The sequence below is a fragment of the Dama dama genome, chromosome 18, assembly GCF_033118175.1.
Source record: "Dama dama isolate Ldn47 chromosome 18, ASM3311817v1, whole genome shotgun sequence".
Classification (NCBI taxonomy): Eukaryota; Metazoa; Chordata; class Mammalia; order Artiodactyla; family Cervidae; genus Dama; species Dama dama.
Window position 1 is genome coordinate 9,842,104 of NC_083698.1, and position 72,089 is coordinate 9,914,192.

At 38.6% G+C, this 72,089-nt stretch overlaps 1 protein-coding gene across 5 annotated transcripts; it reads right to left on the bottom strand.

Annotated features, from left to right (window-relative positions):
• Positions 1–18,849: 18,849 nt before the first annotated feature.
• Positions 18,850–54,453, bottom strand: SAMD9 (sterile alpha motif domain containing 9). Of its 5 annotated transcripts, XM_061164897.1 has the most exons (5): positions 54,275–54,442; positions 50,305–50,434; positions 39,698–39,790; positions 33,353–33,585; positions 18,850–26,017 (listed from the first exon to the last, which is right to left on the bottom strand). In XM_061164897.1, exon 5 carries the CDS (start codon positions 26,007–26,009, stop codon positions 21,264–21,266), a length of 4,746 nt encoding a protein of 1,581 aa, XP_061020880.1. In that variant the 5' UTR covers positions 26,010–26,017; positions 33,353–33,585; positions 39,698–39,790; positions 50,305–50,434; positions 54,275–54,442; the 3' UTR covers positions 18,850–21,263. The 5 variants fall into 5 exon arrangements, with proteins under 5 accessions (XP_061020880.1, XP_061020881.1, XP_061020883.1 ...); XM_061164898.1 differs by lacking the exon at positions 39,698–39,790 and having other exon boundaries at positions 54,275–54,453; XM_061164900.1 differs by lacking the exon at positions 33,353–33,585.
• Between the last annotated feature and the right edge of the window lie 17,636 nt (positions 54,454–72,089).

Below are 72,089 nucleotides of genomic sequence, written 5' to 3' on the forward strand. Positions count from 1 at the left end.
TATAAGAAGTGGAATTTCAGGGTTAGAACATGTATGCCTTTAACTTTTAATATACTGAGAAGTGACTGCATGAGTTCATTCTGATTTTCATGTCTATTGGCAGTGAATGAGTGTTCCCTTTGTACTACATCCTTGCCAATATTTAAAAAATTTTTTGCCAATCTGATGGGTGTGACTTGTTATCTCTTTATTATATTGAAATTCACATTTTCCTCTTTGCTACTGACCTTGAGCATCTTTTTATACATCTGTTGGCCATTCAGTTTTTCTCTTCTGCAAATCACATGTTGTTTATTTTGTCCTTTTTTCTACTGTTTTCTTATGTGTGTATGCATATTTATGTATATACATATACACACATACTTTTATCTCTATTTTATCTTCTATATCTATCTATATTTTCTCTAATCCCTTGTTTATTGTCTTTGTTTAAGGTATATTTTTCCTTATTTAGAATCAATACAGTAATAGCTTCCAAACTGCTATTATATCTGCAGCCTAGACATCTCCCGTAGACTCTGGACTCATTTACCCTCTGTTTATTCAGCATCTTCACATGGATGTCTAATATGCATCTCAGACCTACATTAGCCAAAATGGAATCCCCTGTCTTCCCTCCATACCACCTCCATTTGAAGTCTTTCCCATTTCAGTTCCATCTTTCCAGTTAGGCTGAAACTCTTGGGATCATCATTCATTATTCTCATTCTCTCCCAATCCATACTAAATCTGCCAGCAAATTCTGTGGACTATACTTTGAAAGTATACCAGAATCTGGGTACTCTCGGCCATCTCTGCTGTGTTCATTATTTTCAAAGTCACTATCATCTCTGGCCTCGACACAATAGCCCATAGCCCACAGCTTCTCTCCCTGCCTCCTTCCTTGTTCCCGCACTGCCCACCTCCAGCCCCAGTCTATTCTTAAAATTTTGGGAAAATACAAAGATGGTTCATTTTAATAAAGCTTTGCTAACATGATCCTTCTTGACAAAAGCGACTAGAGAGACACTGTGGTCCCCATCTCCCCCTGAGTAGAATCCAGCGTCCTATAATGGCTTCTGAAAACTCAGCAGGTCTGGCCCTGGCTACCCTGTTTATGCCCAGTTCTTTCCCCCTTGATTATTCTGCTTCAGCTCTACTGCTCTCCTTTCTATTCTTCAAACATGCCCAATCCTGTACCCACGTTAGGGCCTCTGCATCTGCTGTCTCCTTTGCTTGATGGATCCCATGTGACCTGCACTCACGGCTTGAGTTCAGAACACATTAATCACCATTATTCCGAGGCCTTTCCTGAGCACTCTGTTTTAATTGACCTCCACTACTCTCACATTCCTTGTGCCCTTTTCTGCTTTATTTTTCCTCCATAGGCCTATGCCAGAGATATACTAAATAATTAGACTTCCACTATTAAAATCCAAGCTCCAGGAGTGCAGAAAAATTTGTGTTTTGTTCACTGTTGTATCTTTAGTATCTAGAACTAATGCAGAGTAGGCACTCAATAATCTTGGAGAAATGGATGAATAAAAAATCTTTTGCTTTTATATGGACAAATGTAGGTAAATATTTACTTGTATGGCTTCTACTTAGAGTGCACTTTAGCCTCATAGATTCGGTTTCAACATTTTTACCAATTTGCAATTCATTTTTTATATATGCACTCAATATCAGAGCACCAAAATATATTGAGCCAATTTAGGGAGAAATAGGCAACAGTATAGTGATAGTAGGGAATTTCAACACACTACTTTTAACAATAGATAATCCAGACAGAAAATCAATTGGGAGACATTGGACTTGAACTATACTTTAGACTAAGAGGACCTAACAGACATTTACAGAACATTCTACCTAATAGCAGCAGAATACACGTTCTTCTAAAGTGCACATGGAACATCCTTGAGAATAGGTGATGTGTTAGATCACCAAACAAGTCTTAACGAATTTAAGATGACTGAAATCATATCAAGAACCTTTCCTAACCACTATGGTGTGAAATTAGAAACCAGTAACAGGAGGAAACTGGAAAATCTACCAATATACAGAAATTAGACAAAACACCCCTGAACAACCAAGTCAAAGAAGAAATCAGAAGGGAGATCAAAAAATATCTTGAAACGAATGGAAATGGAAATGACATACCAAAGTTCATGAGATGCAGCAAAAGCAGTTCCAAGTGGGAGGTTCATAGCAATAAACATCTACACTAATGAAATAGAAAGATCTCAAATAAACAATCTTACGTTACATGCTTATATATCATGATTACGTGAAAGTTATTCCTGGGATGCAAGAAAGTTTTGACGTACACATATCATTAATAGAATATATCACAATATTAGAATGAAATAAATATCATATGACCATCTTAATAGATAAAGAATCTGTGCATCTGACAGAGTTCAACATCCTTTCATGATAAATATTCTCAACTCATTAGGTATAGAAAGAATGTATCTAAATATAATAAGGGCTATAATGACAAACCCACCGTGACATCATACTCAGTGTGAAAGGTTTTTCTTCTAAGATCAAGAACAATACAAGGGTGCCCACTCTCACTACTCCCATTCAACACAGTACAGGAAGTTCTACCCTGATCAATTACGCAAAAAAAAAAAAGTAATGGCATTGATATTTTTCTCTTCTGTGTCTCTGCAAATCCTTCCTATATTCATTTACTTGTCTTCAAGCATGTAAACCATATTCTTCACTAGAGTTTATTTTCCATGAGGGACATGTGTTCATCATCACTTTATCCTGAGGGCCTAGCATGTCTGACACATAGAAAGTGCTCAGTTATATTTGATGAGAGGGTAAATGAATGAAAAGGCAGCATGACCAAGCAGAAAACATACAGGTTTTGATATAAAATCAAATCTCTGCTAAGCCACTTGTGTGATCCTTAAAAAATACCAAACCTCTCTGAATGCAGTTTTTCTTGCCTGTAGACTAGGAAGAATGTACCCACCTTGTGATATTTGAATTTAGATACAAACATAGGACAGGAGACACCCGCCTTTGTAAGGGTTCATGTGAGAAAGATGGGAGTGTTGTAGTTGATTCAGTTAAGAGTCAGAATGATGGGGTGTTTGTGTGTATGTGTGTGTGCACATGCAGTCCGTCATGTCTGACTCTTTGAGACCCCATGGACTATAGCCTATCAGGCTCCTCTGTCCATGGAATTTTCCAGGCAAGAATGCTGGAGTGTGTTGCCATTTCCTCCTTCAGGGGATCTTCCTGACCCAGGGACCAAACTCATGTCTCCTGTATTGGCAGGCGGTTCTTCACTACTCACATCATCTGGGAAGCCCTGATGGTGTGTAGTGACTGATGGTGTATACAGACTTGGTGATGTTAATCAGTCTAATGTCTTTAGTAGAGTAGCCAATGGGCTCAGCTGGTCAGAACATGTTTCCTGAATCGTGTTCTATAGCGAGCATAAATGTTAAGAATGAAGTGAAGACTGAAGCACAGTCAGAAAAGGGCTACGAGCATGGTGAGCAGTCTGGAAACTATTAAATGTCCTCAGAGGAACAGTTTTAGATCTGGTAGTGATGGATGGTTTTTGTGGAGAAGCTAAGTAAAAGCACGCATGCTAAGTTGCTTCAGTCCTCCAACTCTTTGCGACCCTATGGACTAGGACCCGCCAGGCTCCTCTGTCCGTGAGATTCTCCAGGCAAGGATACTGGATTCGGTTGCCATGCCCTCCTCGAGGGGATCTTCCCGCCCCAAGGATTGAACCCACATCTCTTATGTCTGCTGCATTAGCAGGTGGGTTCTTTACCATTAGTGCCACTTGGGAAGCCCAAAGGCATGATTCCTGTTGGCTAATACTTTAAGAATTTTTCTGTAAATAAGGAGGAGAACAAGTCTTTTCTCTACAGGGAATGCATGACACTAGTTGGTGCCATGCACAGAAACACACATTTTGACTTAATAGAGGGAAAAACTCTTTTACAAGTGGAGTACCTCATAAAACAGGGCCTTACCTGTTACCTGAAAGCATTAGGGTGGCTGAGTCGTGACTAGTCAGGGAAAACAGAGCAGGATTTCTGGCAGGGAAGGAATACTAGACCAAGTGATCTTGACAACCCCAACTCAATAAGTTTCTGTGATTCCATGACTCACAAATTGGAAGCCACTAAATAACACCAGATGGTAATTGCTGAAGGCTGATTACTACTTAGCCTGGGAAGAGTTCCTGGAGGAAGATAAAAATAATCAGATAAAGATTGACTCAGCTGGAGATTGGAATTTGTAAATAATAAAGGATGTATCCACGTTGACAAAGAAACAGATCGTCAGAGCTTTTGAGTGGCTATTGATAAAAAGCAGCTTCTTTTACAGGGCTTAATTTGAAGTGCATTGGACTGGAGTAACCTGACTCTAAATATGTACACTGTTACCACTTTTACTTCTGCTGTTACCGGAAGTCCTGCCATTAGAGGTTGCTTTTTGAATCCTAAAGAGTTTTGACTTGTCAGTGGCTAGCAAAGTGAATTAAACCAGTAATCAAAACCTTTTTATTTGTCGGACTGAAATTACCTTTCAAATAAAATTTCATAGGGGACCACAGTATATAACTTTTTTAAAAATTAAATGAAATGGGTATCAGAAAGCTCTAATGACAGAGACGGTCTTCATTTTTGCTCTACTTTCTTCCCCAAAGAACCTCCCAAAGACCTTCCATCAAAACCTGGGGTTCTGCAGGGCAAAGTTTAGAAAACAATCCATAAAATTAACCATCCAATTAAGTTGAAATTAACAATCCAATCAGTTAAGGGGGAGCTATACAGAGTATCTGACCTGAGGAGAGGGGAGAGGAGAAAGAAAAGGACCTGGTGAAAATTTGTATGTTTTCTCATTTTGGCGAGGCTAAGGCTCTGGGCTTACTAGTACAGAGAGAGATGTTTCTTCAAAGTTTGCATCCCTTCTGGAATTGGCTAAGGTCATTCCGAGTTAATCATATCCAGCCACTAGGAGATGCTTCAGAGCAAAGCACAGAATACATGCATCAGTCAGATCCTAGCAGGAAATAGATGACACATGCAAATTAGAATACTTGAGGAAGATTAATAAGGGAACACATACAAAGGTATGACTATCTGGGAAACCATACGCACTGTGTTAGAGTTAGCGGCAGCAGAGCTGTAACCTTCAACCCATGAAGAAATGAAGACAGAGACAGGTTTTGGAACCCAAAAGGTAAGAGAGTCTTGTCAAGAAGTCACACTAGAAAGAAGCAGTTACCGTTAGTCAGGAACACAGCTAGAAAGGTGACTTTGCAAAGCAACCAGGCTAATAAATATCCTTACTTTTCTCCTTCCCTCCAGTTTCTTATTGAGACATCCTTCATGGCCACCCCCACCTGGACACCAGAGTTCAGAAGGAGGCCTATTAATGTGGTCCATGTAGGTGAGCATCTTGGGCAGAAGGCAGGGCTGGATAGGGTGGAGAATAGACCCCATGGGGCAAGTGGAAGCTATCAGAACAATAAAAGCCCTTGGAGAATGAAATATAATGACCAATAAACATGTTCCAAGCTTCCCCAATGGCTCAGCAGGTTAAGAATCCACCTGCAATGCAGAAGACACAGGAGATGCATGTTCAATTCCTGGGTTGGAAAGATCCCCTGGAAAAGGCAACCCACTCTGTATTCTTGCTTGGGAAATCCCATGGAGAGAAAAGCCTTGTGGGCTACAGTCCAAAGGGTTGCAAAGAGTCAGACTCGACTGATGATTGCACACAGCACAAACATGTTTCAAACGCTGGCTAATGCAAGGTTATGCACTAGCTATGGAGTGGAAGAGGAAATGAGTCTTCACTTTTCTGAAGTCTCCAGCAATGATTCCGATTAGAGGACTGCTGAGCCTTGGGGTGTTGAAACAGTAAAATCCAGCTTCTACAATTCTAGTATGATTTGAACATATCATTCTCTGCCTTCATTAATCAATAGAGCCTGGCAACCACCAACTAATTCCACATGCTTCATAGTTACTATTTTCTGTGTAAGTCTCAAAGAGTGTAAGTATTGCACAGATTATCTTTCTACTGTATGCCATTCAGATTTACCACAGATGAAAGTCTTAGTAACTGCAGTGCTATAGCATGCGAGGGGCTACTGATAGATTATTTCAACTCACATATATTATTATGCATATATAGTGTATAATTATTTATGCTATACATGCATATATATACACATTTATTCATTTATCCAGTTTACTTAAGTTATAGAAAATTTACATAACTGGATTTAAATAAAAAGTAAGTTTGGAAAAGTCCTATTACTATTATGGAAAATTAAACCATGGTTTTATTTTATTTATTTATTTATTTATTATTTTTATTAGTTGGAGGCTAATTACTTCACAACATTTCAGTGGGTTTTGTCATCCATTGTTATGAATCAGCCATAGATTTACACGTATTCCCCATCCCGATCCCCCCCTCCCACCTCCCTCTCCACCCGATTCCTCTGGGTCTTCCCAGTGCACCAGGCCCGAGCACTTGTCCCATGCATCCCACCTGGGCTGGTGATCTGTTTCACCATAGATAGTATACATGCTGTTCTTTCAAAACATCCCACCCTCACCTTCTCCCACAGAGTTCAAAAGTCTGTTCTGTATTTCTGTGTCTCTTTTTCTGTTTTGCATATAGGGTTATCGTTACCATCTTTCTAAATTCCATATATATGTTAAACCATGGTTTTAAACCTTCTTACAAAGACAATATAAGTCAGATTATATGAAGAAATATAAATATATGTGAGTAAATCTATAAATATAAGTTAATCTATATGAATTTACTACTTTGCTTTCAAAGTTGTAAATTTTGGGGAGTATCCTCTTATTAACTTTAGAAAGAATTTATTTACTTTTGGTTAGTCTGGGTCTTTGTTGCTGTGTGTGGGCTTTTGCTAGTTGCAGGAGTCAGGGCCCCTACTCTCCAGTTGCAGCGTGCCGGCTCTAGAGTGAGCGCTCACTAGCTGTGGTGCCCAGGCTCAGCTGCCCCGCGGTACGTGGGGATTTCCCAGACCAGGATTAGAACCTGTGTCCACTGCATTGGCAGTGGGTTCTTAGCCACTGGACCACCAAGGAAGTCCATCTTATTAATTTTCTTTTTCACTTACAAAATTTTGGAGGGGAAGATTGTAGATTCACAAGCAGTTGTAAGAAGTAATTCAGAGGTTCAGGGTATGCTTTGCCTAGTTGTCCCCAATGGTAACATCTAGAGGAGCTACAGTCACCAGCAGGATATTGACATTGATACAGACACAATACAGACAATTCCATCCCTACAAGGATCACTTCTATTGCCCTGTTATAGCTGTACCCATCTTTCTCCCAGACTTTCTTCCCCAGACTCCTGGCAATCAATAATCTGTTCTCCATTTCTATAATCGTTACTTCAAGATTGTGATATGAATGGAATCACTCAGTATGGAAACTTGTGAGACTGGATTTTTTTACTCAGCCAATTCCAAGTTGTTGAGTGTATCAGTAGTTTATTTCATTTTATTGCAAAGTAATAAGTCCTAGCATGGGCATTCTGTGGTTTGTTTGGCTATTTACCTTAAAGGACACCTGAGTTGTTTCTGGTTTGGTGATGTTATGAGTAAAGGTATTTAAAACATTACTGTATAAGACTTTGTGTAAACATATCTTTTCATTTCTCTGGAATAAATGCCCAGGGGTGCAACTGCTGGATCATATAATAGCTACACAGTTAGATTTTTAAGAAAATGCCAAACCATCTTCCAGAGCAGCTATATCATATTTTATATCCCATCTGCAATGCATATGTTTCTCAGCTTCCTTCCAAAATTTAGCGTTGGCCCTACTTTTTTCTGTTAGCCATTCTGATAAGCAAATACTGATAACACACTGTGGTTTTAGTCTGCGTTTCCTTAATGGCTAACAATGCTGGGCAGAGCATCTTTTCACATTCTCATTTGCCATCTATATATTGTCTTTGATGAAACATCTCAATGTTTTTTCATGTCACTTGCCCATTTCTTTTTTTCTTAATCTTGCTGGAGACCACATTTTTAATTCTTCCCTCACCCCCTTTCTTTTTCCTTTTTTTTAAACACTCTGTCTATTTACTTATTGTTGGTTGTGTTGGGTCTTCCTTGCTGCTCTCAGGCTTTGGTTTTGCGTTGCAGTGAGAGGGGACTTCTCTCCCGTGCGGTAAGTGGGTTTCGCGTTGCAGTGACTTCTCATTGCAGAGGACAGTCTCTAGGTACAGGAGCTTCAGGAGTTGTAGCTTGCAGGCTCAGGGGCTGTGTCTTACGGGCCCTAGAGCACGCCAGCTTCAGTAGTTGCAGCATGCACCCTTGCCCATTTCTGATGGAGTTGAGTGATTTTAACAGTTGCGATTTTAGGGTTCTTTATATATTCAGAATAATAGTCTTTTGTCAAATATGTGGTTTGCAAATATTTTATTCTGTTCTATCTCTGTCTTTTGATCCTCGTAATAGGATCTTTGACAGAGCAAAAGTTTTTGATTTTGATCAAGTCCAATTTATTAACTTCTCCTCTATGGTACTTTTGGTGTCAAGTCTAAGAATTCTTTGCCTGGCCCTAGACACCAAATACTTTCTCCCATGTTTTTTCCTAAAAGTTTTATAACATTATAAAATTGTAAAAACATAATTAAATCTAAACCTGTGACCCATTTTGAGTTAATTTTTGCATTAAACACGAGGTTTAAGTTCATTTTTGAACCTGTGGATGATCAATTGCTTTAGCACCGTTTGTTGAAAAGGCTATTATTCCTCCATTGAAGTAATGTTACAACTTTGTAAAAAATCAGTTGAGCATATTTATGTGAGGCTATTTATAAGCTTTCTATTCTGTCCCATTGATCTTTGTATCTGTCTCTGTCATACAGCCTTGACCATTTTATGACTTGAAATCAGGTAAGTCACCTCCTCCCATTTAATTCCTTTAAAAGATTGCTTTATTCCTGATTTCAGGGGAAATGCCTTCAATTTTTCACCATTGAGGGTGATGCTTGCTGTGGGTTTGTCATATATAGCTTTTATTATGTTGAGGTATGTTCCTTCTATTCCTGCTTTTTGGAGAGTTTTAATCATAAATGAGTGTTGAATTTTGTCAAAGGCTTTCTCTGCATCTATTGAGATAATCATATGGTTTTTATCTTTCAATTTGTTAATGTGGTGTATTACATTGATTGATTTGCGGATATTAAAGAATCCTTGCATTCCTGGGATAAAGCCCACTTGGTCATGGTGTATGATTTTTTTAATATGTTGTTGGATTCTGTTTGCTAGAATTTTGTTAAGGATTTTTGCATCTATGTTCATCAGTGATATTGGCCTGTAGTTTTCTTTTTTTGTGGCATCTTTGTCTGGTTTTGGAATTAGGGTGATGGTGGCCTCATAGAATGAGTTTGGAAGCTTACCTTCTTCTGCAATTTTCTGGAAGAGTTTGAGTAAGATAGGTGTTAGCTCTTCTCTAAATTTTTGGTAGAATTCAGCTGTGAAGCCATCTGGTCCTGGGCTTTTGTTTGCTGGAAGATTTTTGATGACAATTTCGATTTCCTTGCTTGTGATGGGTCTGTTAGAAACTATAAAACTCCTAGAGGAGAACATAGGCAAAACACTCTCCGACATAAATCACAGCAAGATCCTCTATGACCCACCTCCCAGAATATTGGAAATAAAAGCAAAACTAAACAAATGGGACCTAATGAAACTTAAAAGCTTTTGCACTACAAAGGAAACTATAAGTAAGGTGAAAAGACAGCCCTCAGATTGGGAGAAAATAATAGCAAATGAAGAAACAGACAAAGGATTAATCTCAAAAATATACAAGCAACTCCTGAAGCTCAATTCCAGAAAAATAAATGACCCAATCAAACAATGGGCCAAAGAACTAAACAGACATTTCTCCAAAGAAGACATACAGATGGCTAACAAACACATGAAAAGATGCTCAACATCACTCATTATTAGAGAAATGCAAATCAAAACCACAATGAGGTACCATTACACGCCAGTCAGGATGGCTGCTATCCAAAAGTCTACAAGCAATAAATGCTGGAGAGGGTGTGGAGAAAAGGGAACCCTCTTACACTGTTGGTGGGAATGCAAACTAGTACAGCCACTATGGAAAACAGTGTGGAGATTTCTTAAAAAACTGGAAATAGAACTGCCATATGACCCAGCAATCCCACTTCTGGGCATACACACTGAGGAAACCAGATCTGAAAGAGACACGTGCACCCCAATGTTCATCGCAGCACTGTTTATAATAGCCAGGACATGGAAGCAACCTAGATGCCCATCAGCAGATGAATGGATAAGGAAGCTGTGGTACATATACACCATGGAATATTACTCAGCCATTAAAAAGAATTCATTTGAACCAGTCCTAATGAGATGGATGAAGCTGGAGCCCATTATACAGAGTGAAGCAAGCCAGAAAGATAAAGAACATTACAGCATACTGACACATGTATATGGAATTTAGAAAGGTGATAACGATAACCCTATATGCAAAACAGAAAAAGAGACACAGAAATACAGAGCAGACTTTTGAACTTTGTGGGAGAATGTGAGGGTGGGATATTTCAAAAGAACAGCATGTATATTATCTATGGTGAAACAGATCACCAGCCCAGGTGGGATGCATGAGACAAGTGCTCCGGCCTGGTGCACTGGGAAGACCCAGAGGAATCGGGTGGAGAGGGAGGTGGGAGGGGGGATCGGGATTGGGAATACATGTAAATCCATGGCTGATTCATATCAATGTATGACAAAACCCACTGGAAAAAAAAAAAAAAAGATTGCTTTAGCTATTCTTTTTCTGCCTTTCTATATAAATTTTATAATAATTTTGTCTATACAAAGAATCTTATTGAAATTGCAATAGGAATTTCACTAAAAATGTATCAGTTGGGGGAGAATGGATACATTGAGTCTGCTAATCCTTTAACATGGTATGTCTCTCCATTTAATCTTTGATCGGTTTCAGTGGCATGCTGTAGTTTTCAATATAAGAGTTATGCACATGTTTTGTTAGACTTAAATTGAACAATTTCCCTTTTTTGAGTGATTATAACTAGTATTGATATTTTATTTTAGTGTTCATGTGTTTATTGCTCATATATAGAAAAAAAATTTATTTTTGTACATTCATTTTGTCTACTGTGACTGTGCTGAATTCCCTTATTAATTCTAGGGTTTTTTTTTTGTTTTTTTTTTTTGGTAGATTACTTAGGATTTTTTTATGTAGAAAATTACATAATTTTCAGTTTTTATTTCTTCCTTTCTGATCTGTATCTTTTAATTTCCTTTCTTGCTTTATTGCATTAGCTTGAGCTTCCAGTACAATGTTGAATAAAAGTGATAAGAGCAGATATCTTAGCCTACTTCTCATTCTTGGAGTAAAAAACATTTAGTTTTTTTTTTACAATTAAGTATGATTTAATTGCATGTTTTTTTGTAGATGCTCTTTATTAAGTTAAGGAAGTCTCCCTCTATTCCTAGTTTTCTATGAGATTTTTTTTTATCACAAATGAATGTTGAATATTGTCACATGATTTCTCTCTATAAGTTGATTTGCTATTTAATTTTCTATTTTAGCCTGTTAATATGGTAGTTGATTAATTTTTGAACATTGAATCACCCTCATATTTTGGTATAAATGCCACTTGTCATGGTATATAATCCTTTTATATGTGAATTCTGTTTGCTTATATTTGTTAAGGATCTTTTGTGTATATGTTCATGAGGGATATTGGTCTTTGCTTTTTTTTAGGTGAGGCACTCTCTGATTTTTGCATAAGGGTAATTCTAAATTTATAAAATCAATTAGGAGTGGTTCTTCTATTTTCTGGAAAAGATTGTATAGAAGTGGCATTAACACTGCTTTTCTTGTTTTGGCAGAGTTCTCCAGTAAAAGTATCTGAGCCTGGAGACTTCATTTTTGGGAATTTAAAAATTATATATTCAATTTCCTTAGGGGTTATAAGGTTATTCAGGCTTCCCTGGTGGCTCAGATGGTATAGAAGGTGCCTGTAATGTGGGAGACCTGGGTTTGATCACTGGTTTGGGATTTTCCACATCCCCTGGAAAAGGGAACAGCTATCAGCATTCTGGCCTTGACTGAGCTACTTTCACTTATAAAATTATTCAAATGATCTGTTTCACACCAGATAAGATATAGTAGTTTCTGCTTTTCTGAGAATTGGTCAACTTCATCTAAGTCGTAAAATTTGTGTGTGTAGGGATGTTCATGTGTGTGTGAAAGTTGCTCAGTCATGTCTGACTCTTTGCAACCCCATGGACTATACAGTCCATGGAATTCTCCAGGCCAGAATACTGGAGTGGGTAGTTTTTCCCTTCTCCAGAGGAATCTTCCCAACTCAGGGATCAAACCCAGGTCTCCCACATAGTATTCCCTCTTTTTAATGTTTTTGGAGTCTGTAATGATACCCCTGTTCCTTGATATTGGTAATTCTTTGTTTTTTTTCTTTGTCAGTCTTACTAGAGGTTTGTCAATTTTCTTTTCTAATTACCAGCTTTTTACAGGTTGATTTTCTCTATATTTGTTGTTCTGAATTCAATTTCACTGAATTCTTCTCTCATCATTGACTCTAGTATATGTTGGTGTGTTTGTCTTTGGGTTTATTCAGGTGAAGTTTGCTTGGCTTTTTGAATCTGTAGATTTATATATTTGCCAAATTTGGGAAGTTTGCAGCCATTATTTCTTCCAATAATTTCTTCAATCCCACCCTCTTTCTCCACTCCTATGATTACTATTAAATAAAATACAGATTGTTTTTTTTTAATGGACCCATGGTTCTTGAATCTCTCTGCAATTTTTTCAGACTGGTGATTTCTTTTACTCTATCTTCAAGTTTAGTAATTCTTTCCTTTGTTCCCTGAATTCTACTGAGTCAGTCCTTTGTGTTGTCTATTTTAATTATTGTGTTTTTAGTTCTAAAATTTCTATATCGTTCTTCTTACATCTTCTTTTTGTTTGTTAAATTTATTTATTTGCTGAAACTCTTTTTTCATTTGTTTCAAGTACCTTCACATGTCTTCAGTCAAGGATTTTTACCATAATTGTTTTAAAATCTTTGTTAGAGAATTCAAATCTCTCTGTCATCTTGGTGTTGGCATCAATCAAGTGTATTGTTTCATTCCTTCTGAGGTCTTTTCTTTAATTCTTGGTATGATGCGTGACTTTTTTTTTTTATTGAAGCCTGGACATTTGGGGTATTCTGTTATGAGGTTCCAAATCTTATGTGAAGTTTCTGTTGTAATTGACTTTTTGTGATGCCACTCCATCAGGGAGAATGAGAATGCGCTCTGCCCTGTTCCTCCCAGCCTCCCCACTGGCCTCCATTGACAGTGCAGTGGGGCATGACCACTGAATGAGGATGAGAGTTCTGGTGATGATAACACCCTGCATCACGTTGTTTCTTTCGATAGCTAGGTCCCTAGTTAGTTTACCTTCCATTGTCTACCTTTAAAAGCCATCTTTTGTATGTCTTTTGTAGTTAGTGAAAAGAATGGGGAAAAGTGTGTCTAATCCATCTTCATAAAAGCTGAAATCTATTTTTAGCTTTATCTGTAATTATGGTTTCTTCTTTAATTATTTTATGATCAATCATGCCATAAGTCTGCATATTTTGTTAGGTTTTACAAAGAGCCAGTTTTTAGTTTATCCAGCTCTTCTGTTTTCTTCTTTTCTATATCATTAATTTCTGCTTTTATCTTTATTGTAATATACCTTAAAATTTTCTTTGAGATATTCTATTTTTTCATAAGTTTACACCCAGTTGACTAATTTTCATTATGTTTTATTATCTGGAATCAGTAATTAAGGCTATACATTCTTCTCCAGGTAACACTTTTGCCGCATCTCACAAGTTTTAACATGTAATGTTTTAATTTTTATTCAGTTGCAATTGCTTTAAAATTTACTTTTTTATTTTATTGTTAGCTTATAAGTTTTCTGGTTTGTTTTTAAATTTCCAAATATGTAGGGGTATTTTATTTAGTTATTTTTATGATCCACTTCTGACTTCCTTGCATTATAGTCCAAGAATATGCATCCCTTATGCTTATTGTTTGAAGTTGTTAAGACCTCTTCTCTAGACAATAAATACTACAGACTTAACCAATAGAAGCCCTAATTGCAATTTCACTGACAGTTGTGGCATCTTCTCCAGAGAAGATTAGAATGCTCTCAGGCACATGATATGAGGGCATTGTTTAGACAATGCCTTATGGTCCAGCCTGATCAGAAATGGACAGCAGTATACAGTCAATAGCTTTGCCTGAAGACTGCATAAATTCTTGGTCCCTCTGTCACGATATTAATGCACATATCTGGACATCCTGCTGAACATCACTGTGATCCCTTACATTGATAACATCATGTTAATCAAGTCAGATGAGCAGGCCAGCACATTAGAACACTTGGTAAGAAACAAGCGCCCTAGAGGATGGGAGATAAACACCCTGAAGACTTGAGGACTGGTCACATCGGTGTCTGAGTCTGTTGTCAGGAGAACATGAACTGCAACAGATTTTCTCATTAATTCTGGAGATCTTGAACTATTGATGTCATATTTAATGAGACTAAAAGAACATGCTACCTTTTCATTTGTCATTTTCTTATTGCTGATTCTGTGTTTGGATCCAGTGAAATCCTAAAGCCCCACTTCAGACTGCAGAATATAATACTGCATGAAACACACTAAACGAATGAGCAACCCATTTCTGTGAAATGGATACTTTTCTCTATTTTATATGATCCCTGTTACCCTATATCTGGCTTTCCTGGTAGCTCAGTTGGTAATGGATCTGCCTGCAATGCAGGAGATCCTGGTTCGATTCCTGGGTCGGGAAGATCTGCTGGAGAAGGGAATGGCTACCCATTCCAGTATTCTTGGGCTTCCCTAATGGCTCAGCTGGTAAAGAATCTACCTGCAATGTGAGAGACCTGGGTTTGATCCCTGGGTTGGGAAGATCTCCTAGAGAAGGGAATGGCTACCCATTCCAGAATTCTGGCCTGGAGAATTCCACGGACAGTGTCGTCCATGGGGTCGCAAAGAGTTGGACTGACTGAGCAGCTTTCACCTTCACCCTACGTCTGGCCATAACCATGGACCAGTGAATCAGAACTACTTGCAGACCAAGTTCTTTTATTGATTTGTTTTTTGGCTATACTGGGTCTTTGAGTTTTGCACAGGCTTTCTCTAGTTGCAGCTAGTGGGAGCTGCCTTCATTGTGGTGTGTGGGCCTCTCATTGTGGTAGTTTCTCTCATTGTGGAACACATAAGGCATGCAGCTTCAGTAGTTGCAGCAAATTGCAGCTTGTGGGATCTGGAGTATGGGCTCAGTTGTGGTGCATGGGTTTAGTCGCTCTGAGGCATGTGGGAGCTTCCAGCGCCAGTGATCGAACCTGTGTCCCCTGCACTGGCAGGCGGATTCTTATCCACTGCACCACCAGGGACCTTCTCAACTTCTTTCTTATCCAATAAACTAGCTATAATGTCTTTTTGTTCCTGTATCATGATTTTGAATTAATGCTAAATTATTCTTAAACACTTAGCTCACTTGGAGCTTTCTATAGAGATATTTAAAGAGACATCTTCTTGTGTAGACATTCAGAAATCAGATTGTCTTAGTTTACCAAATGTAATCCATTTTTGTCTAGGACTTGGAACTACTTTAATTTTGTTTTATTTGAGCTTGGTGTTTGTGATAGCTGTGAAGATGCACTTTGCAGATCTCTAACTGTAGGGAGCTTAATGGACCAAGCACCTTTGCTGCTGGACTCTGAAATTCATTCCTGCATTTGCATCAAGGCAAATTCCATGGACCTTTCACAACCAGTGACTGATCAAAGCAAGGATACCAAGGCTGGTTTCTGGAAGATCTGAGACTCCTGATGACTAATTTTTGGTTTAAGAATGGTGACAGTCAGTTCTCCAGAGAAACAGAACTGATAGGATGTGTATATATGTATATATATATATATACACACACACATATATATATAGGGGCTTCCCAGGCCTTCAGTGGTAGAGAATCTGCCTGCCAAGCAGGAGACATGAGTTTGATCCCTGGGACGGGAAGATCCCCTGGAGGAGGACATGGTAATTCACTCCAGTATCCTTGCCTGGAGAATCCCATGGACAGAGGAGCCTGACGGGCTATAGTCCATGGGGTCACAAAGAGTAGGACAGGACTTAGTAACTAAACAACAACAAGACAGAGAAAGATGTATACACACGCACAATCCACACTCACACATAGCGTGTATGTGTGTGGTGCGTGTTTGTTTTGTAGCTGGAGTTTGGAGGCGCTCTCTCTAGAACTTCTTCCTTAAAAGACTTTAGTCCTTTTTCTCTTATGGCCTTCAGCTGATTGGATGAGGCTCACCCATATTATGGAGGATTAAACTCATAATCTATGATTTAAATGCTAATATTATCTTAAAAATACCTTCACTGCAACATCTAGATGGCTGTTTGATATAACATGTGGGTGACCAAATATCTGGGTACTGTGGCCTAGCCAAGTGACATAAAGTAAATCACTAAAATACAGGCTTTAACTATATTTTCAACAAATAGGATGAAATGATGATAACATTTAACTAAAGGGTAAATTTCTGGATTTCAAACTGAACAATTTTCTCCTTCCACTAATGAAAGAAAATAGTTTTTTTACTTACTTTAAATGTATTCAGTGGAGACATAGGACTCTCAGGCTACAAAGCCTGCCCTAGAATTATAAACTGGTCTACAATATTGTGATGATGGTGTACATACATAGTTAAGTTTTGAAAGTACAGAAAGGAACAGAGAATAATAGTATACATACTTTAATTGGCGCTGGGCTTCTTGACAGTAGGAAAAGAGAAGGTGAAAAATCTATAAACATTTCAGTGCATAGGAGCTCTTTTTTAGTATTTTCCAAGTTTCCAACAGAAAGGCCTTTGGAGAAGCAAGAAATATAAAAATAAGTGAGGAAATAAAGTAAAAATTTTTAAGGGAAATAACTTAGTCTATTTAAAAAGTGATCTTCCCTTTGATGTTACTGAGATTTCTTTGCTAATCTACATTCCAAATAACCAGAAGAAGAATCCCATTGAGTTTCCAAAGCTCATTTGTTCTGGCCACCATTTGTTTAACAGAGTTGATTAATATTTCTTTCTGAATACTGAGTTGGGAAACTTTTTTCTTATTTTGGTGGGGAAGCTGTACCAGATAGCTTGTGGGATACTAGTTCCCCAACCAGGAATTGAAACCAGGCCCATGGCAATGAAAGTTCTGAGTCTTAGACACTGAACTGCCAGGAAATTCCTGGGAAACTTGTATTACAATGACCTAATCAATGATTTTCAAGTTAAAAAAAAATATCTGATGCCTTCTCGGTCTAGGTTGACTCTGTCTGAATTGGGAGATAGAACAGGCAATTTGGAAACACCTTTCAGGGGATTCTGTTCAACTGAAACTGCTGGCTTATGGAATAGTAAATTATTAATATTTAAATCTAACATTCCAAATTTCTGTTTTTCAAGACCAAATTCCATGGACCTAAGGAAAATATAAAGCTAAATAGGTAAAGAGAATGATAGATCAATATACTTGTCAAATTTGCCCAGCATAATTCAGCTATTTTTTTAATTTGCAAAAAAGAAAAACTGACACACATTTATTACTCTGCTGTTCCTTGGTGAAGTGGCCTGGATGCTGATGATGTTTATAATTATTATTTTGAACAAGATAATAAAGTGATCATGATCTTGTTGAGTTATAATGAAGGTCGATAATAAAGGTTGCTCAGTTGTGTCCAACTCTTTGCGACCCCATGGACTGTAGCCTACCAGGCTCCTCCGTCCATGGGATTTTCCAGGCAAGACTACTGGAATGGGTTGCCATTTCCTTCTCCAGGAGATCTTCCTGACCCAGGGATTGAGCCCGGTCTCCACATTGTAGACAAATGCTTTACCATCTGAGCCACCAGGGAAGTCCCTCTTGAGTTATATGATCATCTAAATTCCAAAGCACTCACAAAATTGAGCAAACAAAGCCAGTACTTGCATACTAGGAAAAGGAAACATATTGCTGTTGGAAGCCACAGGCCAGGTCAAAAATAAATGTTTTATATCACATGGTAAAATAAAAGAGGGATTCTACGCTAAGACCACCTTGATAAAGATCCATAGTTACTGCAGCTGCAAGGGAGAGTCCAGTCAAGGCAGCTCAGAATAAACAACAGCCTAAAAAAGCAAATATGTTAGCACATTATTTCAAACCCCACCCCACCTCATAGCCATCTGCTCTCCAGAGATGGTCTAGAAATCCTTGAAAGGGAGAGATACACTAGCAGGGCTGCCCGCCCCACTCCCCCACAGATCCCAAAAAAGGGAGAGGCAGCAGCATGGGCCAGTCTGGGACTCTAGCTTTCTTAGGATGAACACGTTAGGCATACAGAGTCCCCAAATAAAGCATAATTAGATTTATCTGTGAAAAACAGATTTTGTGAGATAAAATTGTTCTTAAATTTTAACTTTGGCCCTAAAATGACAGAACTCAGATACCAAAGTTAGATGATACACCAAGATGTGTATTTTCAAGGTAAATGTCCAAGAACCAATTAGACAACTGACCTACAATTAAGACATAAAAGAGTTGATAGCATGGAGCAGGGGTTGGCAATGTTTTCTGGAAAGAGCCAGATGGCTGTGCAAATATTTTAGGTTTGTGGGCTAGATGGGCTCGGTTGCAACTATTCAACTCTGTTGCAACACAAAAGCAGCCAAAGCCAGTATTTAAACAAGTGAGTATGGCTGTGTTCCAATAAAACTTTATTTAAAAGTAAATGACAGGCTGGATTTGGCCCACGAGCTGTAGTTTGTCCACTGCTGGCATTGAGGAAGAGAGGGTTTATGAAGAGGCTCTTTTGGTGAAAATTCTCCCAAGCACCATGAGAATCTCATCCTGAGCCTGGGAGGTGGGGAGGAGGCTTCAAGAGGACCATGTGGCATGCTTGATGCATCCTCTTGACTGTATGGGGCATGTTGTTCTCAAGACTAGATGTTAGATGCACTCTGAACCAATGGTAGAACAAACATCCGTAAGTGCTTCTCACGTACCTGCCTAAGCCGGTCTGAGTTCAAAAGGAACACCTGGGAAGGTGAGAGGACTCCAACAGAGACTATTCTCTGTAGAGTAGAACAAAACTTGGAACAGTATGGGAAGTGGCCCCAGAGAAATTATTGTGACTTGACCTTCTCATCTGTAAACTGAGACTGTGTTTGACCAGAGGATTATTTTATGCCAAGAGTGAGCCAATAAGTTATGAAGCTGAAATTTCATGCAGGAGCAAAGGAAAAACCTCCTCCAGTGAAAAAAATTGAATGGGACTGTTAAGGCAAAAACAAACAGCATTTCTTGTTTGTTTTACAAATATTTTATAACAGAAAACTTCAAAAGCACAGTCCAAAGAGAAGAGCAGAGTCTGATGACCTCTCATGTCCTCATAACATAGCAGTTGTTAACTCTGGTTCAATCTTGTTGCAGCTATAATGTCCATCTACTCTCTTTTATCCATCTCCGTATCCCATACACAGAATTACTTAGAAACATATCCAATGTCTGTATTTCCTTTATATTGGAAGTAAGATCCAGAGGTTTGATTAGATTCAGGTTCATTTAATTAGTGAGACTGTCTCAGGGTTCTAGTGTGCACTCCTATAGCGCTTCCAGGACAGTAATGTCTGGGCCTCTCTCAGCAACATTAATATTGATCAGCATTTAGGACAGTTTGACTCATCTATTATAGTTCTTTATCAGCTTTTTAAAAAAAACAGTTTTAGCAACCATTGACGATTTCCCAGATCCATAATTCTATTAGGGAAAATGACATTTTGATGACCTCTCATTGGTTGTGCATTGGTTATATGTATACTTGCTAGAACAATGGGATCCCCTGGATTGGGGACTCATTAGTCTTTTCACAAGAGTCCTTTTTATTCCTTAGCTTTGGAATTTTGCTGTATTTTTATTTGTTTGGAGGCCTATGAGCTTCTTAGCTATAGAAATAAAATTCACTTCTGCTCAATTGTCACCTACTTCATGAAAAGGAAGCCTGCTTCTCCAACCTACTTTGGTAAGATCTGCCTACTTCTATGGCTATAACCTTCAGAGAACTGGTTGGTCCTCTGCTCTGAAAGATCCTTCAGTGCCAAGTACAAAGTACCTTTCCAGTCTGCCTGGTAAGATTAAATGTTATTGTTGAGAGGTTTTCACCTTTTTTGTGAAATAGTTTTGCAGATATTGTAATGTCTTGGTATCATAACCATTGTCTTTTGACTCCGAAAATTTTCACATTTAAGAAGAAAGTAGACAATCTTCCACAATCCATGCCTTGGTTGGTTAACTGAAGGAATGCTGGGTTTCTGTGCAGCTGAATGATTACATTCACTGCTTCTCATTCCTTCCATGTTGTTGTTGTTTAGTCACTAAGTTGTGTCATACTCTTCTGCGACTCCATGGAATGTAGCATGCCAGGTTCCTCTGTCCATGGAACTTCCCAGGCAAGAATATTGGAGTGGGTTGCCATTTCTTTCTCCAGGGGATCTTCCTGACCCAGGAACTGAATGCATGTCTCTTGTGTCCCTTGCTTGGCAGGCAGATTCTTTACCACTGAGCCACCTGGGAAGCCCAGTTCCATCCGGCTCCTTCTTATTCTGCCCTCAGTGGTGCTGTCCAAGCCAAGGAAGATAGGAGATAGTTTTCACATCTCTCATTCCTTGCTTTCTCATCACAATCGATGTGGGACTTACAACATGCTTACGAGGAAATATAAATACTGTATGCACAGGGCCAAAAAAATAGAGGCTGTATCTATAAATTTGCCAATTTAAAGTATGGTGGGAGAAGGAGAGGGTAGGACAAATTGAGAAAGTAGCAATGACATATATACACTATCATGAGTAAAACAGTAAACCAGCGGGAAACTGTTGTGTAACACACGGAGTCCAGTTTGGTGCTCTGTGATCACCTAGATGGGTAAAATGGGTGGGGGGCAGGGAAGAGCGAGACTAAAAAGGGAAGGGATAATTATGGCTGATTCACAGAAGAGACCACCACAACACTGAAAAGCAATTATCCTCCAAAAAAAAAAAAAATTAGTATACTTCTTGGGTCTAAAAAATTAAGTGGCATTTTGTCCATATTCCTGGAGGGAGAAGGCCAAACTCTTAAATAATCTCAATGTCATAAGCAAGTGGGCCTCCAATGGAAAATCCCAGGTAAAAAGATACTTTTTCTATGCTTCTGCCACTTCTAAGTTGACCCAGAAAAGCAGGTGTGATGGGTATTGTGATTTTTTCGTTGATTTCATATTCTATGTGTAAACAATTATTTCCAGCTCGTCCCTTTAACCGAAGCAAAAGCTCTTGGACTTTTTTCTCCTTCCATACATCTCCACTCTGCCACAAGGAATTAATATCAGCTGTCTTTTCAAAACATTGATCAATTTTTCCTTTGTGAACAAGTCTGTTCATATTGTTACCTTTCCCAAGAAAGAAATAAGCAATTGGTTGCTTTATACGATACATATGCTTATATTGTCCCCGAAAAGAATTTTCCAGTGACCGAGCATACTTTTCCATTAGTCTAGAATCTTGATCTAGTTGTTGGTTTTCTGGCCAGAATAAGAGGGAAGCTAGGAAATAAGGTTCTGGATACCGACATGACATTCCTGCTTGTTGTAAGACTTCTCGAAGCTGTTCTTTCAGTTTTTTAATTGGCTTCACTATTTTGGAGGTTGGTTTAATACAGTAGAGAATGATGTTGGCCAGGATGAAATTTTGCTTTTCCTTTGGCGGGATTCTGACAGCGCATTGTTCAAAGAGAAAAGTATATTTGTTCATTATATCTTCCATGGTGTGTATGGCATCTTCTTGAGCTTTGATAAGATATTCCAAGAGTCCAGAAAACTTGTCTGCTTTTAAAACTTCCAGTCTTCTCCGATACAGCTCTACCTGAAGTGGCAAACTAAGCTTTGGGCCAAAATCTGTGTTCTGTAATTCCTCTGAGGGGCCAAATATATCTGCATACTTCTTAAAATACCCAGCCACCTTTCTCCGTGTTTTGGCCTCTTCATTTTGCTTAATATTGTTCCTAGGTTTTAGAAGGACAAAGTATTCATCAAAAAAATCAAAGGACTTTTTCAAAGAAAATTTCAAATTGGTTAGGTAAGAAATAAAGTTCTTGAGGACTAATTTAAATTCATTGTTTGGGTCTCCAGGAATGTCTTTACTTCCTGATATAAAGTTGATCATATCTCTTTTAGACAGTTCATTTTTATTGTCAAAAAAAGGAATGAACTGGAGAATGTGGATTGTGTAGAGCCCAACTTCTATCTCCCCTTGATAGCCAGCTATATTGTAAGTATCATACCGCCTTTTTGACTTCTGGTAAAACCTTTCCTTAACTTCATAGTCTCTATCCTCACTTTGCTGTTGAGATTCCTTGAATGCATTTGAGGCATGAACTGCTAAATCCAAAAGCTCAGATAGCTCTTCAACAGAAATGCTCCTGTTTCTTTCATTATCTTCTATCCACCATCTTATTTTACTTTTGAAGACTTGACCCAGTGTATCTGAGATATAAGAATTATGAGGTTCTATCTTTTTTGCTTGCTTTGCCCATTGTAGAGCACTGTGAAAGTCCTTCTCTTTAATGTAGAAATGTCTTGCCAAGGCTTGGCAAATGAATGCATTTGGGTTGAACCGACGAATGCCTTCAAGTAATACAGTTTTAACTGCCACATTCCCTTCATCTCTATGTAATGCTTCAATGAACGGGGAAAACCAAGTTCCTAATTCACCTTCATTTTCATTGCGCTGTCTTGTGAGCAGCAATGTTTGCACATCTTCTAAAAATTTGCTTCTTCCTATTCCAGTATCATAGAACAAATTTTCTGTTAGCATATCCAGCATAATTTGACTCTTATCCAAGTCATAGCTTATCTTCAACTCTTCCAATGAACGAATGGCAATCAAAGGGTGAATAATGCGTACTCCACAGTAGTTACCACATTCTACCACCTCTGTTTTTATTAGAATTGTAGAGTAGGTGCCCATTTTGTCTTCAAATTTTTCTGTTCCCCAGAAAGCTTTCTTGTTTGTGATTCCTAGGAACTTTTCACACTGTGATAATGAAATGGTGGTATCTGGCACGTATGAGTTAAGAAGGGCCAGAAAGGAAAAAAGCTTTGCTTCCTTGGTGGAAATATTTTGTTCTTTCAGGATATTCCTGACCACATCTTCTATGTACTTTTTATTAAAGTTGGTTTTCATAATCATGAAGGAATAAAAATCTTGAAAGTTTTTATGCTGGTCTTCAATTTCTTTCAATTTAAGCTCAAAAGCTCTCTGTTCCTTGGGAGACAGTTGTTGTATTAGGGCAATACTGTCTGAGATCTTTGCACTTTTTTCAGGATTCTGTGATCTCCTGCAATTTAGGATGATCACTAGAGGTGTCTCATATCGAATAAACCTATTAGCTACAGCTGTGTGAATAGAAGCCTGCAGGAGATAGACATTATCCTGTTCTTCAAAGTCATCGACAAGCAGCAATATAGGTAAGTATTCCTGATTATTTGTTGTCCCGTAGGTTATTAAATTAGTCACTTGTTCTCCAATTTCAGAAAAATCCACTGTCTTGTTTTTCAGTACAGCACATCTGAATTTCTTCCTTAGTTCCCAGAGAATATGCATGGCCAACGTAGTCCCACCACAGCCCGGATGATGATACAGATGAATAATTTTGACACACGTTGACTTAGAAGAATCTGCCCCTCTTTGAATCATTTCTTCAAGTTTTTCATATTTATCCCTTTTCACAAAAGGGGAAGAATAGTTTTCAGAAGAAAAGTAGAAATTCCACCATGTTACTTTGCCACCTCGATAAAAATCTTCCTCTTTCAATGCTTTGAATTCAAGTAATTTTTTTTTGTCCTTCTCTAAGATTGTATCTTCACATTCATTTTCACAGAGAATTTCCAGAGCAGTCATGATATCTTCTTCTTTTTTCAGAAGGACAGTAGATGAACCAACAGATGGTAAAAATCTCTTGGAAGATTGAGTCACAGATTTTAGCTTAAGAATAGTTCCATTTATCTCTTCAAGACTTAAAGAAGAAATACATTGGTTTGATAATTCATCTTGCTGTGTTGTTAATCTTGCTTCAAGTAGATCTTTCCATCCCTGACATATGCGTGAATTTACACAAATACACAATATATTTTCCATTCCTTTGAGATCTTGGTAGAAAGCACAGAAGGTCTCAATGAGGGGGTCTCTTGGGTCATCAACGGAGGAGAGTAATAGAAATACCACCAAAAACTTCCCTCTTGGCATTATGTCTTCTTGGGTAAGAAATGATATCAGTTTCCTGACTTCAGACGCTTTTTCTCTTTGCCAGGAACTTGCATCTAAGGGTTTATACTTTTCACTGTCAAGATCTAACCGGCCATTGCAGAAAATCCAGCTGAGTTGTTGATAAAGATTCAGACTAGCGATCTTCTCATTTGTGGTTTTCCCCTCCACATACAAACTTGGGAAGTGAAGATTTGCTACTCGGGTTTCTTTGTATGCTTTGGCCACACCCTTGCTCACAGATTCAGGATCAAACTCCAACACAGCAAACCATTTAATTTCCTTTAGGAAATCTAAGTGTTTGGTTTGTGTAGGATGGCATTTGTTTATTACAAGAATGTACCAGTCGTAGTATGAATTATCTAACAAATCCTGATTTCCAGTCAACAATTTAACAAGCTTTGGCCCCTCACTCTCTTTTTTAGTTATTTTTACTCTGCATTTCTCTTCTGCCTCTTTCCTAGATTCTGCCAGTTTTTTCAAATCTAATTTAAATGCTTTGAAATCTGCATTACTTTTCATGATGTCCTTAGAACTGGCCCCATCTCGCACAAAGACTGAGAATTTTGGACTTTGTTTCCATATTGTGTTGCTGTAATTTTGCATTTTAATCTGGAAATAATCAACTTCACATTCAGAATATTTTGGAACAACATCCACTTCAATAACAAATCTGTCAGATAGAGAACTATTTGGCAGTAAAACTTCTACAAATCTTGGCTCTCGAATGCAGTTCTTTGCTTTTTGGACCTGATGGTCTTCAAAATATTGGTGGATCATCAGATTGAAGTGGTCAATGAGAGCTTCCTTGGTGATGGTGGTAAATTCCACGCCAACAATTGTTCCATGAGGTTTGTCCTTGACTCCAAAATGAATGGTGCCGTTGGTACGTGAGTTCATACAAGCAGAAGCAAATCGGAAAACCTCATTGCTAAATTTCATTTTAGCATCCTCTTCTGTGGCTGTTTCTGTGTTTGTGAAGGCTTTGAATTCATGTACTGGATCAATGAGATTGAGTGGTCCTGTTTCAGGCTGCAGTTTAAAATTCAATTTGTAACGATATGGATCACTGAATTCATCAAAAGGGTATGACACGCATGTCGGCTCTGTGGATGGCTGCTTTTTCTTTGTGTAATCTATTTCATCTTCCACGAACTCATTTTTCAGTGACTTAGAACCTTTAGTAACTGTACTCACTGTAGAGTCATTAACCTTATCTGATTTCTTTTTATTCTTTTGTTTTGAAGTCTCTCCATCTTTCTCCTGTGTTTTAGGAACACTTTTACTGCCTTTTCCACTCTTACATGTCTGGAAAGGATCTCCAGAGGATGTCTCCAGCAACTCTTTGAAGAGATGCTCTATTTGGATAGCTGGTCCAAATGTTATGCCCATAGCAACAAGGTGATCTTTAGTTAAGTACTTCAAATTTCTACCATTCACATCTTGTGCAGTCAAAATTGCTCTGTGTTTTTGTTCAATTTTATGACTTTCTAACCACTGATTTACATCCTCTTTTGTCCAGTCATCTGTATTTTCTGGTAAGTTAAGTTGTGCTGCCATTCTGATACCTGTGTATAGAAAAAGAAAAATTATTTTGTATTTTTATAAAGAAATTTAAAAAATAATCAGTTAATTTTTCAATTGACAATATGTGTGTGTCCTAGAAAATTGAAAATGGCACAAGAGGATATACACACCCTCTAATGACCCTCTTGAGAGGAAATTACCATTATCAGTTTCTTCTATATCCTTCCAGAGAAATACTACCAAATATAAATGAGTGAGCACTTTTTCCCATTCAATGGCAACATACCATGCACAATTCCCTTTGCCTTGCCTTATTCATTAACTGCATCTTGGGGATGCTTCTAGTAGAGAGAGAGAGAGAGAGAGAGAGAGAAGTTTCTTCCTCCTTAATGGTTGTTTTCTATAATGTGTGTTAGCTCTTGTTTAAATATTCAATTCTGCTGTAGAAAATAAGAGAAACAAAAAAGGGTATATGAAACTAAAGAGAGATGGACATGTAAAATGAGAAGTATTTACGAAGCAAGGTATAGAAGCAAGTAGTTTGTGAAACATGTTATAAAAGACATAGATTAAGTAAATAGCACATGTGAGTGTTAAACATAGTTAGGAAGAGACTGAAGGGCCAAATAGATATTAAATATTCATGAGGCACTCTTGAAGCACTTTATGTGTTTTAAAATTTTAATTGGGTCACCTACTGTTGACACCCATTCTGATCTTTAGTGTCCTGTAATTAAGAAACATAAATAAAATCCTGAGTAGCTTATTAGGCTAGTTGATGAGTTAGAGCTGCAGTCAGGCATACATGCCCCTCTGCATCTCTCTGATTGAAGCAAGTGGACTTCACTGACACAAGGTATCTTGTATTTGTTGATTTCCCTTGGAAAGACCTTTTAATTGATTCAATAAAGATGTGCCTCAAATACCTTAGATTGATCTGTGAGCCATTCAGTTTCATGACTTCTGGGAGAGCTTGCTGGGTAGTGAGTTTAGAGGCTACTATTACATTCATGTAAATTTTCACATAATATTTGGTAATAGCTGATTCCTGGGCAGTAACAAATGGCATTACTATTTGGTATACAAATGGCAAGCTACTATTTGGAAAATCATTGGCAATCTGGGTTATAGATATATAGCAATGGTTAGGGATAAAAAACAATAGACAAAAATAGTTTTAAGTACAATCCCAAATGGCTAAAAAATGTGAGCTTTAAGTACAGCTTAAATAGTCAGCTTTAAGTACAATCCAAAAATTGCTCCAAAAATGTGAGCCATTCCTATAAAATCACTATGGGAGAATCAAATCAACAAAGAAGAAAAGCCTGGGGGATATTGAAAATAGACTATATAGGTACACTTCCATGAAATAATTAATACACAGGAATATTGCCTACAAGAGTCAGATAAAAACTCAGGTTAGGATTTACTTCCCCTTCCAGACATAAAGCTGCCAGACCAATGGCCCAAGGTTAAAGCTATTATTCTCTGGTTAGTAATTCCTGTATTCATATTAAGTGAATAAAAGATATAGCTTATCTTTTGCTATATCAACACAAAAACTGGCAAAGATATGCACAATTGATGGAAATTCTTAAAATACTATGACAATCAGAAACCACAGAGATGTAATGCCTTCTAAAAAAGTTTAATTAGGTGAAATTTCTTTCAGTAATTTGGCCTGTAGATACTAAGTAGCTCAAATTTAAAATAAGCTGGGTAAAGAGAGAAAGAAAAGAGGTGGGAAGTTGTTCTAAGTGTACTAACTTTTAAAGTAAGCCCTTTTGTGGGACTATATCAAACTCAAAAACTATGCATCAAAGGACACAATGAATAGAATGAAAAGGTGACTTATGGAATGGGAGAAAATATTTGTAAAGCATAGATCTGATGAGGGGTTAATCTAGAATATGTTAAAAAAAAAATCTCCTACAACTCAACAACAACAAAACAAATAACCCAATTAAAAGTGAGCAAAGGACTTCAACATTTCTCCAAAGACCAAAGATGTACCAATGACCAACAAGCACATGAAAAGATGTTCACCATCACTGATCATTAGAGAAATACAAACCTAAAACACAATGCTGTATCATTTCACATCTGCTGTGATGCTGCTGCTGCAAGTCGCTTCAGTCGTGTCCAACTGTGCGACCCTATTATGATGACTACTATTAAAAACCTCCAGAAAAATAACAAGAATTAGTGAGGACGACGTGGAGAAATTAAAGGAAACTCTGTGCACTACTCGTGGGAATACGAAAAGAGGCAACCTATACAACCTAGCTTAAGAGAATGGTGAAAAGGAAGTTCTCTAAACAGAAAGAAAATAATAAGAGAAGGAACCTTGGTACATTAGGAAGGAAAAAGGAACACAGTAAGCAAAAAAAACTGGTAAATATAATAGACTTCTTCTCTTTGGTTTTTAAAACTTATGTTTGATTTTTAAACCACTGTCTGATATGGTTCTAAATGTATTTAGTGAAAATATTTAAGATCATTATACATGACAGGTAAGGGGATTTCTGTGCTTCTATGCTTTCTATGACAGGTAAGGGATATCTTCTATGAAGATTTCTATGCTTCACTCAAACTGGTAAAAAAAAAACAAAAAACCCCACTATTGAACTATCACAAGTTATGTATACATAATGTAACATCTATAGAAACCAATAAAAAGTTATACCAAGGTTCCTTCACACATGCAAATTTGACAACTGAAATGAAATGGAACAATTCCTCAAAAAACAAACTTCTGTAGTCCATTTAATATGAAACAGATTACTTTAATGGTCCCATAACTTAAAAGAAAACTGGATTTTTAATTTTAAAGATCTCCCTACAAAGAAAAATTTCCAGGTCTAGACAGATTCACTGAAGAATTCTACCAAACATTTAAAGAATTAACACTGATTTTATATAATCTCTTCTAGAACACAGTAAAAGAGGGAATTCTTCTCAATTCATTTTATGAAGCTGGTATTACCCTACTAGCCAAGCCTCTGCAAACCCAGCCTTGAGGTGAGCTTCAATGAACCAAGACTCCTGCCTCACCCTAGTAACAAGACAGTTACCGGAGATCCCAGGCTCAAAGTAGTCTCCTGCAGAGTCAGGTTCCTGCCTTACTCCAGGACTGGGCCTGCTTCTATGAACCTAGGCTCTCTGTTTGCCCAGGTGCTGGGCTGGGCTCCATGGACACAGACTCCAGACTGGTTCCTTTGGAGTCAGGCTCCTGGCCTGCCCCCAGATTCCAGACTGGCTCCTGAGGACTCAGGCACATGGCCAGCCCCAGTGTCAGGCTGCACCTCATGGACCCAACCTTCAGGCCAGTATCAGCAGCCCCAGGCTATAGGCCAAATTCTGTTGTATCAGTCCACCACCAGGACTTCAGGGGCCAGGGTTACCCCATGGACCCAAATACTAGCCCACCCTTATAAACCCAAGCACTAGTCCAGCCCAGTCACTGACCCAGGCACCAGGCCTGCCCACTTGAGGACTCCAGCATCAAGCTCATCTTCAGAATCTACCAGACAATTCACCTACAATCTCTGGACAAGGTGACTGGAGAAGGCCTTTTCCTGCCTAAACCCAGTTTGTGAAGACTGGAAGAGGTGCCTGCTTCTTTAAATGTGTAGACAACAATGCAAGGCCACAAGAATTATGAATAATCAATGAAACATGACACCATCAAAGGAAACTAATAAAGCTCCAATAAATGACCCTAAAGAAATGAAAGTCAATGAACTACCTGATAAATACTTTTGAATAATCTTCATACAAAATTCTGTGAACTACAATAAAACACAGACAAACAAAATTAGTAAAACAATGAATGGACAAAATGAGAGGTTCAACAAAGAAACAGGAACCATTAAAAACAAACAGAAATCCTAGCATTGTGGAACACAATGATTAAATTGAAGAATTCAATAAAAAGCTTCAATAGCAGATTCATCCAAACAAAACAATCAGTGAACTTGTGAAGACAATACATTTGAAATTCTCCATTCAGAGGAGAAAAAAAATAAAAGAGAAAAAAGAATGAAAAAGAGTGAAAAAAGGGCCTACGTGCATTATTGGATACCATCAAATGTAACAATCCATTCATTGTTGGAATCCAAAGAGAAGAGAGGAAGAAAAAGGCAGAAGGTTTATTTAAAGAAATCATGGCTGATATGACCCAGCAATCCCTCTGCTGGGCATACACACCGAGGAAACCAGAACTGAAAGAGGCACGTGTACCCCAATGTTCATTGCAGCACTGTTTACAATTAGCTAGAACATGGAAGCAACCTAGATGTCCACTGGCAGACGAATGAATAAGAAACTTGTGGCATATGTACACAATGAAATATTACTCAACTATAGAAAAGAACGCATTTGAGTCCGTTCTAATGAGGTGGATGAAACTGGAGCCTATTATACAGAGTGAAGTAAGTCAGAAAGAAAAACACTAATATACTATATTAATGCATATATATGGAATTTGAAAGATGGTAATGACAACCCTACATGCAAGACAGCAAAAGAGACACAGATGTAAAGAACAGACTTCTGGACTCTGTGGGAGAAGGCGAGGGTGGGACGATTTGAGAGAATAGCATTGAAACATGTATGTTACCATATGTGAAATAGATGACCAGTCCAGGTTCAATGCATGAAACAGGGCACTCAAAGCCGGTGCTCTGGGACAACCCAGAGGGATGGGGTGGGAGGGAGGTGGGATGGGGGGTTTGAGAAGGGGGACACATGTGCTCCCGTGGCTGATTCATGTCAATGTATGGCAAAACCACCACAATATTGTAAAGTAATTAGCCTCAAATTAAAATTTTAAAAAAATAGTCATGTCCATGAACTTCCCAGTTGTTGGAGGGCGGGGGGGTGGGGGGAAGAGATTTGGACATTGAAGTTCCTGAAGCTCATAGATTTCCCCAGAGTTTTGATACAAAAAGATCTTCTCTAAAACACATAATAAGACTAAAATCAAAGACAAAGAATTTTAAATGCAGCAAGAGAAAAAAAATCCCACATACATGGGAACCCACATAAGACTATCAGCAGATTTCTCAGCAGAAATCTTACAGGCCAGTAGAGAGTGGGATGACATATTCAAAGTGCCAAAAGACAAGCGTTAACCATGAATACTTAAGAAACTTTCAAGTTGTCCTTCAGAAATGAAGGAGAAATAAGGACTTTCCCAGACCAAAACAAGAACTATAGAGTTATTCACCACTAAACCTATCTTACAAGAAATGCTAAAGAGAGGTCTTTGAGTTGTAACAAAAATATGCTGACAAATGAAAAGAATATGAAAGTATGACACTTACTGTAATGGTGAAAATATAGTCAAATCCAGAACACTCTAATACTGTAATGGTGGTAGATAAATCACTTTTAACTCTGATATAAAAGTAAAAGACAAAAGTACTAAAAATAACTGTGAGTAAGATAATGTGTTAATAGATATAATGTGAATAAAAGATGTAAACTGTGACATTAATAACACAAAATGTGGAGGGAGAAGTTAAGTTAAAGTGTAGAGTTTTTGTATGTGGGTGAAGTTAAGTTGTTATAAACTTAAAACAGACTGTTATAGCTATAGGATGAATAATGTAAAGCTTCATGATTACTACAAGTAAAAAACCTGTAGTAGATATACAAAGGGCTTCCCAGGTGGTGCTAGTGGTAAAGAACCTGTCTGCCAATGCAGGAGACTTAAGAGACCTGGGTTTGATCCCTGGGTCAGGAAGATCTCCTGGCGAGGGGCATGGCAACCCACTCCAGTATTCTTGCCTGGAGAATCCTGTGGACAGGGGAAGCTGGCGGGCTGCAGTGCATAGGCCTGCAGAGTTGGACATGACTGAAGCAACTTAGGACACAAGCATGCACAGATATACAAAACATAAAGAGAAAGGAGTCAAAGCATACCTCTACAAAAAGTCATCAGATCACAAAGGAAGACAGCAAGAGAGGAAGGAAGAAACAAAGGAATTACAAAACAGCCAGAAAACAGCAAACAAAAGGCAACAGCAAATCCTGTGTGCATGTGCACACAGTCACTCAGTCGTGTCTGACTCTTCGCAACCCCATGGACTGTAGACCACTAGGCTCCTCTGTCCATGAAATAGTCCAGGCAAGAATATTGGAGTGGGTTACCATTTCCTGCTCCAGGAGATCTTCCTGACCCTGGGATCAAATCCATGTCTCTTGCATCTCCTGAAGAGAGAGATTCTTTACCTCTTTACCTATCAATAATTAGTTTAAATAGAAAAGAATTAAATTATCCAATCAAAAGATATAGTGTGTCTGAATGGATTACAAACAGATCCAACAGTGATATGCTGTCTTTTCAAGAGACTCATTTTAGACTTAAGGACATACATGCACTGAAAATAAAGGGATGGAAAGATATATTCCATGCAAATAGCAATGAGAAGAAGGCAGGAGTGGTAGTAATTAGACAAGATAGACTTTAAGTCATAACGGCCAAAAGAGACAAAGAAGGTTACTATTTAATGATAAAGTGGTCAATTCATCAAGATGATAATATATAATGCACCAAAATTTAGGTACTTCAGTGTACCTAAAAATAAAGCAAGTATTAGTAAAACTAAATGGGAGAAATAGACATATGTAATAATAGTAGGTGACTTCAATATCCCAGTTTTAACAATGGATAGATCATTCAGACAAAATATCTATAAGGAAACAGCATACCTAAAAAACACCATAGGTCAAATGGATCTAACAGACATATTCAGTACATTCCATCCAAGAGCAACAGTGTACACATTCTTTCAACATACACATGGAACATTTTCCAGGATAGATCTTATATTAGTTCACAAAAGAAGTCTTAACAAATTTAAGAAGTCCACATCAAGTATCTTTTCTGACCACAATGATATGCAACTAGCAATCAATAATAGAAGGAAAGTTGGATAATTCATAAATTTACGTGGAAGTTAAATAACATTCTTCTGACCAACCATTTGATCAAAGAAGAAGTCAAAAGGGATATCAACAAATATCTTGAGACAAATAAAAGTGGAAGCACAGTATACCAAAACTTATGAGATGCAGCACAGACAGTTGTAAGAGAGCAGTTAACAGTGACACAGGCCTACGTTATGAAAGGTCTCAGATAAGCAGCCCAGTGTTCTACCTCAAGAACAAACTCAACCTAAAGTTCACAGAAGGAATGAAATAATAAAATCAGAGGAATAAGTGAAACAGAAACTAGAAGAACCATGGAAAAGATCATATTTTCCCACTGCCAGACGCCTGAACTGGAGGACTCATGTGGGGCTCAGAATCTCACTGCCATTGAGAAAACCTCTGTAATATAATTATTTTCTTATCTGTGGGTCACCCACCTGGGGGGGGGGGATGGGCTTTAGTTGTTGTTATGTCTTTAGTTGTAGAGGATCTTTTCTAGTAGGTTTCAGTGTGTTTCAATGATGGTTGTTCTGCAGATAATTCTTCAGGTAGTGATTTGGGTGTGTTCAGGAGGTGAGCTTAGGGTCCTTCTACTCCACCATTGCATCAATACCAAGTTTCTTAAAAAATAGTTTGTATCTCGAAGCAGCAGGGCACGAAGGAAATAACCCTGCAAAGAGAAAAGAAGACCAGCCAAATCAGTGACTGAGGCATCAACCTTCCCTTGCTACTGGGAGCTATTGTTTTGTAACATAAACAAAATTGACAGACCTTGAGCTAGACTGAGAAACAAGGAGAGCAAGTTCAAATATATAAAATTACAAATGAAAGAGAGATGTTACAACTGGTATCACAGAAACGCAAGGTATATTAAGAGACTACCGTGAACATTTATATGCCCCAAATTGGACAATGTAGAAGAAATAAATAAATTCTTAGAAACATGCAAACCATCAAGACTGAATCATGAGTAAAGAATCTGAACAGACAAATGAGCGAGGAGTTTGAATCCGTATCTGAAACCTCCCAGACCAATAATGAGTAAGCAGTTTGGATTAGTAATTAAAACCTCGCAAAGAAGGAAAAAATCTCAGGTCTCATGGCTTTACCAGTGAATTCTGCCAAATATTTAAAGAAGAATTAATGTTAATTCTTCTTAAATTCTTCCAAAAAATAGAAAAGGAGGGAACAGTTATATAAGTACATTTTATGAGGCCAGCCTAAAGATGATACCAAGGCCAGTTAAGGACAGTACAAGAAAAAGGAAGTTACAGACCAATATCACTGATGAACATAAATGTAAGAATCATCAACAAAATGCAAGCAAATGAAGTTCAACAGAACATTATAAGCATTATAAAGATCATATACCATAATCAAATGGGATTTATCTCTGGGATGCAAGAATGGTTCAAGATACGCAAACCAATAAATGCAACATACCACATTAAAAGAATGAAGGATAAAAATAATATGATCATCTCAATAGATCCAGAAAGAGTATTTGATGAAATTCTTTACTTGTATTATATGATAAAAATTCAACAAATTAGGTATTGAAGCATTCAGTTCAGTTCAGTTCAGTCGCTCAGTCATGTCCGACTCTTTGCAACCCCATGAATCGCAGCACACCAGGCCTCCCTGTCCATCACTAACTCCCAGAGTTCACTCAAACTCATGCCCATCGAGTTGGTGATGCCATCCAGCCGTCTCATCCTCTGTCGTCCCCTTCTCCTCCTGCCCCCAATCCCTCCCAGCATCAGGGTCATTTCCAGTGAGTCAATTCTTCACGTGAGGTGGCCAAAGTATTGGAGTTTCAGCTTCAACATCAGTCCTCCCAATGAACACCCAGGACTGATCTCCTTTAGGATGGACTGGTTGGATCTCCTTGCAGTCCAAGGGACTCTCAAGAGTCTTCTCCAACACCAAAGCTCAAAAGCATCAGTTTTTCGGCACTCAGCTTTCCTCAGTCTAACTCTCATGACCACTGGAAAAACCATAGCCTTGACCAGACAGACCTTTTTTGGCAAAGTAATGTGTCTGTTTTTTAATAGGCTATCTAGGTTGGTCATAACTTTCCTTCCAATGAGTAAGCGTCTTTTAATTTCATGGCTGCAGTCACCATCTGCAGTGATTTTGGAGCCCCAAAAAATAAAGTCGGAAACTGTTTCCACATTGAAGCATTAGGGTTACCTAAAAGCAATAAAGGCCATATATGACAAGCTCATAACTAACATCATACTCAGTACTGAAAAACTGAATGCTTTTCCTCTAAGATCAAGACAAGAATTCTCACTCCAGGCACTTTCCTTCTATATAAAACTAAAAGTCCTAGCCAGAGCAATTAGCAGAAAAACAAATAAAGGCCTCCAAACAGGAAAAGGAAGAAGCAAAATTGTTTCTGTTTGCAATGATATTATACACATAAAACCTTGTGTGTGTGCTTCGTCATTCAGTGGTGTCTGACTCTTTGCGACCCCATGGACTATAGGCCGCCAGGCTCCTTTGTCTGTGGGGGTTCTCCAAGCAAGAATAATGGAGTGGGTTGCCATGCTCTCCTCTAGGGGATCTTCCTAACCCAGTGATCAGACCCAGGTCTCCTGCATTGCAGACGGATTCTTTACCATCTAAGCCTCCAGGGAAGCCCATAAAACCTTAGAAACCACCACCAAAAAAAAAAAAGAGAGAGAAAAGCTTTAGAACAAAAAAACAAATTAGGAAAAGGTACAGGATACAAAATCAATATTAAAAAGCTGCATTTCTATACCCTAACAGTAAACCATCTGAAAAAAATTAAAATGAGCTCACTTACAGTAGCATAAAAATTACTCAGGGATACATTTGAAGAAGGAGGTGAAAGATCCATACACTGAACACTGTGAAACATAGAAACTGAAGAAGACACACATAAATGAAAGGCATCCTGTGTTATGAATTATGTTTATACTAAATTATGTTTATACTAAACATTTTAGTATAAAATGTTTATATATATTTAGTATATATATATATAGTATATATATATATAGATATAGATAGTATATATATATAGTTTATATATATTTAGTATAAAATGTTTATACTACCCAAATCAATTAGAGATTCAATGCAACAGTTATAAAAATTCCAATGAAATTTTTCACAAAAATAGGAAAAAAAAAAAAAGCCTAAAATTCATATGGAACTACAAAAGACCCATGAAAAAGTGATCTTGAGTAGAAAACACAAATTGATTAAAGACTTAACTCTAAGACCTGAAACCAAAAAACTATAGATGAAAATAGAGGAAAATCTTCTTGACATTAGTCTGAGCAACAAGCTTTGGCTATGACCCCAAAAACACAAACAATAAAAGAAGACACAGACAAATGGGATTGAATCAAACTAAAAAACTTCTGCACAGCAAAAGAAACAATCCACAGAATTAAAAGTCACCCTATGGAATGAGAGAAAGTACTGGCAAACCATATCTCAGTTCAGTTCAGTTCAGTTCAGTTCAGTCTCTCAGTCGTGTCCAGCTCTTTGCGACCTCATGGACTGCAGCACTTCAGGCCTCCCTGTCCATCACCAACTCCCGGAGTTTACTCAAACTCATGTCCATTGAGTTGGCGATGCCATCCAACCATCTCATTCTTTGTCACCCCCTTCTCCTCCAAAATAAATAAGGAACTCAAACTACTCAATAGCAAGAAAATAATCTTATTTGAAAAATAAACAAAGGACCCAAACAGACATTTCTCAAATGAAGACACACAAATGGCCAACAGATATGGAAAAAAGTGTTTAACATCACTAATCATCAGGGAAATACAAATCGAAATCAAAATGAGGTAACCTCTCACACTTGTTAGATGGCTATTACTCAAAATAAAACTGATAATGAAAGCTGGTGAGGATGTGGAGAAAATACATTGCTAGTGGGGATGTAAACTGGTACAACCATTATGGAAAACAGTATGGAGATTCCTCAAAAAATTAACAACAGAATTACTCTGTGACCCAGCTGTCTCATTTCTGACTATATATCAGAAAGAAATGAAATAAGTATTTTGAAGAGACAGTTGCACTCCCACGTGCATTGTAGCATATAAACATATTTACACTAGCTATGAGAAAGAAGGAAATCCTTTTATTTGTGACAATATAGGTGAAACTGAAAGACATTATGCTAAGTGAAATAAGCCAGAGAGAGAAAGGCAATTACTGTATGAACTCACTTATATATGGAATCTAAGAAAACCACCACTTCCCCTTTAAAGCTGAACTCAGAGAACAGAGGTTAAGAGGTGCTGGAGTGGGGGAGGGGGATGGGCAAATTGAAAAGGAGGGGAAAGAAAACCACATTCTGCACAGACTGAAAGGAGAAAAGATGGAGTAGCAACACTTTTATCAGACAAAATATACTTTAAAAGAAAGACTACAACAAATGACAGGAAAAAAGAACCTTACATAAAGATAAATCAATACAAGAAGAGGCAACAATTGCAAATATAGATGCACCCAAGACAAAAAGAAAGTGTTAGTTGCTCAGTCATGTCTGACTCTCTGCAACTCCATGGACTGTAGCCTGCCAGGGTTCTCTGTCCGTGGAATTCTACAGGCAAGAATATTGGAGTGGGTAGCCATTCCCTTTTCCAGGGCATCTTCCTGACCCAAGGATCGAACCTGGGTCTCCTACACTGCAGGTGGATTCTTTACTATCTGAGTCACCAGGGAAGCCCAACATAGGAACACCTAGTTACATGCGGCAAATATTAACAAACATAAAGAAAGAAATTGAAACTAATACCAGTATTATGGGACTTTAGCATTCCACTTATATCAGTGGACAGATTATCCAGACAGAATATCAATAAAGAAACACTGGCCTTAAACAATACACTAGATGAGAAAGGATCATAAACATGATCAAGAGGGATTTATCCCAGCAATGCAGGAATGGTTCAATATCTGTAAATCAATCAATGTGAAAGACCACATTAACAAGTTGAATAATAAAAATGATCTGATCAACTCAAAAGATTCAATAAAAGCTTTTGACAATCCATTTATGATAAAAAAAAAAAAAAAACTCTCAGTATAGCGGGCATGGAGGGAACATGTGCTGTGTTTATTCGCTTAGTACTGTCCAACCCTTTGCGACCCCATGAACTGTAGCCCACCAGGCTGCTCTGTCCATGGAATTCTCCAGGCAAGAATACTGGAATGGGTTGCCATGCCCTCCTCCAGGGGATCTTCCCAACCCAGGGAACATATATCAACATAATAAGAACCGTATATAACAAACCTACAGTCAACATCAAACTAGAAGTGAAAAGCTGAAAGCATTTCCTCTAAGATCAGGAACAAGACAAGGATGCCTACTCTTGCTACTTTTATTTAACATAGCATTGGAATAATAGTGATGGCAATTGAACAAGAAAAAGAAATAAAAGTCATCCAAATTGGATATGAAGGAGTAAAACTGTCCTTGTTTTGAGATAACATAATACTATATATAGAAGATCCTAAAATGCCACCAAAAAACTATTAGAACTAATAAACAAATTCAATAAAATTACAGGATATAAAATTAATATACAGAAATCTGTTGTTTCTATATATTAACAACAAACTATCAGAAGAGAAGTAAAGAAAACAATCCCATTTATACTTGCATCAAAAATAATAAATGGGTAGGAATAAATCTAAGGAGGTAAAAGACCTGTACACTGGAAACCATGTGACACTGATACAACAGATGGAAAGATATACCATGTTCATGTACTGGAAGAATTAATATTGTTAAAATGGCCATACTACCCAAGGCAAGCAACAGATTCAATGCAATCCCTATCAAAATATCAAAGGCATTTTTCACAGAGCTAGAACAAATAATTCTAAAATTTGTATGGAACCATAAAAGACCCTGAAGTATTTTTCTCTAATATAGTAGGAAGAAGAAAACACAGACATTTGAATGTTTCCTACACCGAAATACATGATTTTCCCATTGTACATGCAGATGAAATTTGCAAAAATAATTTTTCAGTTCTATATGCTTTACTACAACTGTCCCGAAAATTTGGTTCTGAGCTTCTTAGCAACTAGTATTTTAAAAAGGAACTTGTTAATTGATTGTTAGTTGATTGATCAAACATGTATATACTTATCAGCTGTAGGGTTAACTTTAGGGCTGGTTAGTTTTTCTAAAGGAAAAGGAAATTGAAGAGTAGGGTTTTAATCAGAACTGTATGTCCCTCACCCTCTTGTACTACCTTGTTCCTTATTTTGGAGAAAATCAAACATAAACCCAAGAATTTTACCAGGCAAGAGGAAGGCTGTTATAATTTCAAGTACTTCCTGTAGTCTGTCTACATCTCTACCACTGTCTGTTTATAATACATATCATCTGACACTAATATCTGAGAATTTATCAGGGAGTTTTATTTTCTGGCAACTCAGAGTAGATTAATAGAAAGTACATTTTAAAATTTTCATTATATGTTCTTTTTGAAGATGCTGCTAATGCCTTGGGGGAGTTCATCAATAAAAATACCTCTAGAGGAAAAGTGCCTTTAGTTTTCAACTGTATATTTTATGGAATGTTGTGATTCTTTTTCAATTAATATAAAGCACACAGTGTCACAGCAGTGAACAGTCTAGGCTAAAAAAATTTAGGCTTAAAATATTATTTTTTGGAGTATATTTCAATTTTCTAATTGAGAAGTAGATTCCTTCCTATTCAATAAAATGCTTCTATAGATAGTAATAATACTGTTAATAACAGATATTGTACTCACCCAGATTTTTCTTGCAAAGTTCTTCTACATAAACGACAGGAAAATCATGTATTTCAGTGTAGGAGGCATTCAAATGTCTGTGTTTTCTTCTTTCTTTTAGGTTAGAGAAAAACACTTTTTTTTTTTTTTTCAGTCAGGTTTTTATGCACTTTTCTCCTCTGCTTCCACTTCAGTCTGAGCTCTAATTGGCTCAGAAATGGCAGAGTGTTTTTCAGTATGGGTGTGCTGAAACTGGTGAAGGTGGGGAGAAGGAAGTCTACAGATTTGATTTCAGTTTCGTTTTCCCAGATCTGCATTTGCTGAAGTGACTTTTTTCTCTCTCTGAAAGGAGTCCTTCGGTAAGCCATTACTCATCCACCCTGCTGGTGTGTGTGGTTAGAATTAAAATGTTAAAATCTGTTCTTTGCTTAAGACTTTTGAGGGCTGCCAAGAGCCCAGAACTTGGTAAGACTTTAAGCTGGCATTTCACTGGTTTTCTTGGGTGCACTATCCATCTGTCTCTGTTTTCCCAAAGAGAATATAAAGGAATGACTTTCAGGGCCTTTTTGGAGCTCCCTAGGGACTTCCCCGGGCGTGGAGTAGTTCCTCTCCGCCGCCGCCCCTGACCTTGGGCGTGGGGTAGCTCCTCTCGGCCGCCGCCCCTGACCTCGGCTGCTGAAGCTGAAACTCAAATACTTTGGCCACCTCATGTGAAGAGTTGACTCACTGGAAATGACCCTGATGCTGGGAGGGATTGGGGGCAGGAGGAGAAGGGGACGACAGAGGATGAGATGGCTGGATGGCATCACCGACTCAAAGGACATGGGTTTGAGTAAACTCTGGGAGTTAGTGATGGACAGGGAGGCCTGGTGTGCTGCGATTCATGGGGTCGCAAAGAGTCGGACACGACTGAGCGACTGAAATGAACTGAACTGAACTGAGGGACTTCCCAGGTGGCACTAGTGGTAAAGAACCCACCTACAATGCAGGAGACAAGAGATGTGGGTTCGATCCCTGAGTGGAGAAGATCCCTTGAAGGAGGAAATGGCAACCCACTACAGTATTCTTGCCTGGAGAAGCTCATGGATAGAGGAGCCTGGTCAGTTAACAGTCCATAGGGTCGCAAAGAGTTGGACATGAATAAGCAACTTAGCACATTCATATTCACATGAATGCTAAAGCCCTCCAGGTTAGTTCTGCAGAGCAGACCAGGGTGGGGCCCCCAGTGGCCACTATGCTGGGATTCATCTTTTCTAACGTCTGACTCACTGACAGGCACAGAACGCCTGAGAGTGGCAAAGATAGCATTTAAAAAATTAATAGCAAGTGGCGGGGCTTCCTTGGAGGCTCAGTGATAAAGAATCCACCTGTCAATGCAGGAGACACAGTTTTGATCCCTGGTCTGGGAAGATTCCCCACACTGCAGAGCAACTAAGCCCGTGTGCTACAGCTACTGAGCCCATGCTATAGAGTCCGTGAGCTGCGACTGCTGAGCCCACATCCTGCAACTGCTGAAGCCTGCGTGCCCCAGAGCCTGTGCTCTGCAACAAGAGAAGCCGCCACAATGAGAAGCTGGCGCACCTCAACTAGAGAGAGTGGCCCCGGCTCATGGTGACTAGAGAACCAAAAACAAATAAAAATTCTAAAAAGCAAAAAAAAAAAAATTTAATAGCAAGTGTTAACATGTATTATGCGAACTCAGTTAGCTTTTGGCTTCCACATTCAGACTGGCTTCATCTGTTTTTTATGCGTTTGTTGGGCATATACTATGTACTGGGCACTGTTCTAAGTGCTTTCCATCACTTATTTCCTCTTCACCACAATCCTCTGAGGTAGATGCTATTATTGTTTCCATTTTACAGCTGAAGAAACTGAGGCACAAACTGTTAAATAATCTCTGTCTCCCCACTTCTTTCTCTCCAGTATGTACTACTGGTTTTGTTTCTCTGGAGAGCCTTGCCTAACACAAACAGGTTACAAAAATTAACTGACGCTCTGCTTTCCATACTCAGTTTTATTCCCCTGGCTTGTCTCATTGCTTAGATTCCCTGCGAGGCCAGGTTCCAGTTCTCCAGCGTGTGCAATCCTTCTCGTCTGTCCTGTGTCTCTCTCCTCTTGCTGCCTCTCTGACGACCCAGAGAGTGCCTCTCCAGTTCTTTATTAGACTGTTTCCCCCTTAAGGAGGAGGATTTCAACCTAGTTGTCCTCTCCCTTGAAATCGTAATACTACAGATATACTGCATGAGTTTATGTATATCTGTGCCTTATACATAAACAAGGGCATCAAAGGTCATCAGGGAATTGCAAATTCAAACAATGAAATACACACCTATTAGAATGGCTGAAATCTGCTAACACCACCAAAGGCTAGTGAGGATGTTAGAGCAACAGGAACTCTCATTTATTGCTAGTGGGAATGCAAAATTGTGCAGCCACTTTGGAAGACAGTTTGGTGGTCTCTTATAAAACTAAACCTTCTCTCACCATATGGCCCAGCAATCACATTCCTTGGTATTTACCCAGAGGAGTCGAAAACTTGTGTCTACACAGACACTTGTGCTCAAAAGCTTATAGCAGCTTTGTTCATAAATGCCAAAGCTTGTAAGCAACCAAGATATCCTTTAGCAGGTGAATGGATAAATAAACTGGTACATCCAGACAATGGAATCTTCATTCAGTGCTGAAAAGAAGTGAGCTGTCCAGCAATAAAAAGATATGAAGGAAACTTAAATGCATATTACTTAGTGAAAGTACTTAATCTGAAAAGGCTACATACTATATGATTCCAACTCTGTGGTAGTCTGGAAAGGGCAAAACTTTGGAGACAGCAAAAAGATCAGTTTTTGCCAAGAGTTTGGGAGGAGTGAGGGATAAATTGGTGGAGCACAGGGGATTTTTATGACAATGGAATTATTCTCTATGACATTATAATGGTTGATATATGCCATTACATATGTATTTGCCAAAACCCATTGAAGATACAACACCAAGACTGAACCATAAGCTGAACTACAGAGTGTAGGTGATGATATGTTAATGTAAGTTCATCAATTGTAACAAATGTGCTGCCCCGGTGAGGGATGTTGATAGTGGGGGAGGTTGTATTAACATATATGTGGGGGCAGAGGGAAGTTGGGAAATCTCTGTATCTTCTTCTCAATTTTGCTATGAACCTAAAACTGCTCTAACAATGAGGTCTACTTTAAAGAAAGGCCTGATTTCTTTTCTTTTCTTTTTTTTTTTTTTTGCTTCTAAGAAGCAATTTTTACTCCTTAGAGGTAAGTTGAGAATGCATGATCTAGATGTGCATATACTATTTGCCTGGATTCCTCCTTACTTCACCCACCCTGCTGGTTCAGTCCTGCTATTGCATATGAGTTCACTGGGCCAACTCTTTCCTCAAACAGTCCTGTATAGAAAACGGAACCAGTTATGTCTGTCCACCTGAGGGAGTAGATTCTGCTGGTGAATTCTGATGTTGTCCAGCTCCTTCTCTTCTCCTGCACTCTAAGATCTCAGTCTGGTTCTTCAACCATCAGCCCTCTCCTGCTGGGAGTCAGCCTCTGAATAATCCTGGGATGTGACCTGTCTCACTGGCAGTCATGATCTATATTTGAGAGGAATTCTTTGTTATAGATCGAGGGAAGTTCCTTGTCCCTTCCAGGCCTTCTTTTAAACTCTTTGTTGGAATGAGGTTTGTTATCTTTAAAAAATTATTTCAATAAACCAAAGAGTGAAGATCCCTTTAAGAGTGTTCAAAGTTAAGCTCCCTGGATACTATCTGATCAGGGTTTCTCTTTTAACTCATTTGGGGTCCTTATGCACTAATAAAATTATTATAATGTAGTAAGTACAGAAAAATCGGTCATGATCTAGAAATGCTCTGTAGAATAGCTCATGTTTTCATTCCATGCTCTTGTTTTTATATAAAATTTCTCTTAGGAACAAAACCACCAAAAGGTTTACATTTGACCATGTTCCTCTTTCTCTCAGATGAAGGAAGTATTGCCATATTACAGTACCAAGAAGGCTCTTAGCTCATGAGACAGGATTTTTGCAAGCATCTGGAGTACATTACCCTTGTTGTTATTGCTTCAGAGTAATTAGGACTGAGAGTCATTGTGGGGGGGGCGGTGTTATTGTTTAAAAACTTTTAAAAACATTTGTTCATTTATTTTTGGCTGTGCTGGGCCTTGCTGTGGCGTGTGGGCTTTCTCTAGTCGTGGTGCGCAACTTTCTCACTGTGTGGCTTCTCTTGTTGCGGAGCATGGTCTCTGGGGCACGGCGGCTTAGTAGCTGTGTCTCACTGGCTCTAGAGTGTGGGTGCACGGGCTTAGTTACCCCATGGCATGTGGAGTCTCCCTGGACCAGGGATCAAACCTGTGTCCCCTGCATTGGCAGGTGGATTCTTAACCACTGGACCACCAGGGAAGTCCTAGTATTTTTAAGACAGTAATATTTATGATATGTTTTTCTAATTAAAAGACTAATATGTGTCCAATTAAAAAATCAGAAACAACTACGGAAAAAAAAAAAAAAAAAAAAACAAGATCTACCTGACTTCTATCCCTTGTTCATGGTTATTAACATTTCTGGTGTACAATCTCACTCTTTTGTAATCTCTCAGCAAAAGATTTGCCAACAGGAGAAGCATGTGTCATAATATTTTGTCCTCCCACTCATCAAACTATAGCTTCTGTTTCCTCACATCATGAACTAGACTTTTACAGCACAATTTCTTTGGAAAATTTTACATACAAAGTAAACGGGACAGCATAATGAACACTGTGTCCATCACTCAGCTTCAGAGCCATTGACTTCCTGCTATTCTCCCTCTCTTTTTTACATTCAGTTACTCTTATTTCAGCTACACTTGCCCTGAGGTAAAACTGGAGTGCACTGTAAAATTTTGACAAGCCACCCCAATCTAGACACAGAACATTTCTGTCACCCCATGTCCCTTCTCAGTCACTACTAACCCCCTCCAGAGGAAACCATTCTTCTTAGGTGGCGCTAGTGGTAAAGAATTCTCTTGCCAATGCAGGAGATATAAGAGACATGAGTTCGATCCCTGGGCCAGGAAGATCCCCTGGAGGAGGGTGTGGCAACCCACTCCAGTATTCTTGCCTGGAGCATCCCTTGGACAGAGGAGCCTGGCAGGCTACAGTCCACAGGTCGCAAAGAGTCAGACACAACTGATGTGACTTGGCACACACACACACACACACACACACACACACACACACACACAGATTAGCTTAACCTTATCTGAGAATTGAAATACTAGAATCATATAGAATGTACTCCTCTGTGACTGACTTCTTTTATTCAATATAATGTCATTGAGATTGGTCTAAATGTTGCATGTATCTATAGATTGTTTCTTTTTATTGTTGAATAGTATTCTGTTCTATTAACATGCCACACTTTGTTTATCCAATTTTCTTTTAATAGACATTTGAGCTATTTCCATTTTTGGCAGTCATGCAGAAAGCTGCTATGACTATTTCTGCACAAGTCTTATGCAGACATGTATGTTCATTTCTCTTAGGTAAACAGCCCTGGCAAGGAATTGCTGGATCAAATATTAATAGCTGCCTGTTTAACTTTTTAAGAAACTGTCAAGCCTTCACCCAAACTCGTACCAGAAGCAATACTCTTTAAGGCATGGTGAGTCTTTGCATCAGATCCCTCTATCAGTCAAAGTGAAATAAGGAACTGGTGTAATCTCACCTGGTAAGTTTAGGAATAAAGAAATAATGATACTCAGCATATCTGTATCAAGAGTCTGAGGCTGCCAAATATCACAATTTTACCCTACCACATCTGTGAGCAAAAGGTGTTTTAGTTTAATTGGTACCCAAACTATACGGCCTGATGTTAGAACTGCCTAATATGTTCTCACCATCTTAGGAAGGGTCAAATGTGACACTCAAATGTTTATATTTTTACAATAGCTACAAGGAACCTCATTTCAGAACTTATAAGATGAGCCAGCAAAGTCAATCTGCTTTATATATATTGAGTGCACAGATGGAAAGTTAATACAAGTAGTTGAAAGAACAAAATAAAGTGACATTATGAGGATCACATATGGATATTGTGTTCTACCAGGCAGCTCTTGCTCCTTTGCACACAATGAATATCTTTTAAATAATAGGAGACCATGTGGATATTTCCTATTAACTCTCTATTTCTTACTAATTTCTTCTTTGTGGATGGACTTATAAATTGTGTGCCATGACTAATTTGAATGCCACTTTCCATTTTTCTAAGACTGTAAGAACAAAATGAATATTCCTATGGCTATTTATATCCAATGCATGTGTTCAGTTTTTTTGGACACATGAGGCTCCTTGAAGAGTCGACCGCATTCAGAAACTGGCTTATATCCTATGAGCAATAGATAATCATTGCCAGCTGTCCACTGGGAATGCCCAGTTTTCCCACAGAGACTAGGTATGTTTGCACAACAGAGTCTCTATTCCACAGACTGTTAAAAAAAAAAAAAAGATTGGTTAAACTCAGAGCACACAGATACGCTTTATTTACTCAAGGGTTACTCAGCTTTAAGCAGAGACCTCTGACGTCTCTTAAAACCTCCCTGGCGGTCCGGTGGTTAGAATTTTGCACTTTCACTGCTAGGGTCTGAGTTCTATCCCTGGTCAGGGAGCTAAGATCTCCAAAGCTGCACGGTGCAGCCAAAACAAATTTTTCTTCCTCTTTGTTCCATGTCTCTTTGTTAAGAGTCTTTTTGGTAACTTAAAATACTATTCACATGATTTAAAATCCCACATTGGCTGTGCATTTCTTATCATAGCTATTTCCACACTACTATACTAGTTATTCCTTCAGAGTGATATCAAGCTTACTGTAAGTTTTTGTCTAAGCCAGTCTCTGTTTATTTAGTCAAGTGTTTTGAGGAAATATTGAGAGTATTGTTGAAGCTGGAAAATAGAATGATTATTCCCTAAAGAATCTGCTGATTCAAATAGTCTGTATTTATCTATCCTTCAGAGGTATTGTGACATGGCTTCACAGTGATTAGTAGAAGCCAACCATGTTTAAAGATATCCTGGCTCTTAGATAATTCATGTATATTTGGTATTCAGGAATGATATTTATTTTCTCTAATAAAAATTAAAAAATAAAACATTCAAATGGTTTGAAGAAACATTCTGGGATATAAAAATTTTTTTCAATTTATACTTAACTTAGGTATAAATAATGGAAAAAAAAAACTATCCATCCAGTTGTTCATTTCCTTGTTTCCAGCGTGATAATTAGTTTTCCAACTATTGGAAAAATATTGTTTTTATTTAACATCATATAAACTGATGTACCTATGACATAACTAAATGCGAAGGTGAGTATTGGAAAAGGGGTAAACAACACAGTTTGAGAAAACTAAGGTTATATGTTTAGGAGAAGGGGATTGAAATAGACTATCAGTGAATAAAGGACTTTAAATAAAGACTGAAATGGAGTGACAAAGACAGTTATTTAAATTCAAGACGATCTTGGCAAACTTGGTAAAACACTCCCATCTTAGATCAACAAAGCAATATTCATTTAGTGCTTCACAAAAATAAATTGTCTTCATGACTGAATAAACAAAATGTGGTATATTCATACAATGGAATTTAATAATAAAAAGGAATGAAATCATGATAACATAACATGGATGAACCTCGAAAACATTATGCAAAATGAAAGGAGCCATTTACAAATAAACATATATTATGTGATTCCAGTTATATGAAATGTCCAAAATAGGTGTCCAAAATAGGCAAATCCATACAGACAGAGAGTAGATTGGTGGTTGCCAAGGGCTGGAGGATAGGGTAAATGGTGACTGACTGTTAATGGGTACAGGATTTTTAAGGGTGTGATGAGAATGTTCTAAAATTGATTGTGCACAACTCTATGGATATACCAAAAACCACTGACTTGTATAACTTAAAAGGGAGAATTTTATAGTATGTGAATTATCTCATTCTAATAACAGCCTACTAAGTGCCAGATACATATCCATAACTTACACTATTCAATTTAATCCTTACCAGATGCTTGCAAACAAAATTTATTTTCACTTCACAAGTGAGAAAACAGAGTTCTAACTTACCTGTGTAACTCGCTCAGTGGAGGGCTGGCACTGCTGGGCTTGCACGCTAAGCCTATTTTCTAAGTATAAGCCTTTTCCATTGGCTGTCCTGCTTCACCCTGTTTCCAGGGTTTTCTACTTTAGAGCCTCAGTGAGCTAGACTCAGGGGGTCTCTGCATTATCCTCTGCTCTTTTAACTGCTCTGGCTGTGCCAGCCAGACAGACCTGACTCTGGAGATGCTCTTATCATTCTCCACAGACCTGCCCTGCCCAGGTCTGAGGCACTATCTTCTCTCAGCCGGTGTCTTCTCTCAGTAAGCTACCCACCCGTAGCTTCTCTGGGCACCCCCAAAGACTGTAAAGAAAAGTTCTAGGTTTTCTCTCCTGTTTGAGCCAATGATTATAGCATTGGCCTCTGCCCCGGAACTCGACAAGAAACAGCCCATGAAGGATTTCCTGTTTACAGGCTATCACTTGCCCGGAGACACCGTGCGCGCACACCGGCATGTGTATGTGCGCATGTGTAACGTGGGGATGGCGGGAGGAATCTTTGGTTGGTTTTTTTGTTCTTTGTTCTTTGTTTTTTTTTTTTGTTTTTTTTTTTGCGCCACCTAACAGGGAGACAGGCTCTTTCTTGCTTTCTCCTTCATTGTTTAAATTCTCCCAGGAATTCTATCCAGGGAGATGGAATAAAGTGACTGACATCTCTTCTTCCCAAGCCAGTTTTTTTTTTTTTTTTTTTAAATCCTTTGCGTTATCTCAAAGCCTCCCCCATTATTCAAAAATGAAGACCGTTTATAACATCAACAAATTTTTCAACTGCCCACTCTTATGATGGGAGCTGAGAAGATACATACTGATTTGAAGCTACTATATATTTGGTAATGCTTTCACATGAATTTTGCACTCTGTCAATTATATGAGCAACTTATATGGTCACTGATCCTTATTTGGTCTGGAGTGATATATTGTACTTAATTCAAGGTGACAATGATTAGAGCAAAAATTTCTCACAGTGCTTTAATATAACTCCTAGGCCCATCACTGTCTTCAACTTTTTTTTCAGTGATGGTTTGTTAGTGTTTATACAGAGCTTTAATCTAGTTCACTGTTCTGAGGCTTACAAAATCCTTTCATGAACATCACCTGATCAGATTTACGTTCTGGAGTGTTGGCATATTTTTAAACATGAGAGACCTCTATGTTTGGCAAGACTACACAGTGTAAGTAAGGGGGGTGGGGGGAGTAGCGATCAGGAAAACTATTTCATAATTAAATTATGTCTCCTCTCAGCTAATCTGTTTTACCGTTCATTGTGCGTATAGGGCAATTGGACCAGAACCAGTGTTGTCTTGTTTGTTGCTTGTTTTTGCTTTGCTTCTTCAAAAGAAATGCACTAGAAACATCTATGTCTAAAATGGGTAAAGGCAGAGCTGCTCCTGCAGCTGGGGAGAAGAATTGCAGTTTACCTTTTTATTCTGCTCTGGGAAAGTTTTGAACCCAGAGTTCCCTTTATGGGTACTTACTCTCAGGATCCATTCCCTAAAGTCTTTTATTTTTTCTCTTGGGGAGTGGTGAGCAGGAAGGATCAAACTAGCAGCTTTTGTGGTGAGAACTGGTGCCCATGCCCACCTTGAGGAAACGGCCTCAGCAGCCTGAAGGTACTCATGCCTCCCAGAAAGGATGTTCTTAGTCTTGGCCGGAGCCCAGCAGGCATATGCCTTGCTCTGATGTTCTTTCAGACTGAAACTACAAAGCTAGCTAGTTTCATTTTCTAGGACTGTGTTTAACTACATTAAAATTATGTAATTCTTCTCATAGTCTTTATACAAGCTAATTGTAAAGGAAAGCCTTGAGTAAAATGCTGATTAAACTTGGGAGGTTTTCATCTTTAACTAGATGTAAACTTTTGATAGGGATTCCCTGATGGCTCAATGGTAAAGAATTCAGGAGATTAGGGTTCGATCCCTGGGTTGGGAAGATCCTCTGGAGAAGGAAATGGCAACCCACTCCAGTATTCTCGGCCTGGGAACTCCCATGGACAGAGGAGCCTGGGGAGTTACAGTCCATGGGGTTGCAAAAGAGGTGGACGTGACTTAGTGACTAAACAATAACAGCAACAACAAAAACTTTTGATCCCATCTTGAGTTACGTCGGACAGAGTTTTGCATAGCTGCATGTAGTCACAATTTTCTGCACGGTTTGATACGCTTGAACTCCTGATCTTCTGATCTAAATTTTACTTAGTTCTTCTAGCCTCATCTCCAGAGCCTTCCACCATCAGAAACATTCTGCACCTTGCTGGTTGGAAGGCTTCTTTTTTTAAACAGTGGCATCTGGCGATGTGTATATGAAAGCAATGAGATCTCTCATTCCTTTTAGAATCATTTTGTTAGAAATGGCTTATGTACACTTCAAAGTATATTCATTTCCAAAGTTATGTTTTAGTTTTTAGAATTAGTTTTTAAAGATAGCTTTTAAAGAAAGTTGATGAAACAGATATCTCTAATTCTTAGAAACTTACCAGGGCTTTTCTGAAAACTCCTTTTCACAAGAGCAACTTGAAATAGGTCTTCAAGAGGTTCTTTGATCTCCCGCTGTTAGAGGAGTTGCATTTTCTTGTGAATTTACAGGAGTTACATCCCAGAAGGCATCTATGAGGAAGCAGAGGTGTGAGAAGAGAAGACCTGGTCATTGCCCAACTTTACCTGAGGATATATTTGTTGAGAATCTATTACATTAAAAAATCACAGCAAAATTAAAATGCAATTGATTGGACTGTTACTAGGTACTGTTTGTGGGACAGATTTTCCCCTTCACTTTTTACTAGAAAATTTTTCAAGTGTAGAAAATTTAAAAGCACATTCTTCAGCTACATGGCATCTCTTCCTAAATATAAATAATTTTAATTAAATAAACATTCAAGATTTGTTGCAGGCATACTTTCTCTTTCTCTTCTCCCACATTCTACATTCAGTGTGGAGCAAATTCTGTAGGTCGCATCTTCAAAACAGTCATCCAATTACCAGCTAGCCCCTCCATTCCTGGTCGAGGTCCCATCATCTCTCTCCTAAATTGAGGAGTGGCTCTCTCACGAGTTTCACCCTTGCTGTAATTGATCCCTTTGGGGACATCTCAAAATCTCGGCTGAAGTGACCCTTTCCAAAAGTAAGTAACACACTAACACTCTGTTCAGTTCCTCCAGCGGCTTCCCATCTGACTTGCAGTGAATTCTGAGCCCCTTATTATGAACTTCATGTGTGTGTGTTACTTGCTCAATCGTGTCTGAGTCATTGTGGCCCCATGGACTGTAGACCACCAGGCTCCTCTGTCCATGCGATTTCCCAGGCTAGAACATTGGAGTGGGCTGCCATTTCCTACCCAAGGAATCTTCTTGACCCCGGGAATGAACCCGTGTCTCTTGGGTCTCCTGCACTAGCAGGTGGATTCTTTACCACTGTGCCACATGGGAAGCCCAGGCCTCAGATGGCCAGGCACCCTATTACCCCTCTGATATGACATCTTAGTTTTATTTTTCTGTCTCTAAATCTGCTACAGCTCTCTGACTTCCCTCTTGCTCCTCACAGGTGGCATCTGTTCCTGCTTCCAGCACTCTACTTGTTTCCTCTCCCTGGAATATCCTTGGACACCAGCGGGCTCACTCCTTCACTTCCTTCAGGTCTTTATCAAACATCACCTGCTCACAGAGACACCTCTCTGGCCGCCAACTGAATACTATCCCATCTCCTGATGTCGCCTTTCCCTCATCTGGCTTTTTTAAAAAGTTAGATAGGACTTATCACAATCCAGTATTCCATTCCATGTATTTTTACTTATTTACCTTTTTATTTTCTGTTCTATCCATTATTCTGTGTCAAGAGTTTTTGTGTGTTTTGTTCACTATTTTTCAGTGCCTGGCATGTGGTAGCTTCTTAACAAAAATTTGTTGAGTGAATAACATATTTTCTTAGAGTAGTTAAAAATAATGAATTTTTGAAAACCATTGAGTTAGCAATGTCTGGGTCAAGGAATTTTTGCTCATTACACTAGGGCACTTATTTTCCTTGGCTTGAATCCCAGACTGAAATCTGGAGAACTTTCTTTACTCTGCTGCCTGTTAGGCCAGACCTAACTCTAGCTTCAATCATCTGGTCACAAAAGAAGAAAAAAAAAGTTTTATCAAAAGGAAAAGAAAGTTAGTGTGTTTTCTCCCCCAGTCCTTCTAGGTACCCCAGTTCCATAATACTCCATAAAACTTTTCTGCTGTGTCACTCCCAGTCCCCAAATGAGGCCATTTCCCAAACCAGGTTTCTCCCCGCGTGGGTCCCTTTTTCTCCTGGGCCCTCAGGGTTGGAGCCTCAGCCCCTCTGCTGCTTTCACCTGCTGCCTCTGCTCAGGGAAGCTGATCTCCACGTGAGGCACCTGCCTCTTTCCACAGACGTAGTCTGTTAGGGTCTGATGCAATACTTTCTCTTAGCCCAGGTCTGCTTTCAGTAATTTAAGCATCTCCCGTCTCTCTGCATATCCTAAGGACTCAGAGGACAGACTCCAAATTTTCTCTTTTGATTTAACCAGTGACTACAATATTCCAATAAGGCCCAACATTCTGGAAATGAAGCAGCACATCAAGAATTTCCCTCTGGAGCTCAGCCCAGTGCTCTGTGGCAACCTGGAGGGGCTGGATGGGTGGGGTGGGTGGGTGGGAGGCTCAGGATGGAGGAGATATATGTATACTTATGGCTGGTTCAACGTTGTTATACGGCAGAAACCAACACAACATCGTAAAGTAATTATCTTCCGATTAAAAATAAATTTAAAAAAAGAAAGAATTTCCTTGATTTTCATGTGTAATCAGTCCCTTATTTTTACAGTTCTTTCTTTGGCTTCTAAACCACCAGTGACTCAACTGGTGTCTAACATGGGGGATGCTGCAAAGGGAACTTCGTGCCATCTAACAGGTGAGAGTTTTCTGTTACATCTTTTTGTTCAGATTCTGCCTATAGATACCAGGGAAATAGAAATACTTTTCTCACATAAGGTCATTGACATTTATTCCTCTGTTAAATGTAATGTTTAATGTATTTTCTTCTGTTAAATGTAAACATCAACAATACCTGGTCTCAATAAAATATGCTAAACTCTTTAAAAATATCTGTGGACTGATTATAATTTCAAAAGTTTCTCAACTCCTCTCTCCCACATGATAGGAGTGGTGACATATAATGATTTTAACCTATTATATTCAGTAATGCTTTTAAAGTAATTTACAGTTCATCGATTTTAAGACCGTATGTATGCATGTGTGTATATAGTTGGAAACATATAAAGGTCAAAATGACTGGTGTGCACAAATTTTGAGAATGCCTTGCCACAGTCTTGGTTTCCTAGGGGCCCTCATCTTCCTGATTTGAAATAACCATGAACACAAATCTTAGTAGTAGTGGTAGTAACTAATCATTGACAAAGGAGCTACAGGATTCCGTTCTCCAGTGACTCCTCCAGTCTTCTCTCTTGAGGTGTTAAGAAGCACCAAATCAGCAGAACTCTTCAGGATGAGAACTGGTGCTCACCCACCTTCATCTCAAGGGATTCTCAGTTGTTGTTCGTTAGTCACTCAGTCGTGTCTGACTCTTTGCGACCCCATGGACTGCAGCCCGCCAGGCTCCTCTGTCCATGGAGTTCTCCAGGCAAGAACACTGGAGTGGGTTGCCATTCCCTTCTCCAGGGGGTCTTCCTGACCCGGGGATTGAACCTCAGTCTCCTGCATCGCAGGTGGATTCTTTACTGCTGAGCCACCAGGGAAGACAAAGGTCCTCAGTAGCATCCCAGATATCATGCCCTGAGGAGCTGTCTGCTTCACACGACTGAGAGCTGACTGGGGGAGAGACCATTCAGAATCCTGGCTGCTGCCCAGGAAGGCTACCCACACTGTCTTTTGATGGTCTGACGAACTGAAACCACACATAAGCCAAACTTAGTTTTATTTTCCTAAGCATAAGTTTTCATTTTAATTTTTAAACCAAATTGCTGTATGAGATGGATGTGAAGGAAGCACTTAACCTAAAAAATAGCCTCCGGGGGATATTATCTTTGATTAAATATTCTGTTGAACTTCTAATAACATTGCAAGTTCTGGAAGGCAGAATTGCACATGACCACAGGTTCCTTTACAATCTTTTATGTTAAAGTTTCTGACTGTCTTTGCATTGTTTCTGTATCGTTTTTCCCTATTGCCCCATGACCAGAAACCCCCTCACCACCTTAAATATACTTAATGATCCATTTCTTTTTAGAAGAACATTTACAAAGATAGTCTTAGTTAGATATACTGATATAGAATTAAAACACTGGTATTTCTACTTTCAATAGTTTTACAAGTAATGGCTTATGTACAAGCACATGTTGTTTTAATTAAAAAGTACAGCTGGAGTTTATAAAAATAGCAGTTTCCTCATAAGCATAAAAAAAATAAAAGTAACGATTGGGAAACTTACCAGGATTCTTCTGAAAACTTCTTATTTCAGAAACTCTAAACAGTTGATTTTTTAACTTTTGCTTTCTTATTCTTCTTCTCATGGGTAGGAGATGTGTGGCTGTTAGAATCCTTTTTAAAAAATAAGGCTTTAGGTTGTGACGTTTACTTGTCTCCTGGAACCTTGACCCTGTGCAGAAGCAGAGTGAGGAAGCAGAAATGCAAACAGTTTCAGTTTTGCTTTCGAACGTATTTCTTTAGGTTTGTAAAATATTAAACATATGTAAATATATGTTAATGGTTATAAAATATTAAAAGATTAACATCACAGAAAATCAACAAAGTTGAACGATTGCTGAGAACCTGCCCACCAGACACAGTTTCAAGTCATCCAGCGTTAAGAAAATGAGGTGAAAAAAAACAAAAAACCTACAGAAAAAAATACTGGGAAAACACTGAAAGCTCAGAGTAATCCAAGTGTCTGTTACAGGCTGAACTGTTTCCCCAAATTCATAGGTTGCAGCCCTAACCCTCCTTATCTCAGAATGTGACTGTATTTGCAGAGAAGGTCTTTAAAGAGTTAATTAGGCTAAAATGAGGTCATAGGGTGGACCCTAATCCAGATATGACTGGTTTCCTTGTAAGAAGAGATTGGTGTTACATGCTCTCACACACACACGCACACACACGAATGACCATGAGAACATACAGGGAGAAGACAGTCATGTATAAGTCAAAGGTAGAGGCCTTAAAAGAAACCAACTCTAGCAAATCCTTGATCTTGGTCTTCAAACCTCTGTGAGCAAATAAATTTCTGATTTTTAACTCATCTTATCTGAAGAGATTTGTTATGGCAGTCCCTGCAAGCTAATACTTACATGAATTTCATTATTTTTTAAAAATTAGAACATTAGTTTAATTATGAATATAATTGAAGTTCATTTTCAAACTTAAGAAATACAGAATATAGAAAGAAGGGGAGGAACCATATTATCCAAATGCGATCGTTGTTTTCCATTATACTTTTTTCTATTCATATATTTTTCAAATATAAATTTAATATTTGAGAAATTTTACCAGACTCTGAAACATATAATTTCAAATAGGTAGTGAACACTGCCCAGTAAATGCTGAATCACATTTTATTTCTTGAATTATTCTGATATGAATATCAAAATTCAGAACCACTGGAATATGACAACTTTGGGGATTGTGTGTATAGTTTTTGTTAATTTGTTTGCATTTTAAAATTGTAGGAAAATTGCTTTGCAATGTTGCATTAGCTTCTGCTGTTGGTTTTTAAAGAAACTGAAACTGCTACATCTGCTAATAGAAGAAATGCTTTGTTTTGAAGTTTTGACATTGTTTAGGTGCATCATGGTTCAAGGGTTTCCCAGCTGGCTCAGATGGTAAAAAATCTGCCTGCAGTATGGGAGAACCGGGTCAATCCCTGGGTTGGGAAGATCCTCTGGAGAAGGGCATGGCAACCCACTCCAGTATTCTTGCCTAGAGAAACCCATGGACAGAGGAGCCTGGCAGGCCACAGTCCCTAAGGTCACAAAGAGTTGGACACAGTGACTAACACACACACATTGTGGTTCATAGACTTATAAAGAATGCCATGAACTGTTTTTATTCTTATATGAAATCTACAAATTTGGGGGATGATAGTGGAAGTGGTGCCTCTTACTATCTTATGTAACACATTTGAATATTTTCATCAATATTACCATCATCTGTTTAAATCTCCCAGTGTATTTTCTCAAAGTCTGTTTACTTAAAATTGTATGGAATGATATAATTAATAAACAATAAAATCTTAACATACACACGCCCACAACCTTGGTAAGCTTGTTAAACAAATTCTCTAAGAATATGATGAACATTTTTTCATTAAGTGAAGATCATTTTTATAGTTGAGCTATAATGTCTACTGATACTCCCAGGTGTCTTACCAAACTGGTGGGCTCTACGAAAACCCAAGTGAGTGTGGACTTTTGGAATGCACATGTTCCTGTGTTCCACAATATGCTAAAGATGAACAATCCACCCCAGTAGGACTCTTGCTGTAGTTTTTGTTAAGTTCAGCATTATGTCCACAGTCTTTTGTTCTTTATTACACTTTGTCTCCCTCTCTGAAAAGTACAGTTTAATAGATTCTCCACTTCCCATCTCCTGAAAATTCTGATCCCCTCATCCTCCCCTGGTGACATCTCTTCCTACCTAATGGGCAAAATTGAAGGCTTCAAGTGGACTTTCTCATATAGCTCATTCTCCAGATCCCTAAACCCAGCTGTGCCCCTATTTACCCCTTCTTTGTACCTAAGGGTGCACTTCTGAACCCAGACTCCACAATAACGTCACCTGGAGTTTTCAATAAGAGCAGAAAACGCCCAGGACTGCTTTTGGGCAATCATACATCTCTAAGGACAAGGCCACATATCAGCAAATTTTTAAAAGCTTCCTAAGCAGTTCTAATATATAGACAGGGTGAGAATGTCTAGAATAAAATGAAGTCTTCATCTTCCCCTTTCTTTCCCTTACCTTCTTTTTATCTCTCTTCCATTTTCAAGCAGTTCAGTCCTTAAATCATTATATGTGCAGAGAAAAGTAGATGTCTACGGTGGGAGAGTGGCAAGTCAGGGCCTAGAAGGCAGACGACCTGGCGGGGTGGGGGTGAGGTCGAGGTGGGGCGGGTCAGAACCTGCATGGTGTGAAAGGAGTATCCACCTGTGGCAGTGACCCAGTGCTGGGAATCCGAGCCTGACGGAGGTGTGGAGGGTGTGCAGGGGCGTCTGGTGTGGTGTCAGAGCGCTAGCACAGTGAGCAGAGTGTCTCAATGGAGGATTGATCTGGTGTGGGCTACTAGAGCCCAAGCAGAAAAGAGAGTGTTCCTCTGGGAGAAGATCCTAAAATGAAGAGAGTCAAAAATTGCACTGAGGAAAGTTAAACAGGCAAGGAAGACTTTATTGGAGAACTCATAGCTTAGTCAATAAAGAATTAGCCTGCAATGCAGGAGACCAGGATTTGATTTCTGGGTCAGGAAGATCCCTTGGAGAAGGAAATGGCAACCCATTCCAGTATTCTTACTTGGGAAATCCCCTGGACAGAGGAGCCTGGTGGGCTACAGTCCACGGGGGTCACAAGAGTCAGACACGACTTAGCAACTGAATCACCTCTGTGGTAATAGAGGGGAGAGAGAGAGAGACTGAATTCAGCTCTTCTTAAGTAAAACATGGGAAGGTTTTTAAACCCTGGAATGAATTAGTGGAAAAAACTGGACTACTATGTGGTAGGTTGGTCAATGGGGTGCCTGAAGGACACTGTGTTGCTTAGTTTGCAAATGTTTTCCTCTGTGATTAGGCCCCCTGGGTTTGCTAGTTGACATGCATCCAAGGTTTCCACCCTCTCACAGATACTGGGAAACAGGGGTGCTATCTCCTTTGATGTTTACATTTCAAATACCTAGTTCCCTGGTGCTTGAGAAGGACAATCCTGGGTTATAAAACTGGAACCAGGCTGGGAGAATATTTGCATACATTTTAAAGGGGCAGAGAAATAATTTGCAACAACAAATTTTCTAAAGTAAACGCTTTAAGGAAAGGGAGGCCTTTAGTCAGGGACCTATAATCTAGAAGATACCTGTTCCAAGTTTAGTAAAGATTTCACGCTCAGCTGCTTAGTTGTATCTGACTCTTTGCGACCCTGTGGACTGTAGCCCACCAGGCTGCTATGTCCATGGGATTTCCCAGGTAAGAATACTGGAGTGGGTTGCTGTATCCTTCTCCAGGGGATCTTCCTGACCCAGGGATTGAACTCACATCTCCTGCATTGGCAGGAGGATTCTTTACCACTGAGCCACCTGGGAAGCTTAGAAATCATTAAAGTTCATTTTGGTTAAGAGTCAGAGCTGAATTGAGAGAGGAGGGCACTTCTTCTGGGCAGGAGATAGCAGCATTGAGATAGAAGATTGATCACACAGAGGGATTACTCAAATAAGAAAATATGTAAGGAAGTGAAAGCCGTGTTTCTCACTGTTGGAGAAGTGGGTTACAAACATGAGAAGAGGATAGATAGTTTGCAGTATGGAACTACAGTTGGAGATATCTGTGTGAATTCATGTTTTTAAAGTATATTTAGATATGGAAATAAATATAGCTGTGAATATATTGTCTTCTCTTGTTGATTGAGAGTGAGGGGAGACACCTCCATAGCAATGAGCACAACTAGCACTCAAATGGTGCCTTCTAAATGCCATTTTTCTCTCTAAAAAACCAGGGCCTCTTAGAAAGAGAGCAGATTCCAGAGATGGGACAGGGAAAGGCTAAGATAAGCTTGAAACATCTTTTTTTTTTTTTTGTCCAGAAAGCAAGGAAAAGATCAAAGAAAGATACAGAAAGTACTAAAAAGTTTAGTCAACTTGAATAGGCTCCTGATACTCAAATCTAGGACAACTGGAGGATCCAAATAAATAGTGTAGTAACAGATTATCCACTGAATAATCAGATAATTCACTAAATAATATAGAGAACCATGAGTTCAAATAGATATAAATAAGTAAGTGAATAAGTGGAAAATTTGATGAGAAATAGTGTGTTGACAAAGTTTCAATTTACCTTCCCACCAAATACTTACTAATGACAATGAGAAAGACTAACTTTACAGTGGAGAAGCCTGCAGGCCCTTTTTTTCAGTGGTATCTTTGCGTCATCGAGGTGAATGACATCCATATGGGACAAATGAGAAAGATGAACCCAAATAGGATGGCGAGTACACAGCATCACTCCTGTGATATTCCTGCCAAGATACATAACTTAGATCTACGAATCCTGAAACATCATACAAATGTAAATTGAGGGATGCTCTACAAAATAGCTGGCCTCTCATCTTGAAAAGTGTCAAGGTCATAAATATGTAGAGATTAAGGAAATGTTTCAGATTGGAGGAAATTCAATGCAACTTATGCTGGGTGTTTTTGTTATAAAGCACATTATTGAGACAATTGGTGAAACTTGAATGAAGTGTGAGGATTAGATGAAAGTAATCAATATCTAAGTTAACATCAGTGTCCACCCCAAGTTAGCCATCCCAATTTGGATGGTTGTGTTGTGACTAGGTTTCCTTGTACTGTGGCTAGAATTTCCTTGTTTGTTGAAATACACACTGAAGTATTGGAAGGTGATTCAATTTCTTACTCAAACCACTCATTAAAAACTTTTGTCCTTATACTTCCTATCAATCTGTAAGGTTTTGATTGGTAGATTACAAGTTGGTAATTACTGAAAATAAAATAGGAATCATACAATTACCACCTGTATAATATCACTCCTAACCACAATAAGAGAAAGAAGTAAAGTGAAGTTCATTCTCTCCTTCGTTCTCACGGACTTAACTCCAAATTAAAATTTCCCTCTTTAAATGGCATCTTTCTCAGCTGTATGCAAATAGGTTTAGGATCCCGGAATTTTCACTGGAGATTCTACCACCCATAAAAACATTCATAGAAAGCATATTGCTTGGTTCTGTCTACTGGGACTGGTTTGTTACCTATACACGCACTTGGCATTCATCCACGTTGACGTAGCTGTAGTTATTTTTCATTGCTATTTAATATTCTACTGAGTTACTTTGCCATATCTGATTTATCCATGCTTCTGTTGATGAATATTAGAGTGCATAATGTAGTTTTGAACATTCTTGTGCATGTCTTCTGCTGCACATGAACATGGGCTATTCTAGAAAATATTGCCTGGAGGGGAATCTTGGTCGATGTACACGATCAACATTCTTAATACTTAAATGTTTCCCAAAGTTGCAGCAGCTTACATTCCTATCGTTGCTGTTTTAATCACTAAGTCAGGTCCGACTCTTTCGTGACCCCCATGGACTGTAGCCCGCCAGGCTCCTCTCTCTCTCGGGATCCTCCTGACCCAGGGATCTAACTCTGTCTCCTGCCTTGGTAGGCAGATTCTTTACCACTGAGCCATTAGGGAAGCCCCACATTCCTATAAGCAACGGATTAAGGGGTTTCCCTTACTCTACATCCATGATAACTCTTGGTATTATGAGACTTCTAACTTTTATCATTCAAGTGGATGTGAAACTGTGTCTTGCTGCAATTTTAATTTCCATTTGCCTCATTACTAGTAGATTGAAAATCTTTTCATATGTTTAGTACTATTTATGCTTCCTCAGCTGTGAAATTCCTGTTTGTTTAATTTGCACGTTTAAAAATCATTTTGGTCATAATTTTTGTTGCTTGTTTTTGGATGTTTTAAATCCTAATCCTTTATTTACTGTGTGTATTGCAAATTTAATTCTAGCTCTTAGTTTCTCTTTTCACTTGCTTTGTGGTGGTAAACAGAAGCTCTTAATTTCAATTTAAATTCATGAGCTTTTTCCTGCGGTTTATGTTTTTTGTATCTTATTTAGAACATCTTCCCTACTTTGAGATCATATTTTCTCATGTTATTTTGTAAATACTTTCTAGTTTTGCCTTCTACTGGGTATAAGGTAAGGGGCTCACATCACATATAGACAAACCTGTAATCACATATAGACAAAGGAAAGGGTACATGCTTATTCCATAACTTAAAGTGTTAATCATGAATAGAAGGAGTCAATTATGTAAGAATTGACATGTGGTATCTACTTTTAAAATTCAAAATGAGGGAAGAATGAATAAAAAAAAATCTGGACAATTTCATTAACCTATGGAGTAACCAACCAAATGGGTCAGTAGGCAACTAAGAGAAATGATGCAAAAAAGCCACTTCCTGTCATCTCAACATTTTCATCCTCACCCCAACTAGAGAGCAGAAATATGGCAGAAAAATCAAATTTTCCTTCAGTGAAATATCTCCAGCAATCGAAAGCTGAAAAAGGAAAGAAATAGGTAAGACCAGTAGAGAGCATGACAGGCTGGAAAGTATGGTACTCGGAGGGCTTATGTTAAGTCTATCTTTTCACATACAGTTCAGATCAGCAATTATAATGTATAGATTTCACCTCTTTTTCTCTCTTTGTGAAGAGAATGAGAACAGTTCCTAAAGAGACAAGTGAAAAAAAAAATAGTACTTAAAAGGTGAGCCAATTCTTTGGGGGAAAAAAAAAAAAAACAAGAGAAAGAAATGTATATACACTTGGGATACAGTAACCATGGGACCTATCTCAAGGTAGATGGGAGGCTTGTGGTCTCTCTTGGAATCAATGTTTTGGGGCTTAACCTGACTAAGAGAATGATGCTCAGGTACCCTGTCCACATGGTGTCCCTTACAGAGCATGGTCCCTGATACAGGACCAAATAAAATTAGATAACATTAAATTGCAGATGGCTCAATGATTTAAACATAATAAATAAATTCAGTAATACACTCTCAGAAGACATGACCAAGTTTTGAAAGTATTAAAGTGGGGAAAGTTATAGTAAAAGCCCTAAAAAACATACAGAGAAAAAGTTAATACATTTGAGTTGCATAAATATGTAATCACTTTGTAAAATATTTCATAAAGTCAGCCAAAAGAGCACCAACCAACCAGGAAAATTGTGACACTTATAACACTGTTAAAGAGCTAACTTTGTAATTTATAAAGAATCTGTACAAATCAGTAAGGAAAAACAACACTTCAATTTAAAAAAATAAGCAGTTTTTAGGTCCATCCATGTCTCTACAATTCCATTCCTGCAGGAACTACCACAACATTGTAAAGCAACTATACCCTAATTAAAAAAATAAGCAAAGGATATGAAGAGGATTTTCAAGGAAAAAAAAGATGAATAAATGCAGTATTTTCAGCCTCAGTCATACAAAAAAAGTATTAAAAACTACAAAATATCACCTCATATCACATTGCCAACATGAAAAATTTAATAATACCTGGTGTTGGGGATGATATGGGGAAATAAGCTAGCTCATAATACTAAAGATAGAAATGTAAATGAGAATAATCGAGAGAAATTCAGCAGTATCTATGAAAACTATAGACATTCAAAACCGAAAGAAAAGTTTGAAGACAAAACACAGGAGAATATGAAGGTAGGCCAAAATTTCTTAAGCAGGATATGGGAAGTCCTAATGATAAAGAAAGACTATTTCTTTAGACTATATATATTTTATATATATATATAAATTAGACTATATATAGTTTATATATATATGTAATATATATATTAAGATCAAGCAACTGGAATGCTCATACACTGATTATGGGGGTATAAATGTGTATATCCACCTTGGAAAATGATTGGATTTTGTCTCCTCAACCTGAACATTCTAGGTATATCCAAGAAAGAAGAATGCATGTGCCCACCAAAATGTACAAGGATGTTTGCAGCAGTTTTATTTATACTTGTCCACTATGCTGATAACATCATGCCAAGTGGACTCAGGGTACAGGAAATACTCTGGATTCCTTAGGAGGAGAAACACATACCAGACAGCAAAGATACATGGTACAAATTCAGGGGTCTGTCACACAGGTGAAGTTTTTAGGGATCTCATGGTCTGTGAACGAAGAAACAGCTCTACAGAAGATGGTGCAAGCTGCTCTGCTTTTCAGCCTATGTGGCCTGGCAGAGCCCAAGATACTAGAGGTGTCCTTTGTGGAAGGAGTCTTTCAAAAGGCCTAATATTAGAGGCATGTTGCAGATTTTCCAGGATTCTTGTAAGAGCAGGACTTTTGGGCAGAGAACTACTTATGCTTGAAAAAAGAAAGCCCCAGAAGAGACTGAGTGCTTGATCATAGGATATCAAGTGACTGACTATGTGGCTGATTTTCACAACACAAGCTATATGTGATCAGATGCAGTGAGTCACGAGGTCAGGCTGGGCAGACGTGCAAATGCTAGAATGGTACCTTCAGATCACATCTCGGTAGGTCCAGGGGTCACACGAGGAATCACATAAAGGGTGCATCAGTCTCATAACAGGAGCGGAATTCCACATTATCTATCTCAGGTGCACTTTCGCCTCTTCCTGAAATTGTACTTATGATATCAAGGTAATTCCTCATGACTAATAGAGAGAAAAGCAGGAAATAAGGTTTGGTTCACAGATGAGTCAGCTCAGTATGTTGGCGCTAACTGAAAATGGACTGTGCCTGCTACAGCCACACTCAACAGTAACCCCGAGTGAAAGGAAATCTGTCCAGGGGATCATTCTATGGAGGGGAAACGATCTGAAGTATGGACATACATGGATCCTTTGAACAGCGGCAGACGGTTTAGATAGCTGTTCAGGAGTTTGAGGAGGAGGCATATGGACAAATCTTTGGGAGTGATCACAAACTGTGTGCAACCTGTCATCTCCTGTCAGCCTAGAGAGCACCTCCTGAAGGGAAGGCCCTAAACAACCACCCTGTCTGACCAGATGGGCAGCTCATCCTGCAGATGTTCCTGCCTCTCTTCTCAGACACCTCAACGCTTGCGCAGCAGTTCCTTAGGTGAGCTGGCCAGAACAGGTTTTGAGGCTGTTCAAGTATCACATAGCAAAGACTCCCTCTCACAAAACTGGATCTGGTTATTGTCTTTGCATGTTGACCTAACTGCCCGCAGCACAGACCAGTGCTGAACCTTCAATGTGACCCCATCCTTCAAGGGTACTAGCCAGGCACTAGTGGTAGGTTGATTATATCAGATTCCTTCCACCCTGTACTAGTTTATTCTTACTGGGGTTGATACCCACTCTATATAGTGTTTGTCTTCCTTCCTAGAGCGTCTCTGGAATCCAGACCATCTGAGTGATTATAGAATGTATGGTTTACTCACATGGGATTTCACACAAAAATACATCACGCTCAAGTGATCCATTTTAAAGCAAAGGAAGATTTATTGTCCTGGAAGGATCTGGTAAGTCCTGACTCAACAATATCTTAGCCTTGTGATCTTGGCCAAGTCATTCAATCTCTTTGTCTCAGTTTCTCCATCTCTTAGGATGAGGATGACAGGGATCCTGTTAAGATCATGTGAGATGAAACAATATGTGAAAAAGCCTTTTAGGTCCCATCCAGTGTAGCTTAAGAATGAATTCTGGATATGCAGCTGTAGCTTACAGTTATATCTTTAGAGAGAAGGGATATTACTTGTTGCAGGATTTCCCATCTGGTAAGGGAAAGAAATGTGCCTGCAGAAGCAACTGTGGCCCTGAGACTCTGGGGTTGCTTCCAGTGTTTGGGAGCAGATTCCAGATGGAGGCAGCTTTTTGCTTTCTTTTCTCCGGCAACTTTCATGAACAGTAATCATTCCAAGCTGGTGTGTCCCTTTCATTGTTTTCCCCAAACACTTGGACTCTGTTCAGTTTTTTTTTTTTTTTTCCCGAAAGAACTATGTTGGAGGTTGTCTCTTTCTGGTATAAACTTTCCTAGAGATTCAAGAATTTTCAAGCTTGAAACTGATCGCCCAAGTCATAAGCCCATGAGAATCAGTGTTCCTAGTAGAAGTTCTGCTTAATCCAGGATGCATAGCAAGTGGGATTTCTGGGGTACCTGACCCACAACTTATAAAGGATAGAGTCTGAGCACCAGGGGTTTCTGAGTGACCTAAGAGTTGTGTTTCTAAGAGTTTGGAAGCTCTTTAAATATTCAAACATCGACTCATTTTTCCTGAGTTTTCCTTGAACATATTGAGCCAGAAAGTGTTTGGTTACGTATGTACTTTAGGCTTTTCTGGTGGTTCAGAGGTAAAAAAATCTGCCTGCAAAGCAGGAGACACAGGAGACATGGGTTCAATCCCTGGGTCAGGAAGATCCCATGGAGGAGGAAATGGCAACTCACTCCTGTATTCTTGTTGGGGAAATCACACGGACAGAGGAGCCTGGCAGGCTACAGTCCATGGGGTCGTCAAAGAGTTGAACGTGGCTTAGTGACTAAACAACAACAAGCAAAAGGTACCACTCATTTTAGCTTTAATATTCAAAAAGGTTCAATTTTCCTGTGTCAGACTTCAAAGGACAGCTCAGACAGACTATTCAGAATTTAAAGCTAGATGGCATCAGGTCAAATCATTAAAAAAAAAATTACCCTGCTGTGGAATCAAGGCTTTCTAGGAGTTGGATGGGAGAAGGTAGAGAGGGTTTGGAGGAAAGCATCTCCTGAGACAGTCTCAGGAGGGAGAGTGAAGGACATGGGACGCTCCCTCCTGCTCTCCGGGACAGCGCGAGTAGGGCGCAGGGCATGAAGGCTGACAGCCAGGAAGGAACAGGCGCTGGCCCCCTAAGGATCATAATCTCAAGAGTTGTGTAGTGAGTAGGCAAAGGGTTCCACTGTGCCAGCACCGGGAGCTGACTTGGTAAAGTAAGAGCTGACATTGGGGGGTCAGTTTATAATGCCCACTCTTCAAGATCACTCCCTCCTGTGAGCTATGAGGAAATCCCACGGACCCTTCTCTAGCCAACCCATGGGAAGAGCAGACCACAGGCAATTGCCTGGTCACAGTACATAAGGCAGGGATGGGATCAGTCTCTCTGAAGCTGAGCCTACTCAGGGAATTGGGGGGGACACAGACATTGTCTCATAAGCAGAAATCTACCAGGAATTGAACCAAAACAACTAGCCCAGGACTCCATCAGTGACAACTTAACTACCAAGGTAGGAGTCTGGATGCAGGTGGAATCAACTAAAAGTTTGCCAAAGTGCTAATGATAAGCTGGTGAAGAAACAGACAGAGGGAGAGAATAAATTCACAAACCAAGATTACAAAACAAACAAAGCAGCTAATGTCAAACAGACAACAAAATTAACTATAAATTCATCCCCCCCCCAAATAATTAGACTTTTGAAAAACATGTTTAGGATTATCAAAGAGAAATGAAGAGATACTATCCATAAATAAAATAAGAAGCTATGAAAAATTTAGAAGTTAAATAAGAAAATATAGAGAAGAGTGAACTGAAAATCTTAGAAATTATACATATACACACACATAAATATATACATAAATATATATATAATTTTGTTTTATGTGTATGTTGCATATATTATATATAATACATGTAGTAATATATTACATATGTATATTCATCTTATATGTATATATGCATATATTCAATAAGAATGATAAAATCTGATTATAGTAAAATAAGTTGTGTGTTGAAAGATACTTCTGGGGAATTTACCCACATTAAGCACAAAGGAAAAAATAATAATATATGAAAGAACAATTAAAATTTATAGTGAAGAGTTTGAGAGACTTCAACAAATGTCTGATGGCTGTTTCAAAAAAAGTGAAGAGAGAAAATAATATTTACTGTGATAATGACAGATACTTTTCAGAACTGAAAAAAACTTGAATTCTTTGATTTAAAATAGAGAAAAATAACCAAAAAAAAACAAAAGAAATAAAAGTAAATCTATAGCTAGATAGAGCATGCGTGTGTGCATGCTCAGTTGCTTCTGTCTTGTCTGACTCTTTGCACCCCCAAGGACTGTAGTCCACCAGGCTCCTCTGTCCATGGAATTCTCCAGGCAAGAATACTGGAGTGGGTTGCCATTCCCTTTTCCAGGAGTCTTCCTGACCCAAGGATCGATCCTGGGTCTCCTGCATTGCAGGCGGATTCTTCATCACTGAGCCACCAAGGAAGCCCAGATATAGCATAATGAAACTGAAAAACAGTAAGTGTAAATGAAAATTCAAACCCCCAAAGAAAAAAATCCCAAATAATCTACAAAAGATGAGGGGAGGGAACAGTATTCTCATTAGAAACAGCTGATGACAAAAGACAGTGGATAATATATTCAATATTTTGAGGGAAAATACACATTGGCCTAGAAACTTACAATTAGGTAAACCATAATTCAAAAGTAAACATTAAATTAAGACATTTTCAGAGATGTAAATTTCTAGAGGATTTATTACTAACTGATTCTAATTGAAAAAGTGATTACAGGATGAATTTTAACAAGAAAAGCGAGCTTAGAAAGAAGACACATGGCTTAAAAAATTGGAGGCACATAAAGCAGTAAGGAAAATATGGAGGCACACAACCTGATAAATGTGCTGAAAACATAATCCTCTAACTAAGACTAACCAGCAATAACAAAGTGTGTGTGTAGGTGTGTGTGTGTGTTCTGATAACAGAATACTAAAGCACTATATTTTTCAGAGAGGACTATAAAGATATATATTAACTTCAGATTTTGAAATAAAAGTTATTTTAAAAATATAGGGTATTCTATGAAGGGTAAAGGGATATATTCTAGAGTGCCCATGAGAGCAGGGGATATAAGAAAATGCAGATAATTTTAATCAGTTTAACAGGAGGCAGGAAAACAGGAAAATAAAGGAAGAAAAATGATAATAAATAGAAAATATATGAAGGAAATACAAAGAGAATGTAAATATATAGTAATCACAGCAAGTGTAAATGGATTAAACTCACTTGCTAAAAATCAGTCTATCATGTTGAATATATGCAGTTACAAGAGACCCAACTTAAAAAAAAAAACAAAAAACTGAGATTGATTTATAATAAATTATTGAAAAATATAACAGGCAAATGACCAAAGGGTATATAAGTGTTAATATAAAATGAAGTAAAAGAGAATGTAAGATAAAAAGCTTTAGTAGAGATAAAGAACATTCAACCAAGAAAATGTAAAAATAAATTTGTGAGCATCTAACAACATAGCCTTGAACTATATAGAGCAAAAACTGAATTACATGGTGAAATTGATGAATTATAAATTAAGATGAAACAATATGGTGAATTAACCATTCATTTAAAAATTTAAAACTTAAAAAATTCTATAAATTGATTATGATTATGTAGATATACGGCACAGAAGAAATTATAGATGTTATGTTGTGCTTCTCTCTCCGTGGTCAGAGAACCTTGTGGGCTACAGTCCTATGAGTCAGACATGTAGAGTCGGACACAACTAAAGTGACTGAGCACGCATGCACACACATGTTGTGCTTAAAAAAATAAATCTGATGTCCATCAATAGGTAAATGGATAAAGAGGGTATGGTACATGTAAATACACACACACACACACACACACACACACACACACACAATGGAATATAACTCAGACATGAAGAATGAAATGATGTCATTTTTAGCAACATGGACAGACCTAGAGATTGTCATACTGAGTGAATTAATTCAGAAAGAGAAAAGACAAATATCATATGATATCACTTATATGTGGCATCTAAAAAGATAATACAAATGAACTAATTTACAGAAGAGAAACAGACTCATAGACATAACAAACAAATTTATGGTTACTAAAGGGGAATGGGTTGTCATGTATGCATGTGAGAGTTGGACTATAAAGAAAGCTGAATGCTGAAGAATTGATGCTTTTGAACTGTGGTGTTGGAGAAGACTCTTGAGAGTAACTTGGACTGCAAGGAGATCCAACCAGTCCATCCTAAAGGAGATCAGTCCTGGGTGTTCATTGGAAAGACTGATGCTGAAGCTGAAACTCCAATACTTTGGCCACCTGATGTGAAGAACTGACTCATTGGAAAAGACCCTCATATTGGGAAAGATTGAAGGCAGGAGGAGAAGGGGACGACAGAGGATGAGATAGTTGGATGGCATCACCGACTCAATGGATATGGGTTTGGGTGGACTCCGGGACTTGGTGATGGACAGGGAGGCCTGGCATGCTGCGATTCGTGGGGTTGCAAAGAGTCGGACATGACAGTGACTGAACTGGAACTGGAAAGGGGAATGGGGTGGGGGACGACATGGATTGGGAACTAGGGATTAACAAATGCAAACATATATGAAATGGATAAACAAGAAGGTCCTACTGTATAGCACAGGGAACTGTATTCAATATCTCATAATAACCTATATGGAGAAGAATTTGAGAAAGGTATATGTATAAGGTATATATATACATATATACACACACACATCACTGAATAACTTTGCTGTATAGCTGAAACATTGTAAATCAACTGTACTTTGATTTAAAATAAACCCTCTCTCACCCTAAATCCAGACCATGAGTCCTGTCTGCTCAAGGGAAAGAGCCACACAGAGGGGCTGCAGAAGAAACCAAGCAGCCGCGTGGACAAGGACTACACCAAGAGGGACAAGAGTGGGCCTGCCTTCCCAGCTCATCATAGGAAACACAGAGAGGAGTGTGATGACCACAGGGAAGGTGGCCTGGGGGGATTCAGTCAGTGAGACACAGCGCCTATGCAGAGGAGGGAATGCAGGGGAAAAAGAAAAAGAAATGCTGCAAGTGTGTGTGTGTGTGTGTGTGTGTGTGTGTGTGTGTGTGTGTGTGTGTGTGTACATGTGTGCAGGGGTCAGAGGGGGAGGGTTCCTTCCACTGTGTATTATTACATGAGAGGAGGAACAAGTGTTTCTTTAATACTCAGATTTTAAAAATCAAGGTTTCTCAATCTAATGTATATTGAGTGCCTACAAAAGCAAGAAGCATGTGGCTGGGTGCCCCATATGCCACAAAGACGACAAACTCTCTTCTCATGGAGGAGCTGACAATCTGGTGGGACAAAAGCAAGAACAGAATCTGAGCTGGAAGGATGTTCATTATCCTTATGACACTGCAGTCAGCTGAGAGAACATCAATGGATATAAATAGTTTTTAAACAAGTTCTTAAAGTTTTAAACACAAATGTATTGTGATACGTCTAATACTGTACTTAAGAGTTCACTGACTCTGTAACTTGATCCTAGTATCTGAAATAAGGATATTTTGAAAGCAACTGATATGATTACTTGCATTCATAAAAGAAAAAAAAAAAGCTACTTTTTGAACTTCCTGTTACATAATCTAAAATTTTCCTATTGTTTAAACACACATTATTTACATTTCAGTTAGGACAATACTGAAAGGAAACAATGGTTCTCAAAGTTTGGTCCCCGGATCAATCACTTTAACATCACCTGAAACTTGTTAAAGACAAGTTCTCAGGTAATATGACCTACTGAATTAGGTACTCTGGGGGTGGAGTCCAAAATCTGCAAATTGACAAGCCCTCCAGGTGATTCTAAAGAATGCTAAGATTTAGGCTGAATATATTTATGTGTATATACACATAACTGAATCACTATGTTATGCGCCAGAAACTAACACAACATTGTAAATCAGCTATATTTCAATAAAAAAAACAAAAACTGACTTCTGGTTTTAGCTTTGACCGAATGGTTGGATGGCATCATTGACTCAGTGGACATGAGTTTGAGCAAAACTCCAGGAGATAGTGAAGGACAGGGAAGTCTGGCACGCTGCAGTCCATGGGGTTGCAAAGAATCGGACACCACTGAGCTTGGAAATAGTTGCTCTTCTCCTTACAACAAGGAAAATCCTGAATGAAATGAAAATCAGTGACTTTTCTTGGACCCATCAAAGAACTTACAAAGCAAACTGTTATCCTGAAATCTGCACGCATAAGCAAATTAAAAAATCATAGCTGAAATCCACTTATCTGAATGGTAATTTTGATAAAATGCTAGAAGCTGAGCATGAACTAGCAGGGGAATGAGAAATTTTCAGTCTTAGAGGGGTCCCCACACTTGCATGGGTTTTATCTCAGGAAACTCTTGGTGAAGAACTAAGAAAATTCTGCCTTACAGCTGGGGCAAAGGGAGGAGCAAAGTAATTGTTCTGAAATAAACTTTTAGCCCTGTTCATAACAAAGGCCTACTTTCCAGGAGAAAAGGCTACCAGAGTCTTACTTCACCCACTGCGAATGGCACTTCCCCAACTCAAGTTCCCTTCATCCTTTCTGTCTTACCTAAGGGTTAGGGTTAGGGTTAGGGCTTAAGGTTAGGGTTAGGGTTAGGGAGACCCCACACAGCCCGAGACAGAATTGTGTCTGAATGTCTCCTGAGGAGGTCCGGGTCAGCAGTGGACTGGGTCAGAGGAGTAGGTTGGCGGTGGCCCGCTGCAGGGTTGGGGACACTGAGTGTAGCATTGCCTGCTTGGGACCTTTTGAAGGAGGTCACCATTATCTTCATCACCTCCACCAGAGTTTGACCTCGGGTCAAACAACAGGGAAGGAACATAGCCCCACCCATCAACAGAAAATTGAATTAAAGGGACAGAGCCAAAGCAAAAACAACACCCAGCTGTGGATGTGACTGGTGATGGAAGTAAAGTCTGATGCTACAAAGAGCAATATTGCATAGGAACCTGGAATGTTAGGTTCATGAATCAAGGCAAATTGGAAGTGGTCAAACAGGAGATGGCAAGAGTGAACATCGACATTTTAGGAATCAGTGAAAATAAAATGGAGCGGAAGTCAAGTGGACCTTAGGAAGTACAAAAAAAGCTAGTGGAGATGATGGAATTCCAGTTGAGCTATTTCAAATCCTAAGAGGTGATGCTGTGAAAGTGCTGCACTCAATATACCAGCAAATTTGGACAACTCAGCCTTCCTCAGTAATCAATGCAAATAAATAGAGGAAAACAATAGAATAGGAAAGACTAAAGATCTCTTCCAGAAAAATTAGAGATACAAAGGGAATATTTCATGCAAAGATGGGCACAATAAAGGACAGAAATGGTATGGACCTAACAGAATCAGAAGATATTAAGAAGAGGTGGCAAGATTACACAGAAGAACTATACAGAAAAGATCTTCATGACCCAGATACTCATGATGGTGTGATCACTCACCTAGAGACAGACATCCTGGAATGTGAAGTCAAGTGGGCCTTAGGAAGCATCACTATGAACAAAGCTAGTGGAGGTGATGGAATTCCAGTTGAGCTATTTCAAATCCTAAGAGGTGATGCTGTGAAAGTGCTGCACTCAATATACCAGCAAATTTGGAAACCTCAGCAGTGGCTACAGGACTGGAAAAGGTCAGTTTTCATTCCAATCCCAAAGAAAGGCAATGCCAAAGAATGC

What these genes read in the sequence shown, in the direction of transcription:
- SAMD9 (XM_061164898.1), bottom strand. Translation starts at nt 26,009, where the DNA reads ATGGCAGCACAACTTAACTTACCAGAAAATACAGATGACTGGACAAAA.